Consider the following 72,089-nt stretch of genomic DNA (forward strand, 5'->3'; position numbering starts at 1 on the left):
TCTCCTTGTGTAAACAAAGTCTTGATTTTCCTAAGCTCTTAGAAACTAGAGACCTGCAGACTCCAACTGGAACTTTGAAGCATGACTTGGAACAAGGGGAATCCTCACTTGCATTTTTGCAGTCAGAAGCAGTTTTGGCTGCTGTAGGACACTGGCTATTGCCTCTGCTCAAAGTATGTCGATTACCTTTTATTTATACTTATCCTGGAGCAACTTTTATGTTTTGGCTGACTCATTTTATTTAATTGTTTCAATGAAATTGATGATTGGTCTTCTGCTAAGGCTGCAGATACTGAGGCTACATGAGGACATCAGGGCAGTGCAAATCTGCATATTGAAGCTTTTTTGACCCTACGTGTTCTTGTTGCCTAAGGTAATTGCAACATTAGACCCTGAACAAGGAGCTTCTATATATTAATTGTTTGTTTGTTTTTTCCTTTTATGCAAGTACTCTATTGTGTCTTTCATTTGACCTAAGTGCCTACAATCAACAGCCCTAGATATCTTTCAGTTAAACTTTTATATGAAAGGAATTGCATCTTGCTATTTCTTGTAATTTGAGTTTGTTTTGTTGCTTTAGCTATGTAAATTCCATTATCTTTGAGAAATACTCTTTGCATTTAAATGAATACATTATGCTTACTAACATATATTAATGATTTCATTCGAGAGATGATTTTAATTCTTAGAATTTCTAGTTTGATAAATGAAATTTGATTGTGGCCTCATTTTCTGCTCAAGAAATACAAACAAGTTAACCTCATATGAACAGAATCACGTCTTTCCATGAAATTTTATACTGTTTGCTTCTGTCTTTTTTGCTGTGTATTATCCATAATCTTTTAGGAATGTTCTTTACCTATGCACACACACTGTTCATATGTATCTGAGTATGTATACCGACATATATTACTTATGTTTCTAGTGGTGAGAGGATTTTAGTTCTATGTAGGAATCATTAGGTTGGAAAATGAATATTGAGGTTGGCACTATTTTTCACGGGAGAAATGAGAATAAAGCTGTTCTAGTGGGAAAAATTTATGGCATTGCAAATTTGTAAGCTCATCTGATTTAAGTAGAGAAGTTCCTTCTAGCTTTTTATTGCAATAGTGCTTCATCAAACATGAAAAATTGGATTAATTCTGTTGGCATTACTTCTTTTCCAGGTTGGTACTGCAGATGCATTGGCTTTCTTCTTACCTGGTGTAGTTAGCCAGTTTTGCAAAGTATTACACATCTCAAAAACAATAATAAGTAGGGCCGCTGGAAGAGTAGAAGCTATTGACCAAGCAATTAGGGGCTTGGCTGAGTACCTTATGATAGTCCTCCAAGATGATACCGATTTATCTGGTCTTGATACGTACATAGATACTTCTGTTGGCCATAAATAAGTACAAATCTGCAATTTCATTTTTGGAGGAGCTCCATCATTTACCAATGAAAGCTCAGAGCAAAACATTGGTGGATTGAATATGGTTAGTTTGAAGACTGAATCTGGAGAAAAAAGTAGCCCTGATCTTTAGCAAGGGAATGGGATCTTTTCATGTGGATCATACAAAAGAGTGGATTGAGAAAACATCTGAGCATGTGAACAAACTATTATGTGCAACATTTCCCTACATATGGATCTACATTTGATTTATTGTTCGTATCAAAAAATTTCTATTCAAGATTCGTTGTGCACCTTTGTTTTGATGTGCTGTTATTCTTTTATGTACCAGATATGTGTTCATCAAGCAAAAAGGGTGAGACACGGGCTTCTTGCTCCCATTCGAGGGCTGCTATTGAAGCACAATTACATGCTAGAAAAGAGCAAATTGATGTTTTTGGTAGGTTGAGTTCTATGAATTTCATGCATCTGGGCTGTGAAGACTCTGCTTTGTTTAGTTAATTGGTATGTGATGCCTTGGTGTGCACAAGATATGGACTTTTTAGGTTGCAATTCATGGAGTTTGAGATTTATTGTGTTTCTTTAGTTTGTTGGAATTTGGGAAAAATACAAAAGCAATTTCCTATGTAAAGTGAAAAAAGGAGAGATTGACACGTGGAAATACTTTATTTGCAAATAACTCTTGCTTATTTGTGACTACTACTTCAATAGTTTTAAATGCAATTTTGATTAATCTTATACACCCTCTGATATGACCAAAATGCTTTGTTGTTAAATGTAAAAATCCGATGCCTTGCTCTGTAAGTTACCTGATCTGCAGGATTTTGTTTTATGTTAATAACTCAATGTCTATTATGCATATATTTTCTATGATATGGTGAAGCTACTCTCATCATATGGGGGAAAACATTTTTTAAGAGGATTTTAGGAGGGGAAGAAGGAGAGAATAGAGAATAGAAGGAAAATTAGAGGGTAGGGAGAAAGAAACTAGCAAGAAATAGAGGAAATAAAGGGGAGAGAGAGAAGAACCAAGAGAAAGAAAGTCATTAACTCAAATCTATATGTCTTCATCAAAAACTACCTGAAATTTAAACAACAAAAGGAACTTGTGGGCTATATATTAATCCCTAATATAAGTGCACAATGCCAAATATAACTCTAATGTCCCAATACTTAGAAGATTAGCAGAATGGATGACCAAAAGTAGTATGTAAAAGTTTTTTGGGTGCATAGAAGCAAGAAAAAAAAAACAAAAAAAGAAAGAAAGTAGTATTTGAAAGTGGGACCCAAATCCTAAGTTACAGGAACAATAAATGATTTATCTATCCTTATTTTTGTGTGCATGTGTATTTACATTTATCATTTTATTTGGTTTTCATGCAACTTTACCTTGTGAGGTGGTGTCTTTTGGCTCCTGATACCAACTCAATATTGATTGGAAATGGTTTAAAGTCATCTCCCAAGTTGTTGTTTATAATTTGAGTCCAATCATGTGTTGTCCATTTCCAAAATTTCAAGGATTGCTTTAATCATCCCATGTCAATGCTTTTGATGGTATGGATTTGCCAAGTTATTCTTCTTTCTCAATGTTATTTTATTTGACTGATGTGAAACTTTGTCTGAATGGTAGCATCGTAGCTGCCTTTTGTTTTTAATATATTTTCTATCTGATGATACTAATGCAGGAGTGCTTATTTGTTTTGGTTGTTGATCACTCGGAAGAGATTTCAGCTGCTTACGGGGGTATATGAACCAATTGCTTTTGTTACTGCTTCCTCGCTGTAAAGCAAAGGGGGAATGCTCTTTCTCTTTTGTTGGGCAATGAATGATCCATCTCATCTCTTACCGATCTTACCTATACGAAATTCCGGTTCGTTAAGAACTATTGTTACAGGCATAAGCTAAACAGAAAGCAATCAGGAAAAATATACAATAAAATCACAAATTCTGCTTTTTTAGACAGGTTAAAAGAATTTCACAATGGTCTCTTTTTAGAGAACTTAAGTGGAGGCTTCAAGAAAGGGGTAATCAGTGTAACCAACAACAGGATCAGATAAGTAGAAGGTATCTCTGTTGTACTTATTGAGAGGAGCATCAAGTTCAAATCTCCTCGGCAAATCTGGATTGGACAAAAACCACCGACCATAAACAACCAGATCAGCGCGATTCTCAGCAACAGCTTTGTTTCCATCTTCCCTGTCATAACCGCCGGCGACAATGAAAGAACCATTAAAAGCCTTCCTCATGGGAACAAGACTGTCAGGACATTCATGTTTCTCAGCCACAGTTTTCATTCTTGGCTCAACCATGTGGCAGTAGAGAATTCCATATTTATTCAAGGACTCAGCCATGTAAAGGCCTAGTTCTTTTGGATTAGAGTCTCCTGATTCCATGTAATTTGCAAAGGGAGATAGCCTTATTCCAACCTTATCTGCTCCTATTTCATTAGCAATTGCTTCAACTACTTCTAAGGCAAATCTGCAGCGGTTCTCTAGAGATCCACCGTATTGGTCTGTTCGATCATTCACTTGATCTTTCATAAACTGGTCAATTAGGTAGCCATGAGCCCCATGGATCTCAACTCCGTCAAAACCTATAAATCAGCAAGCACAATCAGCATCTCAGCAAAGTCCTAACATTTGGGCAAGAGGTAAGTAAAAGGAAGACAGGAGCACCAGCGCAGGGCCCTTAATTACTTCCAAGAGTAGGTAATATACTAATGGTACAATATAACAGCACTAACCATCAGCAATTTTACTTTTCAAAAAAAAAATCATCAGTAATTTTATTTTGCAAATTCATGCACACAATCCTCTCTGTACTGCCAGAACATAATTTCTTATTATTGACAGTTCATCAAAACATAGGAAGAAATCAAAGGGCATCATTAATTTGGATTTGTCTTTTCTTTTCTTTTCTTTTCTTTTCTTGAGAGAGAGAGAGAGAGAGAGAGAAGAAATCTCATTTCCCAAATCACTAATTATTCTACATCTGGGACTTTTAATATAACTCTTCTACAGGTTCATATTTTCTATCGTTTTGAAAGGGAAAACTATGAGAAATTACTGCTACAGCTAGAAAATCATAAACAAATCCAATAAAAAAGGGGGAAAAGTATAAAAAATGCATGAAACCACCAAAAAATAAGAGTTGAATTATTGAACCACATTACATAAACAAAACTTTGAAGGAAACATATGAGCCTACTCTTCTTTCTCTTTAACACATTCTAAAGATTTTGCAACCAAATGATACTTGAAACCATCTCGAAAGTACAAGAAATGAAAATTAGCACTGTTGTCTGTCCTAGTCTGCATTTTGAGTGAAAATTTATAAAGTGAAAGCAAGTTGCGTTATCCTATAAAATTGAAGCAAACTTATAATACTTTCCCTGCAATTATAGAGAAAACTCATAATTGTTATCATAATCTGTTTTCCCTCTCCCTCTAGCAGTGAATGGTTTTCATATTTATTGTAATTAAGTACTTTTTTTCCATCATATTGGTAGTCAATTAAAGATCAAAGTGTCACATAAATTTTTTAACAAATTCCAATTCTTAAGATTTTTAATATTGAAAAGAATTTACCTGCTTCCATAGCATTCCTTGCTGCAAGTCTGAAATCATTTACAACTAGAGAGATTTCATCTGTCCTTAACCGCCTTGGTGGTGTAAACTGTGCAATATCTATTCCATTGGCTCGAAGTTGTGGTTTCAATGGCTTATCTGTAGAAGAGATTGGAGCTTGCCCATTTGGCTGAAAACCTGAATGCATTGACAAGGGATACAGAGTCAACAAAACTAGGTGTATATCACATAGGTATTACCTTGCTCTTTGGAAAAGAAAGTCACCAATTGTATACATAACAAAAATGTCAATCACTAATCTAGAAAACTGACAAGACTTCCTATGCTATAGAAAAAAACCGGTGGTTATTTTAACTAATAACCAATTCAAAGAAGAAAAAAAAAAACTTTGTAGAGCAGACTATCTCAAATGTGCTGATCTTTTTACTTTCTACTTTCTCCTTTCCCTGTGTGGTAAGTCTGCATTTAGAGTTATTAGAATAGCATCCTTAGCATCAAAAGATACATTGAATAGAATTACACTAGAAGATTTTTACACACTATCAATATTGGAACACCAATATCCAGGAAGAAAATCTAATGGTTGGCATGTAATTAGAAGGGTTGTGGCCCTTGGGAGTAATCCTTTTGGGACAATGAGATAACTCAGGGAACAAAAAACCAAACAAACTAAACTGCATCCTAAAAGGAGAAGTGTATAAATTTTCCTACGAGATGGGATTCTTTGGCACATAGGTATGCAAAACGTAGTGAAAACCATGAGCCAAAATATTCAGCTAGCAAAGCAATATTTCTTTCCATGTTTGATACAAGAGGAGAGCACCAAAACATAACCCTAAACCTAAGATAAATATCATGACAATCCCAATCAAAACTGCCCTGGCTGGATAGCAAATATGCTATAGTGCATGCCCCTGCTTTATCACATCAATGATTAAGGTATTAGGATGTAGTGATATAATGATATTTTTAGTAAAATGACTTTGAAACTAAGGACTGACACAGATCTCTCATACACTAACACAGATGGTCTTTTTCAAGGAAATGACAAAGCCCCCAAGAGTTGAGAAAACGTTCCTTCATATCACAATAATATATTTTAAACATGCAACATCAAGAGTTTCAGAAAATAGGAAGTCATTCTAACATGAAGAATTCTGTTGCCAATACAAAGTCTCATCTATCCAATATCATGAGTAGAATTGCCATTGAAGCTACAAAAATGATCCGTTGGAATTAATTACAGAATGAAGTGTATGCATTCAATGTGCTACCCACAAGTTTGTGTGCCAAAATGCCTTTATCACAATCAATCAAGACAGAGAAACATAGCCATCGATTTTTGAATCATGTATTTGTTATTCTACTTGTCTGTCACCACCGTTATACAATATATAGAAGAGAAGAAATAACAGTGGTCTAAGGCAAGAGATGACCTGAATTTGAAACCCTTCCCACATGCCAAATCTGACAAAAGAAGATCCCACCCTTTGCGTGAACAGCATCCACAATGGGTTTCCAAGCCTCAACTTGCTCTTTTGTCCATATACCAGGGGTATCCAGATACCTGCATGTTGAATAAAACAAAGGTTTCATTTGAGATAGTAATAAGTGCAAAACAAATTCAACATGTGCATATATGAAAGAGGATTTACAATAATCCACTGGAGTTAAAATTACCCTTGAGCAGTGTCAGACACTCCTGTAGCTTCAGCAATCAGGAGTCCCCCTTTGGAGGTTCTCTGGGAATAGTATAAAATGGCATGTGGCTGCGGAACATTGTTGTAAGATCTCTGCCTAGTCAATGGTGCCAATACAACTCTGGGAAGCAAAATGATAAACTGACAGATTAAATCGAGCACCCAAAATTTCAAAGGCAAAGAAAGTACTAAAGATAGTTTGGAGAAAATAAAGGAGCTATGCTATACATGATTACCTATGAGAAAGATTGAAGTTGCCCAATTTGTAGGGAGTGAGAAGAGGAAGGCTGGGAGTTTCAACGGTGGTATCGTCTTGCTCCTGTTGAGTTTGCAATCTGCCTTCCATTTTTGTTTCTGTGTTTCGTGGAAAGGGTTTTAATTGATCTTGGCAGTTTCATCCAGTCACAGCCGAACGCCATTAATATATAGGCCACAGCTTTACAATGTGACGTAGGGGGCAGTCCCTCCATCGTCACAGCGGACGCCATTTCAAGATTTGATGACGTGCGAGAGTGCGTAAGCAAAAGTCACTCTTTTGCCGTTTCGCTCGCCACCCACGGTGGAGCTTCCTGGACTCCACGTTTCTTTTATTATAGATTTATATTTCATGTAAAATTAAAAAGTAATTAATAATTAAATAAACAAAAAAATAAAAAATCTTTTTTTCCGACTCCTCCACAATGTGTTTTTTGTTTTTTAATTTTTTATCTCTCCGCAGCTCCATCTTCTTCTCCATTCTTCTTTTATTAAATTAAAAATAAAAATATTTTACTTTTTCTCAAAACCTCTTTCACCTTTTTTTTAATTTTTTATAAGCATTCAAACTAAAATCTTATTAAATTCTTAAGAGAGTATGCTACTGAAATCCTAAGAGAAAAAGAGTGAAAATTTTGATATGAAGATTTTCTTTTTATTAAAAGAAAGAGAGAAAAAAAAGGGTTGCTGAACCAAAATGCATTGTAGCTCGACAAAGAAGAACAAGATAAGTGAGTTGGTCAATTTGACCACTAATTGTGATTAAGAATCCTTGTGATTGTGAGATAGTATCAGTGTTGGAAAAATTTCGTTACAACTTTTATTAGAATTTTAATTTGATATTAAATTGATGTTTGTTAATTATTTTTACTATTTTTATCATTTACTTTTAATGGTTATAATAACCCTAAATCAAACTAAAAGTAAAACTCTCATTTATTTATTTGAAAAAAAAATAATTGATTATCATGTTGTAATCCTAAATCAATTGTAAAAATCACTTGAAAATTATATCACAAGAGGTAACAAGTAAAAATTATTTTAAAATCTCTTAAAGTTGAATAATTTTGTCAAAACTTAATTTTAATGGAAGAAGAAGAAGAAGAAGATAATGTAGTTAAAGAGAGATAAAAAAGAAGAGAACAATTAAAGAACCTTGTGAGGGAGTCAGAGAATGAGAAAAAGGATTTTTTTTGTTATGGAATATGGACATATCACACCATATTAGACCAATTTAAATTTGAGTAAATTTGATAAATAATAAATGATAAATGTATTATCCACATTCTAGATATTTGAAGGTTCATTTACATGTGGAAATTATCTAGATAATAATGTGGGACTCATAAAAAAGATAATATAATTTAGAGATGAATCTTAGTAGGAGATTGTAATAACCATTGATCTATTAGGGACTTCAATTATAAATAGGGGGTTACCCTACCCTTATTTGTATCACAGTTATTTTTCATTCCAAGTATTACTTTAGTAATATATAAAGAGCATTCGCTCAATGTCTCTTTTGTCTTCCCGTTCTATTTTTTTTTTAACAACACATTATCAGCACGATCACCAAAGGACAAGATAATTTTCTTGGTTCTTCATCAACTAATTAGATTTTGATTTTGTATACCATCTAATCAACCTGAAGCTGACAATGAACCTAGAGCATCCCTCTAACCCTTAAAACAACAGTGGGTCACTGGGAACTCCTGTAGTTGTCATAATTAATTTATGAGTCCATTTTTCTATGCATAAAATTATGGCAAATATCAAAAAGCCCAAGTTTCACATCCTGAAAGTGAGTAAAAGCAATTATCTGTCTAGGTGCCTTGATGTGGAGATGCATCTCTAAAGGCAAGGTTTTGCTAATGCAATTATTATAGACGAGAAAACAAATTACAAAGATAAGGTGAATGCACTAATTTTCATTTGGTGTAACTTGCATGAGAGCTTAAAGACTTAATATTTATTTGCTTGAGGCACTGAGATCTTGTGGACAAGGTTGAGAGAAGGGTATAATCATACCAAGACAGTTATCGTCCCTTAAGCACAATATGATTGGCAGCATTTCAGGTTACGAGATTTCAAATCAATATCCAACTACAACTCAATCTTATGTGATATTGTTTCTTGGCTAGAGTTATACGGTGTTAAGTTCACTGAATCAGAGCTATTAAAGAAAACCTTTTCCATCTTCTATGCTTTAAATATTATATTGCAGCAACAATATTGGCAATGTTAATTTAAGATGTACTTGGAGTTGATTTTTATCCTCTTAAAGTTAAAGCAAACTAATGAAATGCTACTCCAAAAACCATGATCTTATACTTGCTGGCTCAAAAGCATTGTCTGAAGCAAATGCCAGCTCTAGTACAAGTATAGGTTAGTTTAAGGGTCATGAACACAAGCAAAGGCATAACCCACATAAAGATGGTAGAAGATTTAACCGCCTTAGGCAATCCAACCTTGGCTCGAATAATGATAAGGGCAAGAAGCTCGTGAAAAAGCATGATGAAAGTATCAACCATTGTTGTGGCATGGCTGGACACTGGTCGTGTACCTATCGCACGCCAAAGAACTTTGTTGATATATGCTAGGCATCCCTCAAGGATAAAGCCAAGTGTGTTGAGACTCATGCCATTGAGAATTCTACTGTTATGACCAACGTTGAAGCTAACAATGCCTCCATTAAGATGACTCCCCTTGTTCTTATAGAAGCAAGAACACCCTTAGAAGGCCCTAATTTCTTCGAGGACCCCAATAGCCAAGATAAGGCATCAAAATGGTGTAGGACAACTCAGACTTAGGATTTAAGGATTTTAATTTTTTTTCTCATTTTTTTTTCTAAATGTATTACCGTTGGTTGATTGTTCCAAAGGAAGAACAATATGGTCATTTAACAAAATTATTATGAAATTGATTCCATATTTATTATTTGAAATTTTCAATCCCATGACTAATTTGCAAATTTCTATGATACTTGACACTTGAAGTTGTCAATACAAGTGCAAATGGGAATCACTAAGAAACAGGAAGATGTCTGTTTGCTTAATAGTGCAACTACACATACTATACTTTAATGGTAAGCATGTTTTCTTGAGTGTGACATTGCATAAGGTAAATGTCCATGCAATATTAGGTCCCATTGAGATTATTGATGGTTTCGAGAATGCCACAGTTGTTCTACCAAATGGCACCACCTTGCATATCAATGATGCATTGTTAAATAGTAGATTGAAGAGGAATCTACTTACCTTCAAATATGTATGTTGTAATAGGTATCATCTTGAGATAATATATGAGCAAAATAATAAATGTATTTGTATTACCTTTTAGAAGATGGCCAAAAAACCATCCATGAGAAGCTGAAAACTTTAACTATAGGATTGTATTGTGTCACTATTAGAGCTATTGAATCCTACGTTACCATGTGTTAGAAACTGGTAAATACCGATGAATTTAGATTTTGGCATAATTGCCTAGGTCACCCAGGTGTTACGATGATGCATAGGATAATCCAAAATACTAAAAGACGCCCTTTAAAAGATAAAAATGTTTTATTGTCCAAGGATTATACTTGTGAAACTTATTCACAAGGAAGCTCATTACTAAATCTTCTATGACAAAAGTTGATCTTGAATCCTCTTTATTTTTGTAAAAAATTCAAGGTGATATTTGTGGACCAACACAACCGACAAATCGGCCATTATGATATTTTATTGTATTAGGGGACGCATCTTGCAAATAATCCTATGTTTGCCAATTATCTACGAGCAACGTTGCCTTTGCACTTATACTTGCACAGATTATAAAGCTTTGGATACACTTCCCTAATTATTTAATCAATAGCATAAGGATGAACAATGTTGGTGAATTTACATCAAAAAGCTTTTATACGTATTGTGTTTCACTGGGAATCAAGGTTGAGTACTCGGGTCCACATATTTATATTTAGAACGGATTGGCAGAATCCCTAATTAAAACACATCCAAATTATCGCTCATACTCTTTTATTGAGGACAAAGCTTGACTCTTCAGCGTGAGGTCATGTTGCTTTGCATGATGTGACACTAATTAGATTATGCCCCACTACTAACCTTTTGCAATCTCCCATGCAGTTGGTTTTAGGCTATGAACCAGACATTTCACATTTAAGCACATTTGGTTGTATTGTACAGGTGCTTGTAACATTACCAAAAAAGACTAAAATGGGTCCCCAATGCCATTTGGACATTTATGTTGAGTTTGATTCACCATCCACTATAAGGTTGTTGGAACTAATAACGTGTGATTTTCTTGCCACTAGATTAACGGATTGTTATTTTGATGAGATAATGTTTCCATCAATTAAGATACCTAAGGCTTCCATAACTAAGAACCTGAAACCAATTAAGAATTTCTCCTAGAATGAGAAAAATCTATCCCATTCAGACCAAAGAATTCTTGAATGTGAAAACGAGGTGCAACTTATAATTTATTTACAAGCTATTGTCAATAGACTTCCTGACGCATTTAATGATACTGCTATAGTCACGAAGTCTTATATTCCAATTATGAATGCTCCAATTGTTGTTCCTAAGCTGAAATGGATCAAAATGGCCCACGCTTAAAGCTTGAAAGGTCGATAAAATCAAAAGACATTGCCCCTCGAAAACAAAGGGGGAGGAATCAGGGATTTGCTCCAAAAAGAGCCTGGTATTGAGCTTGCTCCAAAAGAGCCTATTGCCCTTGAATAGGCACGAACCAATGAAAAGATCACCGACCCCAAGAATACTAAAATCTCTATTAAATATTATAATGAGATTAGGGATTAGAATGAGATAATCCTCGATAACATTTTTGCACTCTCAATTGCTCATGAGATTATGAATCGTGATTTATTATCGAATGTCGTCAAAAGCAAGATTGGCCCAAGTGGGAGGAAGCAATCCATGCTGAATTGGCTTCCCTAGTTAAATGAAAGGTTTTCAGATTTGTAGCTCGAACCTTGACAATATAAAGCTTGTTGGATATAAGTGGGCTTTTGTCCAAAAACGAAATTAGAAAAATGAGGTCATGAGATAGAAAGCCCAACTTGTAACCTAAGGCTTCTCTTAAAGACTCGAGATTGATTATGCTGAGATGTATACACCTGTGATTGATACAATTACCTTTCGTTTCCTTATTAGCCTAATTGTTTTTAAACTTAAATAATTTAAATATTATTTTAAAAATTATATTTATTAAATTCATTCTATTAATTAAATTATATAATAACTTTTTATTGCAATATTTGATTGGGCGAATTGCATAAAGGACATCTAGGGGATGTTTGGTAGATGGGAAATGAGGAACATTCCTTACAATTAAAATGCAAGGAATCACATTGCTGCATTTGGTTGATGTTTTGGGGATGGGAAAGTAATCTCTCAGCAATGTCATTGCAATAAGAGCATGAAATGTCATTCTCTTTTCTCTTGGAGGGAAAGTTACTTTCCTTTAGCAAATGAAAAGTAAAAAAATTTTTGTTCCCCAACTTAACCTCTTGACCTTTTTTTGCCTTCCTACCTTTTTCACCACTTTCTTTTTTCTTGCCTTTTGGCTTTTTCTCCTTTTTCTTACCTTGCCTTGTTCTCATTTTTTTCACTGCCCTTAGGAAAGGTAGCCCGTCACCAAGACATTTGGGTCAAATTTCATCACCAAATCTAAAAACTGGAGAGATTGAGATTTTAGATTTTATGAAACCCTAATTTAAATTTTTAAGAATTTATAAGTGTTTTGAGAAAAATTTATGCTTTTTATATCGAAAATTAAGAAAGAAAATTTAAACAGTTTAAAATGGAGGAAATTTACTAAAGAATTAAGAGGATTTGAAAGCAAAATGTGTTTGAGTGCTACTGTTTGAGAGAAAAAAATATCAAGAACGTTTAAAATAATACATCTATCGATAGATCAGAACATATATCGATAGATGAGAACATATATCGATAGATTATATTCAAACTTTTAGTAACAGGTATCTATCTATCGATGGATAGTATAATCTATTCGATAGAATTTTTTATCTATAGATAGAAGTTTTTTGGATAATGTTTTTCGTTTTTAATTTTTATAAGTTTAAGATAAAAATAAATATTTAGTAATTTTATATATTTTAATATTTAAATAATTAACATAAAAATATTATGTTACTTTTTTAATATTTTTTTTATTATTTTAATTATTTAAAGTCCAAAAGTCCAATTTTATATTAAAAATTAAAAATTTATTAAATTTATATATATTTTTTATATATAAGAATAATTTTGTCAATTTACATTATATTCTCAATAAAATGGTTACAAACCAAACACTACAATATAATACTCTAAATAATTATATTTTTTGTAATTATCACTTTTCTTTATTATATTAAATATTATAAAAATTTATTTTTAATAATTATTTTTTTATAATTATATACTCAACAATCACGTTCTACCGAAAGTAACCTTAATGTAAAGCTAGTACGTATGTAGTCAACAAACAGTCCCGGTTATCCCTAAGCAGAAGTTTCCTCCTCTCTTTCTCCTACCTATATATATATATATATATAATATACTTTCTTCTCGATTGAAGTCTTATCTCTTCGTATTCTCGCTTTCTTCCATCTCCGGTAAGCGATTATTTCAGCTTATATTGAGATTTTGTTCTTTCTTCCTGTTAATGTCGCCTGATTTTCTGCCGGAATAAACTCGGTCACAAAAACTACCTGAAAATTTCCCATTTTTTGAGGTTTTTTTTTAAAATTTTTTTTCGAACTGGATCCTTCGCTGATTTAAATTTTATTAATTTATTCATATAATTGCATCTTCATGGCTGCAGTGGAGTTCAGTCTTTGATGCATGAGCCCCAGTTTTTTTTTTTGTGGAGTTTAAATTTATTGTAAATATTTAGAATTTGAGAGAATTGTTTAATTTGGTAGACTGTAATTATCGACGATAAAGATGAAATTACGTGCTTGAATATGAGTGGGGCTTTTAAGTTAGTTCAATGGTCTCTAGACCTCTATCAATTCATTTTCTTGACTTTTGAATATGTTTTATCTTTTCTATTTGTTGGTTTAATTGGTTGGAGTTGAGTAGCTTTCCACGTTTGGTTCAGGTATTATTGTAAAGTGTGTGGTATTGAAAAAAATAAGGAACATTGCGTTATTAACTGATGAGATGCATTATTGTAATTCAATTAATGGTGGGATTAGTGGTCTCAAGGGTAGAAGTGTTTTCCCATGCAGCAGGTAATCTTGTAAGATGGGTGGAAGTGCGATAGATGATGATTGGGAGTTTACCTCACCTTCCAATGGAGTCAGGACTGTGGTTTTAGTTGGACGTACGGGCAATGGGAAAAGTGCAACTGGCAATAGCATTCTTGGACGAAAGTCCTTCAAATCAAGGGCTAGCTCATCTGGGGTTACTAGTACTTGTGAATTGCGGACAACAACGATCAAAGATGGGCAAATTGTTAACGTCATTGATACTCCTGGTATGGTGTCTTACTTGTATTGTTTTTCCAATCATATTATTTGATAGTAGTATCAATGACTTGGTCATTGAAAGACTATTCTTTCTGAGGTTATCAATGTGTAAAGGACTAATTTAACATGTCATTGCAGGGTTGTTTGATATTTCAGCTGGATCTGAATTCCTTGGTAAAGAAATTGTCAAATGTATTGATCTTGCCAAGGATGGGATCCATGCAGTTCTTGTGGTTTTCTCAGTTAGGACCCGCTTTTCAAAGGAAGAAGAAGCAGCTTTGCGTAGTTTGCAGACTTTGTTTGGAAGCAGAATTGTTGACTACATGATTGTAGTGTTTACTGGTGGGGATGAGCTTGAAGATAATGAGGAAACGTTGGAAGATTATTTGGGCCGTGAGTGTCCTCAGCCATTAAAGGTTGTTTCCTAAACTAGAATATAACTTTATTTTTTCAATTATGGCAGACTTTATTGTGTTCAGTTCACTTATTTGTTGAGGTTTGAAGAATACAATCCTGATGAAGTGATGGGAAAAATTGGGGTCCTAACAGGTTTAATATCATGTTTGACATTTTCTAATTATGAGGGTATAGTGCTTTGCTTAGATTTAAAGTTCAAAATTTTGATTTTATTGAGTTTTAATACATTTTCTCTGTGTCTCTCCATTTCTGGACACATGAGCTTATTAGCTTGTCTGTCTGATCAATGTCATAGTTAGCTTTTTAACTTATTGATTTGACGAAATGTAAAAGTTCATTATTTGGTTGGCTTTGGTGTGAAATTTAGGTGGTACTAACATTTTTGGGCTTTTTATGAATGTGAGCTGGATATGGTTGGAGGATTATTTATGTTATGTATGCCAGTTTGGGTTAGAGATCAAAGTTACTAGAGCTTGAGTTGGATGGCAACTTTATGATCTGTTCTTTTTATCTTTGTTCGAGGGCTGATAGAGACACAAGTGTTTGGTTTAAGAAGATTTTATTGCTTAGGTTCTTTCAAAAGGTTGCCATTGTCTGCATAGCTGACAGAGGTTCTTATAGATGACATGCTCATGACAAGGGCATTTTCTGTCTTAAGCATAAAGGAAATAATTGGGAATCAGTTGATCTTCTTATATCATGTTGAATATTCTTTTGGGTTTTATGGTATTTTCTTTTCATTGCATCTAGATTATTTTATTGCCAAAATTTATTCATTAGGTGTATCTTATTAAAATGGTAAAGTGGTTGATGAAAAAAGCTTAATATTTGGTGTAGTGGTCCTATAAGTTTTTGTTTAATGTATTTGGTTGGAGCGGAATAGGCAGACTCTTCCTTCTACGTCTTATTCTTCTTATAAGCAGTATGTTTTCAATGCTATGAAATTGGTGGGAGAATGGGGGTATGCTTGTGTAGCATAGAATGCTAGGCTCTCAGAAAAGCATATCTTGCTTTTATCAATTTAGATACTGATTCAGATAATTCTGGTCTTATATTGAAGTTTTAAGTACTTTGTCAGTGAGCATATTGGAACTTAATCACAATTGATGTGCAATGGCTACAGATACTTACTTTTCTGTTCAAATTGACCAGGATATTTTAGTTCTTTGTGGAAACCGGCTTGTACTTTTTGACAACAAGACCAAGGATGAAACCAAGAGAGCAAAACAAGTTCAGGATCTTCTGTCACTTGTGAACATGGTCATAGCACAGAATGGTGGGCAACCATATTCTGATGAGTTGTTTGCTGAACTGAAGGTCAGTGTCTTTATATTCTTTTCAGTTTGCGGTGATTTTAGTATAAAGAAGTGATGTGAGAGACTGTATTTATTGGACAGAAGGGGGCAACTAAACTTCGTGATCAGCAACAAGAGGTTGCTTCTCTAGAAGGCTACTCTAAGCGAGAAATATCTGATTTGAAGGAGCAGATTGAAAGATCATATGAAGAGCAGCTTAGGCGAATTACACTGATGGTAATTTGAATTTCTTTCTTATTGGTGATGTGTATTTGTGTTTACATCTCAATCTTATAGATCTTTCTAGTGTATATGATTCCTTAAAATAAGGGGAAGCCCATTGCTGTTAACTAAAGATGAATAAAAACCCAATATAGAAGGAAAACCCAAACTATGACTCTAGAATAATGAATCTTCAATCTCCAGCTTCTCAAAAGATTACATAACTGACCTTCAACACTTAAAATTCCAGAAATTGAAAATGAAACAAAAACATGCAATATTAGCTTAGAGATACCTAAATCTATGACTCAAAAGCAACTAATAATGCCTACTCAAAGCTACCAATAAGCTTCTCATCTTAGGACAAGTGCTAAATTAAGGCTTCGGCCTTAGAACCAGCCTCAGTATGCCTTCTAAACACCTTTGCAGGCTGCTGCCAATGTGCTCTATCAGGCTGTTCCCACTACATTCAGGTGTCATTTCTTGTGTATCTTTCTTCTATTTGCATTTTAGCTATTTTGTTTTCCTTAAAGTCAAAAGGAGGGCAGTAATGGTACATACCTGTTAGCTATTCATCTCAAGTTGTTTCTATTGGTTTGTTGTCTTGAAAATGCCTATGGTGCATTGCATTTACTTTGATTTATTTTGGAAGAGAAAATGATGCTTTTCTAATGCTGACATCATCTCCCATCTCAGCTCATCTAATTGCATTGCATCTTTTTAAAAATTACTCTCTTTGTTTCAAATTGAATGTTTGTCTTTTCTTTTTAATTTGTTCCATAGATATGTTCATTTTTCTTTTTGAACACCTACAATTCTTACTTTTTTCTATGTTCCATACTAATATTTAATATATTTTTTGTACTTTTTAACATTAAAACTATAGTTTATCAATGCTATAAAAAATTTTTAGAAAAAATATTAAATACAGCTATCACCTCTGTGTCCTTGTTCTAACTGCTTCTTAATCTGTGCCGTGAAGTATGGTGACTTATAGAATTAGAAAAGAGAAATCATTTCAATTTGGCTGATATCCTAGTATTAATGCCTGTATAACTTACGAACTTTCCTTTTCAGCTTGGCTGGTATCTTATCATCATGTTATGTATCAATTTTCTGCAGTTTTTCATTTCATCCAACTTGCACCAGCTTTCAATTTATTCTCCCCTACTTGTGGATAAGCAAATCCTAAATGTCAAAATGATTACTCATTGGAAGGACCATCACATATTATCCACCATCTCTGCAGTAGTACATCACATGTAACCTTACCATATTTTCAAGAGTTTTATATGATTTTCTAGTGAGGAAGAAATCTATTTGACAAGTAGTATATCCAAATTTATTGATGTTATTAAATCTGGATCCTTTTGAAAGAATTGTTAGCTAACACTAGTACGGCATGCCTTTGCAAACTTCCAATTTGGGTCTCCTTCCTCATTTCTATCTCCATAACCGTACCCTTTCGAACCCTGCATTATTTTTTCTGATATGCCCATTCAAATATCCCTCATAATTGTTCTTAGCAAGGACTCTCTTGAGTCAGTCTATTCCTGTGTTGACTGTTCCCAATGTGTTGCATTTTGGCCTTGTCTAATTCTACTTGAGGAGTAGAGGCATTGACCTGTTGATGTACTCTTTTGCTTTGACTAATTTTCAGTCTATTCATGTTTTTATTCTTTCATTTAGACCTTGTTGCTCGGGACTTGAGGGTGAGATCATGTACGAGTATGTGTCTGACATAGGCAAGTTCAACTTTTTTCTTAGGTTTTTATTTATTTGGACTGTTGGACTCTTAAGTAATGTCTGCTGGATATGTGTTGGATGTGGGTACTTAAACAAAAAAAGGAAAATTGGGATTAACATAGTTTAGATTACCATCAAATGTAGTTTTTACTCTACTTTTTATTCATAGCCTTCCATCTGTACCAATATTTGTAAAATCTCTTCACAAGTTCCTTTGTTTCTTCACCTACTTTTAAGTTTACTTATGGCTGGGCATTGTCGTGTGAGAATCATTGCTTACTTGTTTTATCTAAGCATTGGTCTGATGTGCTGCTAATGAAGACTGTCCTTGTTAATTTCATTTTACCCGGGTTAAATGCAGTATCTCACTGGCAGGGAATGTCTAAACTGTTTCCTTTTAACAATTCACGTCCGTGGATGTGACTGGTTATTTAGTTTTCACTAATTATATTTTGGTTTATCAAGAAAATTTTGGTGCCAATTCAGTCATCATAGCGAACATTCCGAAGTGTTTTTTCTGCTTAATGAACATGGTGTTGTACAGGTTGAATCAAAGCTGAAGGAGACGACCACAAGGCTTGAGCAGCAACTAGCAGAGGAACAGGCAGCGCGGCTGAAGGCGGAAGAGCAGGCACAGGCAGCTCAAATGAAATCAAACGATGAGATTCGCAAGCTGAGAGAGAATCTGGAAAGAGCACAGAGGGAGACTGAAGAGCTCCGCAAGCAAGCTGAAAGTCGATGTGCCATTCTTTGAATCAGCCATTGACTCAACAGTCCCTCCTTTTCTCTCAAGCTGTTGGAGCGGGTTATGTGATTGCAAATATTTTCAATTCTTTAAAAGTGCTATATTTAGGTAAATCCTGGAGTGTTAGTGTTCACACTTGTGCAACTTAAGCTTGTCTTGTTTAACCTACCTAAGTTATACCTGTGTAAATATTAAAGTGTTGAGCACTATGGATCATATATGTTTCTTACATGCCAAAGAGGGAAGGGAAGAAATCAACGAGAAAATAATTGACAGATGTTTGTCACCAAAATTTATAATAGTTAATGTTTTAATCATTCAATCCTTAAAAAGTAAATGGTTATTTACGTGATATTTTTATATCAATTCATGAGTCACATACTTAAAGTCGATTGAGATTACTGATTTTTAATAATTAAGTAAATAAAAAGTTAGTGTTTATGAATATTCATAATCAAATTTGAAATTCTCAACCTTGGGTGATTAAAACAGAAACTTTTAAGAAGTTAAGTGACTAAATGAATAATTTATTCTTTCTCCAAAATATATATATATATTTATATTTATATGCAAAACTTTATTATCTTTTCTACTTTTATATTATAATTTTTTTTAAAAAAAAAATTTAAATACAACTATTAGGTGAAATACTCAAATGCTGCTATAAAATCTTCAGAATGAAATTACTTTTTAACATAATTGATGGTATCTGGTCCATGGCATTAGTTAATAAAAGCAAACTAAACATGTCCATACTCCACACTCCATATGCGTCATATATTTTAGAAGTCAAGAGTGCTACTCCAAATCAAGCACATAACAAGTAAAGAGCTACATCACAAGAACTTCATGATCCTTTTACATACGGTTCAAATGCTTATTTATTATTATATCAAAACACCATTTTGCCAGATTTGTTGTCCAACTGATCTCTACCTGCAAATGCATGTGACAAAAACAATCATGAATTATGAGTCCCATCTCTTTATTTGCAGTACAAGAGAGAAATAAATAAATAAATAAATAAATATATTACCCAAGATGGAGGATCTTCTTGTCCGGATGAGAGTAGGCAGTTCCTCCCTCAATCACATTTGGGCTGAAGAAATTGCGAGAAGCTAATGCTTGGATCGCATTTAGCTCTGGTCCAGTTACCATGTTAGCTTGCTGTAGCCTCTCAATTTCTGCAATCTAACATTTCAAATAAATGCATAAATATATATATATGGATTCTATCTCTGATCAACAACACAGTTAGATTTCACTATGTTATAACAGTACTCAGTGATGGATTTAAAATTTTACATGAAGGGTGACTAAAGGGTAATCATATAAGATCATGAATCTATATATATATATATATCAATTTTTATTTATATAATAATAAAAAATATTGAGAGGCAACGGCAGTCACCATCTTGGCTCCACCAATGCTAGTACTGTGTTGTCATATTGCCTCCATTCCTCCAAATATTCAGTGTATGCTGTCACCTCTTAAATTGTAGTATAAACTGTTACATTGAGGATACAATTCATTTCCCTTCCCTTTTAATAGAAAAATTAAAATAGAGAGCAAAGAAATTAATAGAAAAATAATAGTCATATTTTAATGATATATTATTAATTTATTAATACTTTAAATTAATAATATTTAAACATTTTAATAAAAATTTATTAATTTATTAATATAATTTTGATAAAATTATGAAAAAAAAAGAAATTAAAAAAAGAAAAAATTAAAACAAAAATCATGTTAATATTTTAATGCTATACCTTAATATTTTAATAACAAATAATTTAATAATAACATATTGTATAAAGAATGAGTTTCAAAAACTCTAAAAAGTTTATTAAATTAAATAAATGACAAATTTGTCACTTTATAACTTTTTTTTTTATTATTTTAAATGATTTTTGTTAATAAAAAATTAAAATAATATAAATCAAACAATATAATAATTGTTCTATTATATGTTTGACTTATTTTATTCTTATAGAATAACTATTCCATTCTCCATCTATCTCATTCTGCAAAATAAACATTCTAATTCCTTTCACTAGTTATTTATGTAATTTGGGAATTGTAAATCATTGTGTTAGTAATTATCTATATATCTACATCAACAAGCTTGGGCTGTGGACTGTGGTTGAGTGCAAAAGCTTCATGCTGTCATAATATATATATATATAATACAATTAGAGGTGTTTATGAGTCAAATCTTGGGCCACATATTTACAAGCCAAGTCCAAGTCCCAGATTCACCTGTTTGCATAATATTTTATTATTCAAATGATAAAAATTATTAATATATTTTAATAATTTTATTCTGCAATTAAAATTAAATGATACACATATTTTATTAATATAATAATCTTTTTGAGCTAGGCCCATCTCTAACCTACATATTTATATTTAAGTCAAAATCCAGCCCACATTGGGTTGGAGCCTATGGGCCCAGGTTGGTAATTCAATCCTAAGGGGTTGTAAAACAAAGCATTATTATGCACATTCATGGTATCCATGCAAAGCAATTCTTGTATAAGTGTAGATGCAGGGTGTTTCACGTGTAAGACACCTGGGAAGGAAATATAAGGCAGCTGTGTTGTATTGAATCCAGGAATTATGGCGTGCATGGGAAATTAACAGAAGACCAAACTCTGCTAAACAGTTTTTAGAGAGAGTATATATGCTGTTTTTGTCGAGTGATGAGCTTTCAGTTTGTTAGATTTAAGTAGACATTGATCTAATCTTCAGTGAAAAACATATCTTTAAAGAAAATGTATGTGTTGGGATATAGCATGGTGTAAAATTACCTTGGTTCGGAGACAAACGCTTTCATTTTCCAACTCGATTTCCTAACAAGGTAGCAAAGGATACAGAGTGAGTTATAACCAATGTCATAGAATTTAGAATAGGAATAAACGAAGTTAGGAAAGTCATAAGAAATTTGGGATTCACCCTTTTCTGCAAATACTCTATTTCAGCTAGCAGCATTTCGTGCTGTTGAAGCAAAAAGAAACAGAGAAGAAGAGTAACTTAAATAAGATAATAAAAAAAAAAAAACACAGCATAGACACTAAATATGAGAGTTAGTCATAGAAGCAGGTCATGAACAAGTTTTGATGTATCTACACATGATCTATTGATCATAATTCTAGCTGAATGCAACCCATGTATACCATTTTGAATCCGACACATGAGTTCTATTAGATGCTGAATCTCTACTACAGGTATAATTATAGGTTTATGTGAATAATATTGATAATTAAGTGCATATCATGATAAACACTACATAGGTTTCACAGCAATGATTGATTGGTTTGATGCATTGAAACTGTGGTATTTCCTTAAATTTTTGTTGTGATATTTTACCTTCTTTGACCTGATCCTAGTAATGCCCCGTTCAAGCCTATTCTCTAGCTGCTTTAACTCCTTCACAGTTAAGGAACTCAAGGAATCTCCCATTAGGTGCCTTCAGATTGACAAGGATAGAAAAGTATAAGCAACATTGAATCAACATAAACGATTCCTTTCCTTCAATCACCAAACTTGCTTTCGTTATGATTGAATCTGTCCCTTTCAATTTATATAAGAAAGTTGATTAAATATACATGCGATCCATGCGTAAAGGAAAATAAATCTATCTCCTTTTTCATCTTTGTTCATATGATTATTATTATTATTAGTCAAGGATATTACCTGTTAGAATTCTGAAGCATTTGAATCTGCTGTCTCAACTTGGCTGATTCTTGTTGATAATACTACATTTAGTTGATGATTCAAAATAGCAAGAAAAAGTAAGATTCTTTCATGGAACAAATTTGTAGAAATGGTGATTCTTGTCATGCATATTCATGCAATAATATGAGGTCTATTATTCATATACATACATAGTTAATAAAAAACATATGGTCAGAAAAGATCCTCATGCCCCTCATAGATTTATAGATACAAGCTGGATTTATAGAGAAGTTAATCACTTCGCGAACGCACTTGTAAAAATGGAAATAGACCGACTCAAACATGTTCACTGCATGTTGGTGATTGGATATGTGCAACAAGAACAGACATTGATATATACATGCTCAGGATGAGTGTATATTATTGTTTGGATTCAAGCTGCAGACTGTTGGTGTCTTTAGGTGATCATTTTAGGAATGTTGTTTACATGTTTTTTGTGGCTTTATGTGCAATGGAGTTGTTTTTTATATTAGGTGTTTTCTTTTTCAGTTCATTGTGTTTCAAGTGTGCTACTGTATAAGCTTTACCTATTAATAAAAATGACTGTTTGACTAAAAGAAAAAACACATGTCCCCTGTAGAGCTACTCTACTCTTTGAAGTAAGAACTTAATTAATTAGAAGCATAACTATGCTACATATTGTTGTTATTAACAACACATTTAAGGCCATGGAACTTGAAATGTATGCATATTTTGCACCCAATATGACCACTATACCCTGACAAAATACAAAGAATCACTCCACATTATACTTTATTCTCTTTTCTCTATATAAAAATGTCAATTTCTGAAAAAGTTAAAAGTGACTTACTTAAATATTTTTATCAAAATTTAAGATTAATAATTTAGTTTTTATAAGGGACTAACAATTTATTCTTTAATTTAATAATTCTATTAGTTTATTTAATTTAAACCATCTCAAAATAAATAATCCTAACCGAGCTAAATCATCATTCAATAATAGAGAATTAGATGGAGATACCTAATTGGTTACTTTTAGATCAAAGTTAAGTCAGTGTGTTTAGCATTATTCAAAATTTGATCAAAAGTTAGTTTTATTCAGTCTCCTAATAATTCACACTATAGCTAAAAATTTGCTCAAATTATGCAATTAATTTTTGCGTTCTATAAAAAATGTAAAGTTAATCTTTGTATAATATTTTGTGTAAATTAAGTTTTTATACTTTTTCTATTTGTTAATTTTAGTCTAAATCCTAACATGGTTAACTTTTCATTGTTAAGTATACTGACATGGTTTTTTGATCAAGCTAAAATGACATTGATTGAGATAATGTGGCATTTTCTTGTTGACGTGGCGTTGATTTTGTTCTGACTTGACATTTATTATGTTGTCATGACATTGATTGGACTGACAATAATTTATGCTGACATGGCACTTGCTGACATGGTGAGAATTGCTAAGGTGGCAAGATTAATTGTTGACTTGCGAGGTAGGGTTTTGTCCATTGTAGCTGTTAGCATTTCTCCCCACATTAGCAAGTGCCATGTCAGCATAATTGCATAAACTATTGTTAATCCAATCAATGCCACGTCAACATAATAAATGCCAAGTCAGCACATAATCAACATCAAATCAACAAGAAAATGCCACATCATTTCAATAAATGTCATCTTAATTTGGTCAAAAGATTATGTCAACATACTTAGTGGTGAAAATTTAATGGTGTCAAAGTTTGGACTAAAATTAACAAATTAAAAAGCTACATGGACTCAATTTACACAAATTATTATATAGGGATTAAATACACATTTTTTATACAGTATATGGAGTAATTATATAATTTAACCTAAAAATTTACGTTAGAATACTAAATAAATACTTGCATAAAATTAAAATTATCTAATTTAGTACAGTTAAGTTTTTCCTAATTTTAACAATTAGATTAAGGATTATTATTCTACAGACTAATAATGGAGTTTTTAAAGATCGTAATATGTTAATTTGATAATTAATTAACTTATTAACTTCTAAAAATATATCTTATTATGATACAGGTTAATTCTTTAACCTGTTTATAGAGTTTAAAAACTTTACTACTAATTTATAATTTTTCTTTAATTAAATACTATAAACAATTCAAAAATATAAAATTACACGCACCGTGATACACATGTCCAAAAACTAGTAATCATTGAAGGAGCTATCAATCAAATTATTCAAGTTTAGACTGAAAATCTCATGTTCACTATACAATGGGAAAGGATTACCACCAAAGTATTGTGTCTTGGCTTTGAGATACTGCCGTCTCCCTTTCCTCTTAGTAATAAAGTATGCATGAAAATATTTACCTGAGCATTGATTTCAATAACCGAGTTTGTGTTTGAACTATCTGAACATGCCTTCTTGTACCTCTCTATTGTTGATCTTATGCTGCATCCGAGAACATAAGCATAAATAAGCATGTAATTAAACAAATAGAACATATACGCATTGTGCTTTTTCTTTCCTAGTAAAGCTTAAATGCATATTTTCATTATATTCTCCGCTGTTTGAGTTAAGAGTGTCGCAATTAGATGGATCAGTTCAAGTTTAAGTTGTTTTGATTTTTAGATCACTATATACAAATTGAGTTATAAGAGATTTTGGACATTGATTTTTGGGTCAACTAGGACTACAATTCATGCAGATTGAATCAAATTGTTCTGGTGATTCAATATATATATATATATATATATATATATATATATATATATATTCTCAGTCAAGAAAATAATATTTATAGAAAGATTGAATGTGCAAAAGAGAGGGAACAAGAACAACTGCTCAAAGCGAAAAACAAAAATTAAAAGGAGCAAAATGACAGCTTGGCTGGAAGCAAGAAGAACACTTCATCATAGCTCAATCTATATACTTTGCAAAATCACATAAGTAATAATATGGTAATGGACTAGTTCTGTTATTGATCTCACTGCAACCAGATTGGTTCTGTTGTTGCTTTTTATACACAAGTGAAGTAGAGGAGGGGATTTTATATCTCTTTTTATACTGTCCTGTACCACTACCTTTTTTTTAATGAAAATGCTCTTATGTTTTAATAAAAATATGACAATGAAATAAATGTTTCAGCAGATATGAGTGTACGTGTATGTATACCTATCTTTTAAAGTAAAAAAAATGAATAATTCGATCCATATTCAACTCTTTGTATTACTTTGGAAAACAAAAGGTAAAGGAAATGGACAAAGAAAGGAAGGGACAACGTATGGAAAGAGGTCATGGATGCCTATTTATGGAGGGTACATGCTCATGAAAATAATGAAATGTAATAATACTTTTAGGTTATTTACTTATTTTAGCTTGTGTTGCTACATTGATATAATTTGTTACCTTTTACTCTTTCAATCAAAAAGAACTCCAAAGAAAAGAAACCCTATAGTCAAAAACCAAGTACAAATCAGCGTTGCTTTATGATGTTAGGAGAGGGAACTAAAGGAAAGGCTAAGCAAAGGACGAAGGACAGTTGCAATCCCTTTTATTGTGAAAATCTAAAGACAAGGCTAAGAAGGATCTAGATTGCTTCCCATTAGAGATAAGGATCGAAAATCTTCAAAGCCATTAAAGGGAAGAAAGTATGGGGAAGAAGGAAGAGAAGTATGGGGGAAAGTATGGTGATCAGCTGTGCAAATGCTAAAAATGGAAAAGAAAAGTGATTCAAAAGTTTCATAGAAAATAATAATTTATTGCATGGGCTTGGACTCGCTAAAAGCAAAGAAGAAAGAAAATGGCCATGGTTTAATGTCAAAAGTTCGGTTTGGTACCGGCCAATAAAGGTTTGTCCACAGTCTCACAAATACTTATGGGGATGGATGGAATCAAATGAATAATCAAAGAAGAAATTGAAGAATAAGAATATATTGTGGGAGATAAGATATACTACTAAGCCCACAAAGAAAATAATGTGGAGGCCTCACTGCTCACTAATGATGTGACGTGAAAGTTAAGGTGGATTGAACTAAAGGCATTTTTCTTGCTAGTTATTGACGTGGGAGATAATATATTGCGTTGCATTTTTCTTCAACTAAATCAATTATAGACTCGTTGTAACATACCATCATCATTCAATTCATATATTGGAAAAGAAAACTCCTGTACACTATATAATACCTCCATGGTCAACAATAGAATTGATCCTGTACTAGCCAACCAACACTTTTGGGTTTTATCTTTGTTGTTTCTTTGATAATTTTCATAATAAACTAGTCAAAGCTTTGAGTTTGGTAGATCAAGTTTCAGTAAAGATGTTGAAATTTATTAGTTTTATGAATTTCTTAATTGAGAACTTTGATGGAAAGACTAATTTCACACAATGACAAAAAAGCACGAAAGATCTCCTTGTGTAGTAAGGTTTAATATGCCTTTTGCTAAGGAAGGAGAAAGGGCAACCAAATGGGCAAAGTCAGAGGCAAGGCATGGTAGCACTATTCAACTTTACTTTAGGGATAAACATGTTTAACCATGTTCTTGATAAGGGATCTACTCTAAAGTTGTGGACAATGTTGGAGAAGTTTATTTGATGAAAATTCTTTCCATCAAGTTGAAGCTTAGGCAAAAGTTGTATCGCTTGAAGATGAAGGAGAATGGAGACTTAGTGAAGCATATAAACGAGTTCAACAAATCATTGATAAGTTAAAAAAAGTTGACATGAAGATGGTGCAAGAGGAAAGTGTTGTTGTTTCTCATATCACTTCTAGACTCCTATGAGGTAGTTATGGAATCTCTAATGTTTAAGAAGGATACAATAACTTTAAGCAAGCACAAATAACATTAATGTCTTATGAAACTCAAAAGAAAAGTAAGGAACTGGGTAGTGATTTAGCTGACTTGACATTGGTGGCTGACGTTCGGAAGAACAAATCAATTATAAGGGATCTAAGGGTGAAAAGTCTAGATTTGACAATGTTTAGCACTTTTGACGTAAAAGGTATGAATATATTCAGAGAGATTGTCCTACAAAAAGAGATGAAAGTAATGGGAACAAAGGTGAATGCGTTTTCATTTACAAACAATGACGATTGTGATACTGTTTTTGTAATCTCAAAAGGTATGGATGCTAATTCAAGTGATAGTTGGTATTTAGATTCTGCTAGTGTCACTCATGTATGCTTCCAAAAAGATTATTATTTTTGATTTCCTTCAAGAAGAGCTGAATAGAAATTTGACTTTGGTCGATAAGTCAATTGTCAAAATCAGAGGTCTTGGAGTTGTAAAGATCAAAATGTTTGATGGTGTTATGTGTTTTTTGGGTGGTGTGACCTATATCCCAAAGGTGTGTAGAATCTAATAACATTGAGCCTATTAGACTCCAAAGGGTATGGATATTTTGCTAGTGGTGAAGTCGTAAAAGTCACACAATGCAAAATGGCTTTAATGAGAGGGAATTTGCATAATGGTTTGTATTATCTAAAAGGTTAAGCATCAAAGGGATGGGAACATGCATAGGGGATGGTAGCTACTAAAGTGAGATTTCATTTACTGAAGAGGTGATGAAAGGTTGCCATGGTATAGACGACTGTGAAAGAATGAATGCAATTGGTGGAAAAAAGTTTAACGAATTTGAATTCAAGTCAAAGGTGAAGATTAATTTGAATTTTGGATGGAGTAGAATTCAAAATGTTATTCAATTAGGATTCTAGTTTGTGTACAATATGAGTAGTTGTATGTTTTAAATTGAGTCTTAATCGTATTTATTTTGAATTTTTTATTATAAATATAGGTCTGTACGCCTTAGAAGTTAAATAGTGTTTTTAAAAGCCTTAGAAAGGAAACACCTTGGAACTTTATCTTTTGCTCTAGGTGGAGCTCATGTGGGTGTGAGTGAAGGTTCTTGTAAGGCTATTGAAGGAGATTGTACGAGTGATCTTTGAGTTGATTTGGGAACCATTGAGAGATTTTATTGTATTTTAATTTTTCAATAGTAAAAGAATTATTTCACTCTGAATATAGGTAAGAAATTGAACAATATAAAATTTCTTCTGTTTTCTTTTCTAAGGAAATTTTTTTTTGTATTTTTCTATTTGCTTGATTTTTCAAGATTTTATATTTGCTATTTCTTGGGTAATTTTCATAAGACATGCACAACTTTTTCTTTATAGAGAGTAAAAATGCAACTATATATCATTTATAATATTTGAGTAATATTTCATTTTTATCCGTAATTTATAAAACTCAAAATTTGAATTTTTGATATTTTAAAAGTATTTCATATACATCCATTTATTCATCCACTACTAAAATCCCATTACCAAAGAAGAACTAGTTTTTTTTATGGACTTGTTTTTGGTATATGTCCTTAAGCCAATTGGGTTGGTCAAAGAATATATATTGTAATTTAATGCATACATAATCGCATAACTATATGTGATAGAAGTTTTCCTTCATGTTAGTGCAATAATAAAAATTTATTAAGTACTAATTGGATGAATCCTATGGAACATAGAGGCCTTGTAAGAGAATTGTAAAGTTGTTACAGTTATGAGATCACTATGTATCAAAGCCATGTTCCTAAAATTGTTCTTAGTCATTGTATTGTCAAGACAAAATATTGATAATTCTTAAAAACTAGTACATGTTAAGCCTCTTTACTAGGGGAGTTAGTAATCGATCTTATAGATTGAAGTATATGAGATACTTGAGGATAATATGTGGGTGCTTGTTAAGAACAAGTTCACTGAACATGATCCGCTATGAGAACTCTATTTGATATTTCAGTCAAGTGTCTATAGAATATGTTATCATGTGATAGTCGTGCAACTAGTTTTCAGACTTGAAACACTAGGTCATCTTGTATGAGGAATGATATACTTTGATTTCACTCCTATGGATCTGGAGATGACTAGATGCCTAAACAGGGTGTTTTTAAGTATGGTGGGAAGCATACGAAGGTGGATGAGTGGTCAAGAGAGGATTCATTACCACAAGTGATATGAAGGGATGCATCTCACTTGTTCTTAATTCTAGATTAACTTGTATAAAGTCTTTGGTCAAAGCATGAAGAATTGGAGGAAAGTTAGTTTCTTAAATTCATAAGGTTAATTATAAATTATAAAAACTAATATGGAATGTCATAAGTAGACACTAAGCTATACTTTATGACATATTCAGGATATTTGATGAAAGGACCGTGTTACATTGAGAAGCTTACCACTGAAGAGCTTTGTCAAATTCTTTAATTGATTCTCTAACATTTGGATGGTCCTGATGTATTGCTAAATGCCGTTCATGATCTATAAATATAAATCAATTGTTAAATTGATATTTAATTATGATTTATATTTATTACCAACATGTTAGAAACCTAATGGTTCACACACATTAAGTGACATAATTGAGATTAAATAAGGATAATCAATTAGGTTGGACTTAATTAAAATAGACCAAAATAAAGTGAGAAAATTAATTAAGTTCACAATGACTTAATTGAATAAGAATACAAATGTTTGTATCTAGGGTTATAATTTAGTTTGACTATATAAATACATTATGTTAGCCAACTAAAACTCTAAGCCTTCAGCCACTTCTTAGCTGTTTCATAAAAATAAGAAAAGAAAAATAGTTTTCTTTGTTTGATAGAAATAAGATTCGATAAGAACTTTTGGTATTTTTGTTTTAAAAACAAAACTTGCTAGCACAAGTAAAATCCTACATTTGAGAAGGTCTTGTTTAGTCATTGTATGGATTACTGTTAGAGGCCAAATACTTAGGTGGTTAAAGATTTGATAAATCTTAAAAGTGAAGAAGTAAAGATTTTGCCTGCAGGATTCAAACTGTCTTATTCTCTTTTAGGATTACTTGCTTCATCACAAGAGTTTTTGGATTTAATTTGCTCTTGATTACGATATCTAGAGCAAGGTGCATAATACTTAAACCTATGAGTGTTCATTATTAATATGAAAATTATATGAAAATCACAAACATTTATCTTGAGGGTTTTTAGTTATTTCTTTGATTAAATGTATTTTTATTTTTATGTTGCGTTATACTTTTATTTCTTGATTATTTTTATGTTTGAGCATGAAGCCGAATCTCAACACTTTTTTGTTAAAAAAAATCAATATTTTGTAATGTACTTTTTCAACAGATTTTTTTATGAAAAATTCAATGATTAATACCTCAATTAGTAATGTATTCCATTGAAAATTTTCATCATAAAATTTCTCGTTGACTTTTTTTTTGTGATTTATCTTTTTTTATTGGACAAAATTTTATCAAAATATTCATTGGAATTCCATCTAAAATCCATTGGAAGCCTCTTTAAATTTCCTTTTTGAAAATTGCCTTTCTAAAAATTTTAATACCATTCCATCATAAATCTGTAAATAATGAATAGTATTGTTGATGGAATTTTTCCGACAAAAAAAATTTCATAAAAAAAACCCTGTTTTTGTCTAGTGTCCTAGAAACAAAAAGTTAAATAGGCTTACATGTTTTTGACACGTAGATATCCACGTGATTTTAAAGTGTTAGATTTCATCTGATTTTATCCGTGATTGACAATATAGATGAATTTTGAATACTTTTAAAAGATTGTAAGTCTAAAAATTGAGTTTTATACTAACATATGTAAATAAAATATTAGTACAAAATCATGGATAATTGATACAATTTACTCTTTATATAATCTTTTTTTTTTTACAAATTTTCATGTTAAGAATAGATTTTAATACAACAAAAAAATTGATTCAATGTAAATAACTCTTAAAACTAATTTCTTATCTATTTCTAAATGGTATTAAACAAGTAATTAAACAAGAACTTAACATTCTTTTTTTATTCTAAAAAGTGTATCTCCGAAGCGAATTATATTCTAAAATGCCAATGAATTCATAATGGCTTCGATATGAATGGAAAAGTTAGCAGATGATGGAGCCCCATTCTCACCAATGGTAGCATCGTATGTTGGTCCAAAAATTTTCCATTAGATATCTACAATGCTGGCCTTTCAAAGGTCTAATCTATTTATTTTTGGTCATATAACACATCCAATAGTGAATTTTTATGGAATGGTATTTAGTAATTATCCTTACTTTTTCTTCATTTTTTTTTACTAGGTGAAATTTAATTAGGTGATGTTCATTGTGTAGGTTTCATATTTAAATTCTCCATCGATTGACTATTTCCATCCTTACAATGATTCATTTACTATTGAAAAGTTGGAGTAATTAAAGGTTTAAAATGGGGATTAACAGATCTTAATATGTTGCCTGATTTAATTGAAGAATTCAAGTAACTCCACACCTAACCTCTACTTACCTTCTGCTGTGCCCTTTATAACGCAACATTACTTGGAATAAATTATGAATTAATTATATAATGGGTTCAAGCAAGTGATTTATGGTAATATCCTAGAATAGTTTTGGGAAATGTTGAAGGCATTGGATTTGAATGAAATAAAGGGAGAAAGCCCTTTCTTGTTCCATAAACCTCACTTTCCCGAAACCGAAGATCTCTTTCTTGAAGTTTCAAGTTCTAACCATTAGATATCACGTTAGGTATCTGGTAATATCATGAATTCAGTAACTAAAATGCGTTACAACCTGATTAGGATTGGTAGCAGTAAATTAATAACTTCATTTCTTGTAATGCTAACGTGATGTATCAGCAAGCCTTCCTAATCACCCTATTTATACGTCCTTTGAACCTTTCAGCCTCTAAGTGTCAGTTAATTTAGTTAATTTGCCAAACCACCAAGCAAAACACATGCTTTTAATTAGAAAAAGACGTATTTAAATTATCATGATTTATAAGATTAGGCAATGAAAATGATTGAACCTGTTGACTATCTCACAAGACAAGAAGAGATGGCCTCAATATTCCTGAACGGTTCAACATTGTCCAGGCCAGTTTTGAAAACACTGATCTAACCAACTACCACAGCACATGCATATATACCATCGAATGAGACCAAACTCATTCATTGGAGGAGCTTTAATTACGTCTATATTGGAAGTAGCCCTTTATAGCATGAATGTGCATACATGCATACATGCTAGAGATATGGAAACTAAGCCATCTACTAAAGTCATAAAACCGAACTATATATTGGGAATAATTAATATCATACATACATATTGTTTATTGGTGTTTTTGCAGTGTTAACCAGTGTAGGTTGGTAATGCTGCTTTAAGTCTAAAGCATGATAAACATGGTTATAGACTTGACATGACATTCGATTAATCTCATTTCAATCAATATATAAAACTTTACCTTTCAAAATTGAAAACATTGTTTATTGGCATATATATATTGAAGCAACATGAAGTAATGCTACAAATGCATAACAAGATGTTGAATAAGTCTTACTCTTTTCTTTCAAATTGAATCTTTGACATGTAAAATAAGAAAGAAGTTTGACCAATTTAAGATTTCTTATCTTATTTAGTTCTTTCTCTTTTTTTTAATATACATCTTTTCAAGGCCAAAAGATTAAAAAAATCCTTCAAAAATTAAAAGATAAAATTTTTTAATATTTTAATAAAATATCAATTTTATAATGTTTCAAAATGATTTCTTTTGTAATGAGAAGAATATTTTATTTTTAATTCTGAAAATAATTAAAAATTAAGTTTTTTTTAATTGGAGAGGAGGAATTCAAACCTTACTTTTTAAGTAAGAAATTATGTATAAATCAATAAATCAAATACTTGACTGCTAATTAAAAATTATGTTGACCTTTGTCCAATGAATAGAATTATTGGTCCTATCACTGTCAGCCATACTGCAGTGCTAACAATCTCTTAGCCATATTAGGAAAAATAGCTTCTGACTCTGTCCAAGGTAGCAAACAACCACAGGCCCTTAACTTAAGATGTGGCTGACTTCCTTCTGTGCTCTCTTCTGTTTTCAGCTCAGGAAAATAACACATAAAATACATTGTCTCCTTCAATTATTTTGTATTGAAAATGTTGAAACCATTATTGCCATTTGATTAAAGGTAAATGACATTGAAAACCCACAAGCAAGAAATCAAATGAGCAAGACCAAATATAGCATGATGTGGGAAAGAAAAGAGAAGAGAAGAGATTAATTACTTGTTGTTTGAGTACTCGTAGAGGCGGCCACGGCTGGAGAAGACAATGAGAGCTACTTCTGCATCGCAAAGGACTGACAGTTCATAAGCTTTCTTGAGCAGCCCGTTCCTGCGCTTGCAAAAGGTAACCTGACGGTTGGTGGTGTTCTCTATCCTCTTGATCTCGATCTTTCCTCTCCCCATTGTCACAGATCACTTCCTATAAAACCCTGCAACCAATACGCCTGCCAGCTTAGAGTTTGTCTCATACACAAGGTTTTTTTCTTGGTTTGGAAAGATGAGATGTATGAGTTCTGTAAACAAGGTGTTGAAAATTAAGCTAAGAGAAAAATGAGTGAGAGCAGATGCAGATCCAGCATAATGAATGGTTTCTGCCGTATGTACAAGTAATAAAGGCTGCAAAACCACTGAGAAAAAACAACAATTAGAAGGAAGAAGAGCATGGAGAAAAAGTGACCCATACCCTATCGTCCCACGAACTTTCAAAGTAAAGAATATCTATGGCTGGTAAAATGAACCAAGATTTTTGGGTTTTGTTTCATAGTTACAAACCCCTCCCCCGCCCCCCTCTCTCTCTCTCTTTCTCAAGTGTGGGTTTGCGTGCATATATGGTAGACCTAAACTTGCTTTGAGCTTTTGTTCCCTCACAGACTCAACGTTACTTTTAGATCATCAAAGAAAACTTATAGAGAAAAGGGTGTCAACTCCAAAGAAACTGGAGTAGAAGAGATTTGAAAGTATTTGTAAAGATTTCCGAAATCCAACCATAAAATATAGCCAAAAAGAAGTGTAGGTATGGCAAGAGTTGGCCATCAGGGCAAAGAAGAAAAAGCATCAGGGACGGAACATGAATACACACAGGTGTTGTTTTGCAAGGCAAGAATTTGTAAGATTTTTGCTGAAAAAGGAAGGGAGAGAAATGGAAAAGAGATCTTGTTCATGCAAAGGAAGTATAGAAGATTCCCTTGCTCTGACAACAGATCTAAGAAGATACAACAAAACCAATAAAGAAAAGAAACCATGCATTTCGGTAAATCCATATTGTTATAAAAAGCAAGTTGCATAACATATTTAACAAGATCTAACCGAGACCCAGTTGTGTTTTTCCTTTCTATTTTTCTTCGAAAACAGATGGGAAAAAGCCCACATACAGACCTGAGCTTTGGCCACACTTCCGGCCACTTCAGCTTTCGGAAAATTCCGAATCTCAAAGAAGGCAAAGTGTTTCGACTTTTTTTCCACACTTGCTCTCTGGAAACGACTGATAGCCCCTTTCTTTCTTTGTCAATATAGAGTAGAGGGAGCTAAAGCTAAAGATAATTATAAAAGAGAGAGTGAGAGAGAGATGGGGATGTGGGAGTCTTAGTCTCTCTGAGTTGGAAAAAGACATTGGAATTGTAATTTGCCGAAAGGGCAGAGAGGACGTTCTAGTTTTAGCTAAATGAAAGAGCTTTGCAGGTGCAAATTCACACCATTTCTGGCAATGGCGTTTCCATTTTTGTCATACTTATTTAAAGCCCCTGAACTGACTAACGTGCCCTCCACCAATCTTTCTAGCTACTCTCTCTATTTAATGGGCGGTGTGAGAATGAGATCGATCCCTCTCTCTCTCTTCCAATTTCCATCGAATTAGGGTTTGGTCTTTGGTGCCATCCACGTATTGCAGCACTAGCTACCTAGCTTATAATCCAAATGACATATAGCATAAAACGAGAATTGTGTCATTTGTTCTAGTGTCCAAATTGCAATATGCCTGGATCTCTAATAGAGGTGGCAATCCTACGAGTTCGAGTTAAGATGTTTTCCATTCATATTATTTTAGATTCAAGTCATTTTGAATATATGTAATCTTAAGTTTCGAATAATTTCGAATTCAAGTTGTTTCCAGTTCAAGCAAATTTGGACAAGTTTTGGATAATCTTAAGTTTGGTTTACTTACGAAAGATTTGGGTTTGGTTCACCTGAGATTAGACTTGTCCTAACTTTATATTTGTTTTGAGTTCATTATTTTAGAGTCTGAATCCTTGACTTTTTCTAATGAGTTCGAATTGGGTTAAGTTTGATTTTGAGTTAATTTGTATGAATTTTTGGATTTCGGTCAATTTTGCCTCCTTTAGTTTCTAAGAAGAGTTTTTTTTTTTTTCATGCATAGACGACTAACTTGAATTTAAAGTCAGTTATAGATTTTCTTCTGAATAATGATTTCATTCTTTTTCCTTTATATCGTGACATGAAGCTTTTTTTGTTATTAAGTTCAAGGTAAATCATTTTTTATCTTGAAATCATCACAACATACAAATAAATTACTTGGTTTTGGTTTTTATTGTAAGCTTGGTGTTTTGGTTTTCAATAACCTTTGTAACTTATAAGTTATGGAACCATTTAATCTAAGAATGGATTTTTAATTTTTTAATAGAAACAAAAGAAATAACATTACAATCTAATCATTTTTGAAAAGCACACGCCCATAACAGCATTCATCAATAGGTCCCAAGGTCCAGTAGGAAGAGAATAAAAACAAATAGATTCCTCATCCAAAGAAAACCCTTTATTGGTCATATATAAAATCTGCCGAGGCAGTACTCTACCAACTTCCCATTGAGGACAAAGGAGACCCTGAATAGAACTTTTGAAATTAAGATAAGATAAAATGAGATTTATATCATTAGTTCTCATCTCCAAATTAATTACAACATGCCTGGGTTTCAAAGAAGTTGTTTTTCCTTTTGTAGCATAGGAAGAAGTACTACACGTTATAGATTTTCTTCTGATTAGTGATTTTATGTTTTTTCCCCTTTATGTCTAGACATTAAGGATCCATCTGATAACTCGTTAATAATTTTCAATGCATTTGATAGCTCAGGACGTTTTCATTGTGTTCCATGTGAGAATTTTCTACTTGTCATTCAAATGGGCTTTGTCTTGTAGATGTAGCCCTCAGGGCTTTGCATTATAAAACGAAGAATACCCAAAATGTAAAATTGCAAAACGCCTTTGCCTTTAGGGTACTCTGAGAGCCGAGTTTCGTTTGGCTTTGCAAGTAAGGGTATAGAACCACGTCTACTACTTCCATAATTGTTGGTTAGGATAGGAAGGACGTAATTTCCATACCCTCTTTATTTCTTTTGTTCCCATGCTCAAACTGCAAGCCCTTGATGATTTTATAGAGAAAAACAGGATTGTCAGAGAAAGGAAATCGACGTGGTCGGAAAGTTTGGTGGAATTCTTCATTGAAACGAAGAACAATCTCCTTTAATGTGCAGCAAAGAACTATAGTCTGGCCTTGGAATGATTTCATTCTGTTTTCTGATTCAGATATTACTTTTTCTAGGAAAAATTCCTCATGAATTGCGAATCAACGAAACTATCCAAGTCAGAAATCACAAAAAATTTCTCTTTATGCCATAAAAGCAAGCTTGGTCGGTTAGAGATTGTTGTGCTCGTAATGCTTTTTAACGACTTCTTATAAAATCATGGAGGCAGGTGGGAATCTTAGTAACGTGCCCTAGGTTATATTTTATCTTAGCTCAATGTCTACCAAGCAATGTTACCACAAAGCTACAATCAACCATTAATTCATTTCCTTACGTGAATCATACCAAAACATGGTTAACAGGGACCGATCTAAGAATTTTTTTGAATGGTGTCATGATATTTAGAAATTTTTTTTCTCCATCTAGGATCTATTGCGAGAGTACTTAGATCAAATTGAACATGACTTTACTTAGAAGAATATTGTTGAGTATCATCATTAATAGAATTTTATTGTTGTTGTTGTTTGGTATTTTTTTTTTTTTACAATATTAATAGTTAAGAATACCCAATATTAATAGTTAATATTGTTTGGTATTTGAGCCTTGTCAGATAATTTCTTTTTTTTTTTAAATGTCTTTTCATGGCTTATTTATCTAAAATTATAAAACTTATTAAAAATTATATTTATTAGTATAAATTAAAATATTAGAATTAAAATAAAACATGATTTTGCATTAGCAAATTATCAGATTTAGTAACCAACAATATGACAATTTTTTATTCATTGATCAAAACTATATATAAGCATTCACAAACCACATAAAGTAAAATACAAAAATCAAATAATCAAATACTATATCTACAAAAAAAAAAAAGAAAGACTCACAATTTCAAAATATTATTTGACATGTAATACTACTTTCTATTAGATAGATTATAATTATGAACCCAAATTATCAAATTAATCTAAAAAAAATTTAGACATGAAGTATTTAAAAACTTAATTTGGGTCGAAATTACTTACAATTGAAGCTAAATGAGTTGCTTTGAGAGAGTGAAAAACATAGTCAAGGACTAAGAAGGAAAAGGACTTGAATTTTTAAACAAAAAGAGTAGTTTAGGTTTTAACTTTTTTAATAAAATCTTAAATTATAGAAGAAAAGTTTTATTGGCTTTCCATATAGTATTTTAATATTAATACATAAATTACTTTTTGATAAATCACTTTTACTTGGAGGTTTTGACCCCATTCCCTATAAAATTGTAAAAAAATAATGAGTTCATTGATATATTAATTACCCTGAATCTTAAATAAATTGTATAAAAATTAAAATATTTTAAGAAGTGAGTGGTGTCATGTGACACCACTCCTTCCAACATGGGTCCGATCCATGATGGCTGACCAGGTGTATTTTTTTTTTGAAATCTGTCAGATTATCATCTATTGGGTTTTTGAAATTCATATTTCATATATAACTAAATATAAGATTACACAAATGCCAAATTGAGTCTACTGTCATAAGTTATCAGACTCTAGGCTCATTGCAGCATTACAATCTTCACTACGCAAACAAGTTTGGGTTTTAAAACAAACTTATCTATCCATTTTCTTTATTTATGCTTTATTGTAGAGGATCATTGAAATCAATGATCCTTTTTGAGTCAAATTGTTATGTTTGATAAACCACCTTCTAATTTTTTTTTTTTTGAAAAGAAACCACCTTCTCTTAATCACTTAGGTTATCAGTTTGAACTTTTACTATTTTGGTAGTATACATTTCTTCACATATACTTTAAATATTTATGTTATTTCTTTCTCCAAAATACCTATATGTAGGAATGGCTTCATTTGAATTTGTTTTTGTGCTGTTTACTGACATGGGATTGAATCTCCATTCATTGTTCAAGTTTTAACTTCTCCTCTATTCAATGTTCACAACGTATAAAAGTTTTCAAAGATGGAAAACCAAAGGGGAACGAGAGTGAAGATGTAGATTCAAGAGAGTAAAGAATTAGGAATCACTTTGTTTTTATTTGGATAGTAGAATAATACATGGCTGAGCTTCAAATACAATGTGGTATTTATAGATACAAATATTAAATTAGGATTTATTCTAATTACAAAAATAACCTTTGACCTTTGCAAATATTTACAAGTTTGCCCATGTTTTACGGCTTCATTCTTCACGCTCTTGCTCACCAGGAACATGAATGTCCATAATGCTCATCTTGCCCATCAAATGGTAGAACTATGCAGGCTGCAATGCTTTTGTGAACATGTATGCCAGTTGATTCTTTGTGGAAACATGTTTTGGAATGATAATTCTTTCCAAGACTTTATCTCTAATGAAGTGACAATCTATTTCTATATATTTAATCCTTTCATGAAAAATAGGATTTTTGCATATATGTAGAACAAATTGATTATCACAATAGAAATCAATTGATCTTTTATGTGTAACATCAAATCAGCAAGTAGAGATTGAATCCATACAGTTTTGTAAGAAGCCACAGCCATGGCTTTATATTAAGCTTCTATGGAGTTCCTTGCCACGATATATTGTTCCTTGGATTTCAAGCTAACAAGGGAATCTCCTATAAACACACCAAAACCTATAATAGACCTTCTAGTATATGGACAATCAACTTAATCACTGTCAGTATACACCTTTAAATGCAAATTCAAATAAATGCTAGTAGTATACCTTGTCTTGGTGCCTTTTTCAAATACTTAAGAACTCTATTCGCAGCTTGTAAATGACTCTCACTAGGTTTCTCCATGAATTGTGTGATAAACATTGGACAGCATATGCTATGTCAAGTCTAGTGAAAGTTAAATATAAGAGTTTCCCCACCAGCTGCTTATATGTACTAGGATTCACAAAGTTCTCATTAACATTATCTTTTACAAACTTATGATTATAATCTATAGGTGTTGTAGCAGGTTTACATCCCAAAAATCCATATTCATTGATAAAATCTAAAGCATATTTCCTTTGACAAAGAAAAATACCTTTTCTTGATCTTGCTACCTCTAAACCAAGAAAGTATTTAAGCCTTCCTAAGTCGTTGAGCTTAAATTTTGATTTCAAATATTGTTTATCTGTTCTATTGTTGTTATAGTGTTGCCAATTAATATATCATCAACATAGACCATTAAAGCTATGAACTCTCTTTTGTCAGTCCTTTTTGTATATAGAGAATTGTCAGACTTGGATTGATGAAACCCAAAATCTATGAGAATAGTAGTGAATTTAGAATTCCACTATCTAGAGGCTTGTTTAGGCCCATATAATGAATTTTTAAGCTTGCAAACTAATTGTGATGATCTTAGACACTCCTTTTTAACCAGGTAGCCCTCGAGTAGATCCATATACATTGTTTCCTCTGAATCCCCATTAAGGAAAGCATTGTCTATGTCCAATTAGGATAGATGCCAACCATAAATTACTATTAAAGATATAAATACCCTAACAATTGTATGTTTAGTCACAAGGTTGAAAGTCTCATGATAATTGAATCCTTCCTGTTGACTATAAAACTTAGCAACTAGCCAAGCTTTAAATTGTTCAATACTCCCATTAGCTTGCAATTTTACCTTATACACCCATTTGTATCCTATCATATGTGTGTCATTAGGAAGAGATACCATAGACCAAGTCCCATTATTCTCCAAAGCCTTAATTTCAAATATCATAGGTGCTTGCCACTAAGGATACTTCACTATTTATTTATAGGTTTTAGGTTTTGGAATTTGACTTAAGAAGTAGTAAAAACTTTAGGAGGATAAAAAAGTTGGCTAGAAGAAAGTACGTTTTGAATGGGATGTTTGGTGACCAAATTGGATTAGGAAGGTAAGTTATGTTAACAAGTTCCAAATCCTTAGGAATACTCTTTATTCCAGTGCTTTTTCTAGGGGATGAAGGCGTTGGTAAAGATTTTGAGGATGGAGTAACTATGGTATGTTGTTCATTGACATAACGATCAATAACAAAGTCATTAGGGGCATTTTGATAAGAAGGATTATCAAAAGAGTTATATGTTTCAAATTGTGTTTCAAAGTTATGGGGATAAACAAAATCAACTGGAATTGATAGTGAAGTATTAATGGGTACAATAGTAGAATAAGTGTTATTCTCAACATCCAAATAACGCAAAAGATTATGTTAGTGTAATAAGCTCAATATGTATAACTTCAAGAAAGAAGTGAATTGGCTTCTTTAAAAATTCTTTGCAATTTTTGTGAAAAATAAGTTTTCTTTTGAAATAAGATTGAAATACTAAATGCAAAAAAAAAAAAAAAAAGAAAATCCAGAACATAATATTTTTATAGAGATTCAACCTTCTTGCCTACATCTTCTTTCTTAGTTCACCAAGGATTTTAAATCCACTATGTGTTAGCCTTAAGTTGTATCATGTTTTGATTCGACAAAGATCACATGCTTTCTTGAACTTAATGTTAAGTAATTGAAATTGTCTCAAATACATTTTTAATTCCTTAAGGTTACGTATTTGTTTGAAAAGCTATACTTCCTTAGAAAACATCTTACAATCTTTCAAAGAATGTATATTCAGCTAAGAATGCAAGAGCAAACATGCCTTGAAATGTTATTTGAATGTAGGAACAAGGCAAGAAGGATATAGCTAGAGAGAAGCATAAAAAAAAAGTTAAGGAAATCTCAAGACACAAGCTAAGAGTCAATCTTAAAGAAGCTCGAGTCAATCCAAAGGTAGAAAAAGTGCAAGACTTAAAGATTATAAAGCCATATGTTGACCTTGAAAAGTTTGTAGTCGACCCTATTCCAAAATGCTTAGGAAAATCACATTTTGAATAGCTATAGTCAACCCTGAACCAAACATAGTTGACCCTGACAAATCAAAGTTAGGGAAAAGTCAAGATTACACAACCATAGTCAATCCTAAATCAAGCATTGTCAACCCTGACAAGTCAAAAGTAAGAAAAGTCAAGATTACATAGCCATAGTAGACTATGAGGAAGCATAGTCGACTATAGCATCTCAAATTTGCAAGAAACGCACTCTCAGAAGATGGATCAACCAGCAAAAGATTATACTTGACTATGGAAACCCTAATTTGAGAAATTTAAAGAACATAGTCGACCCTTAAGCTTCAGCAACGGTCAGATTTGATTCAGACATGTGTCGAACAGCTTCAAACATTGCCCTACCTATAAATAGACGCATTTGAGACATTTTGAAGGAAGAGAAGACTTGAACCAAAGCTTCAAACCCTAGAGAGACTACTTAAAGTTCATTTTTGCTCTTTATCATTCTTTTAGTTTTCTACCAAGCTTACAAAGTTAAATCTTTACTTCATTCAAGCTAAAATTTCTTCTTTCACTACAACCAAGCTAAAAACTCTAACATCCAGCCTTTGTGGGGCAAATCTTTGCTATTACTCCTTTATACACATGTTGTAAAGGTTTTAGCTTAATCTTGAAGTGTTATCTTGTAAGGGTTATCACTTCCCATTTAAAAAGTAAGAATTCCTTTTGTGGATTGTGTGGGTTACCGCTTCATCCTATGAAAAGCAAGAATCCCTTTGTTGATTATGTAAAGGTTATCGCTTGATCTCATGAAAAGCTATTGTAAAGATTATCGCTTGATCTCTTGAAAAGCTACTGTAAGGGATATTGCTTGATCTCGTTGAAAAGCAAGAATTCCTTTATGGATTGTGTAAAGGTTATCGCTTTCCGTTAAAAAGCAAGAATACTTATTGGTGGATGGTTACCAAAGGAATGGATGTAGGCATCGAAAAAGCAGAACCACTATAAATTTCTTGGGTTTCTTTTTGATTTTTCGCATCATTAGTTGTTGTTTATATTTGCCTAAGGAAAATAGTTTTAAATTGATTTATTATTTTACACTTAGAAAAATATTTTCCTTTTACTTTTCATAGCTAGCATTTAACTTAAGAAAAATATGTATCTTGATATATTGTTTTTGTGCTTAAATGATTTATTGTTGAAAATTGTTTTTGATGCTAAAAAATATTTTTGAGTGGAAAGGTTTTGATCTTGATAATTAGATTTTCAAAACAAAATTTATAAATGCAAATTCACCCCCTTCTTAGTACATATCACTTTGATACTTCTACACTAACACTATGAAAAATACTTTTTAAGGATCAAACATAACCTTTACACTAGTCTTTTAAAGGATGAGCCTACAACATCTCTACTTTTTACTTAGGTTAAGATATAACCTCTCAACACTACCTTTTTAATCATTAACGTATAACCATTCAAGAGTTTTACAATAAATGAAGAGTTATAAATGTCTCTTAAAGGCTGATGGGCTACAAACTTTAGCTTGAGAGATATGGGTACAAGAATATCAAAAAAATTCAGCTCAATGAATATTGGAAGAAAGACTTAAATGCTATATGATAAGTGAATAAATGATCTTGAAGCTTTTCTCAAGTGTGGAGATGTTTTCTACTTCAAATTAGGTGGGAAGCTTCCTTTTAGAGCTTTTTAATCAATTAGAGCCATTAAAGACCAATTACAGCATGTCAGCCTTGAGTTATATCATGTTTTGATTTGACAAAAATCACATGTTCTCTTGAACCTAATGTCAAGCATTTGAAATTATCTCAAATACGTTTTTAATCCCCTAAGGTTACTTATTTGTTTGGAAAGCCAAGCATCTTTAGAAAACACCTTAGAAGCTTTCAAATAATGCATTTTCAGCTAAGAAATTAAGAACAAACATAACTTGAAATGTTTATTTGAGTAAAAGTACAAGGCAAAGAGGAAGTAGCTGGAGAGAAGTATTGAAAAGGTAAGAAAACCTTAAAACACAAGCCAAAAGTTGATCCTAAAGAAGCTCAAGTCGATCTGAAGGCTAAAATAGTGGAAAACATGAAGATTACACAGCCATAGTCGCCTACAAAGGAAGCATAGTTGACCTTGACAAGTCAAAAGTAAGGAACGTCAAGACTACATAGCTATAGTCGACTATAGAGGAGGTATAGTCGACCTTGAAAAGTTCAAGGCTAGAGCAAGTCCACTTTAAACAGACATAGTTGACTATAAGAGAGGCATAGTCGGCTATAGAAGGCTAGATTTGAAAAAAACATGCTTTTTAGAAGTTGATCAAGTAGAGGAAGATTATACTCAGTTATGAAAAACCCTAATTGAGAAATTTGAAGAATATAGTCAACCCTAGGAATGTTGTAGTTAATCCTCAAGATTTAGCAACTACCAAATTTGATTCAAACTTGTGTCTAATAGCTCCAAACATTGCCCCAGCTAAAATAGACGCGTTTGAGCCATTTTGAAGTAGAGAAGACTTGAACCAAAGTTTCAAACCCTAGAGAGACTACTCACAAGCTCATTTTTCACTCTTTAGCATCTTTTTAGTCTTCCATCAAGCTTTCAAAGTTGAATATTTACTTTAATCAAGCTAAAATTTCTTTTCTCACTACACCCAAGTTAAAATCTCTAGCATTTAGCCTTTGTGAGACAAATCTTTATTAGTACTCTTTTGTATACACATCTTGTAAAGGTTCTAACTTAACCTTGAAAAGCTATCTTGTAAGGGTTATCACTTCCTATTTAAAAAGTAAGAATTCCTTTTGTGGATTTTGTGGGTTACCATTTCATTCTATGAAAAACATGAATCCTTTTGTAGATTGTGTAAGGGTTATCGCTTGATCTCATGAAAAAGCTATCATAAGGGTTATTATTTGATCTCGTGAAAATGCAAGAATTCATTTATGGATTGTGTAAAGGTTATCACTTTTCGTTAAAAAGCAAGAATCCTTATTGGTGGATGGTTACCAAAGGAATGGATGTAGGCATCGAAAAAGCCAAACCACTATAAATTTCTTGTGTTTTTTTTTTTTTAACTTTTCGCATTATTAGTTATTGTTTATATTTGCCTTAGGAAAATAGCTTTATATTGATTTATTGTTTTACACTTAGAAAAATATTTTTCCTTTTACTTTTCATAGCTAGCATTTAACTTAGGAAAAATATGTATCTTGATATATTGTTTTTGTGCTTAAGTGATTTATTGTTGAAAATTGTTTTTGATGCTAGAAAATATTTTTAAGTGAAAAAGTTTTGATCTTGATAATTAGATTTTAAAATTTTTTTTTTTATAAATACCAATTCAGCCCCTTCTTAGTATATTTCACTTTGAGACTTCTACACTAACACTATGAAAAATATTTTTTAAGGATCAAGCATAACCTTTACACTAGTCTTTTGAAGGATGAGCTTACAACCTCTTTACCTTTTACTTAGGTTAAGGTATAACCTCTCAACACTACATTTTTAATCGTTAAGGTATAACCACTCAAGAGTTTTACAATAAATGAAGAGCTATAAATACCTCTTAAAGGTTGATGGGCTACAAAATTTAGCTTGAAAGATATGGGTACAAGAATATTAGAAAAATTTAGCTCAATGAATGTTGGAAGAAAGACTTAAATGCTATATGAGAAGTGAATAAATGATCTTGAAGCTTTTCTCAGGTGTGGAGATGTTTTCTACTTCAAATTAGGTGGGAAGCTTCCTTTTATAGCTTTTCAATCAATTAGAACCGTTAAAGACCAATTGCAGCATGTTAGCCTTGAGTTATATCATGTTTTGATTTAACAAAAATCATATGTTTTCTTGAACTCAATATCAAGCATTTGAAATTATGTCAAATACATTTTTAATTCTCTAAGGTTACTTATTTGTTTGGAAAGCCAAGCTTCTTTAGAAAACACCTTACAAGCTTTCAAACAATGCATTTTCAACTAAGAAATCAAGAGCAAACATGCCTTGAAATATTTATTTGAATAAAGGTACAAGGCAACGAGGAAGTAGTTGGAGAGAAGTATTGAAAAGGTAAGGAAACCGCAAGACACAAGTCAAAGTCAATCCTAGAGAAGCTCAAGTCAATCTGAAGGCTAAAATAGTGGAAACATGAAGATTACATAGCCATAGTCGACTACAAAAGAAGCATAGTCAACCCTGACAAGTCAAAAGTAAGAAAAGTCAAGATTACACAATCATAGTCGACTATAGAGGAGGTATAGTCGACCCTGACAAGTTCAAGGCTAGAGCAAGTCCACTTTAAACAGACATAGTTGACTATAGAAGGCTAGATTTGAAAAAAACATGCTTTTTGGAAGTTGATCAAGTAGAGAAAAATTATGCTCAATTATGAAAAACCCTAATTGAGAAATTTGAAGAATATAGTTGACCTTAGGAGTGTTGTAGTTGACCCTTAAGCTTCAGCAACGACCAGATTTGATTCAAACTTGTGTCTAATGCCTTCAAACACTGCCCCAGCTAAAAAAGATGCATTTGAGCCATTTTGAAGTAGAGAAGACTTAAACCAAAGTTTTAAATCCTAAAGAGACTACTCACAAGCTCATATTCACTCTTTAGCATCTTTTTAGTCTCCCATCAAGCTTTCAAAATTGAATCTTTACTTTAATCAAGCTAAAATTTCTTTTCTCACTACACCCAAGTTAAAATCTCTAGCATCCAACCTTTGTGAGGTAAATCTTTGCTATTACTCTTTTGAACACACATCTTGTAAAGGTTCTAGCTTAACCTTGAAAAGCTATCTTGTAAGGGTTATCGCTTCCCATTTAAAAAGCAAGAATCCTTTGTGGATTGTGTGAGTTACCGCTTCATCCCTTGAAAAAGGAAGAATTGCTTTGTAGATTCTGTAAAGGTTATCGCTTGATCCCATAAAAAGTCATTGTAAGGGTTACTGTTTGATCTCATGAAAAAGCAAGAATCCCTTTATGGATTGTGTGAGGGTTATCATTTCTTGATAAAAGAAAGAATCCTTGATAGTGGATTGAAATTCCTTAGTTACTAAAGGCATGGATATAGGCATCAAAAAAGCTAAACCACTATAAATCGTTTGTGTTTCTCTTTAGTTTCCGCATTATTATTTATTGTTTATACTTGCCTTAAGAAAATAGATTTATATTGATTTATTACTTTTCTGTTAGGAAAATATTTTTCCTTTACCTTTAGTAGCTAGCGTTTATTTGAAGAAATATTTTACCTTGATTCATTATTTTTTATACTTAGTTATTTATTGTTGGAAATTTGTTATTGATATTAGAAAATATTTTTGGGTGAAAAGGTTTGATTTTTTATACTTAGATTTTCACAGAAATTTTTAATATATCAATTCACCCTTTCTTAATATATTGTTCATTGCTACTTTCACACTAATACAGTAGAAACTAGTCGTTGGAGCATTAAATGCTGGTGTGCCGTGACACTAGGATCGACCTCTGTAGTTAGGTGTGTCGATCCTTGCTTCATATTTATCCTCAATTTAAATTATAGGATCAGGCTTTTAAACATAGGTGTCGATCCTAGCTCCATGTGTTTGAATAATTTCTTCCTTTCTTCTTTAATGATCGACCTTAATATTATAAGGGTCAATCCGCCAAATATCCAATAAGTTCACTTTTCTTCTACTTTTTCTTCGGGTCGACCTCTTCATGTTGGGGTGTTAATCCTTCAAGCTTCTAGTAACTTTTTTACGTTTTGTTTCATCTTGGAATCGACCTTTAAGCCTTGAGGGTTCAATTCTAAGTGTTTCCAGTAGCTATTTCATTCTTTGTCTCATCTTGGGATCAACCTTCGTGCTATGGGGTGTCGATCTTGTGAATTTCTAGTAGCTTTTTCTTCATTCTGTTTGCTTGAGATCAACCTGCTTTGTCCAAGGTGTCGATTCGACAATGTCTAAAAGCTAATATTGCTCTTTATTTCTCTCTATAATTGACGTTTCATTAGGAGGGGGTCAAAAGCTAATATTGCTCTTTATTTCTCTCTATAATCGACGTTTCATTAGGAGGGGGTCAATCCTCACAGTTGAAAATTTGTCATTTTGAAATCTTTTGATTTTTTTTAAGTGTCAAAGACCTGTTAAACATTTTCTAAAATCTTAGGGAGTTGTTTAAGTGATTCAAATCATTTCAAAAGCTTGTTTGCAAATCCAAATCAATTTAATTTTGTCAATTTAAAACATAATTCAATTTTGAAGCTAACAATCTTTCCGTTTTTGATATGACAAATTAATAGCATAATTTACATTGAAAACTCTTTCTAACTTTGTTAGTTTATAAGCTCTTAGTTAAGAGAAAAATTTAAGAACAAATGAGAAGGGTTTCTGAAATGATTTTTCAATAAGTTCTCCCTTTCAATAATTGCATTCATTTTTCAAAATTTTTCAGTTGTAAGTGAGTGAGTAAAAGCATGCAAATGTGTTCATAAATCTTCTCCCTTTTTTTGTTATATGAAAAAGAATCGAAGTGTGAGTGTTAACAATTTTAATGCTTAAAGAAGATTAGTGAAAATCATCAAGAGCAGTAGACGTAGAAAGGCAATAAATAACAAGACATAGATAATAAATAAACAGGAAAATCATGCTATATATATTATAGTGAAAATTTTAGCATAACCTAGCATTACATAGAAAGGTTCAAGATAAGGAGCATAAAGACAAGCATATCTAGAAACATGATTAGAAAATATATGCAATACATGAGAAAAATAAAGTGAAAGTCATCCAAAGTGAGCTAAAGACCTCCTTTTGGAAGGAACTGTACAATATACTCTTCTATGGACTGTTGATGTTCAAGGACTTGTTGAAGACACTGATCAACATCACTAAAATGAGAGTTCATTACATGATGAACTTCATTGAACCTCATTTCAAGAGTATTTATGAGGAGATCAAGATGTTTAGCATTTTCTCCAATATGGCCCAAGAGTTGAGTCTCTATGGAGTCAAGTCGAGCTAGCAAAGAGTTGTACACATCTTCGGTGGAGAACACATTAGAAGAGCAGAGGCAAAAAATGGCACGCTAGTAAAAAAACTAGTAATCGGTGGAGGCAAAGGTGGAGCATGTGGAAGACATGGTGGTGCTTCCTCACCTTCTTGATGACCATGTTTCTTGACCTAAGTGTTGGAGGCATGATCCTCAAAATAACCCATTCGAGATAAAGTGCCTTAGTCAAGAAACTTAGCCTTGTGTTGTCAAATGGCAACGTCTAGTGAAGTGTCGATGTTAAAGTGATCAAAGTGTTGACATAGGACTTGACCAAAGAGAAAACTAAGCCAAGACCTATTCACAATCGTCATCATATTAGCAAATATGAAGTTCACTAAGTCTCTCAGTGTTTACCTCTTAATATGATGCATGAATCGTAGGTCTTCATCAGAGACTATAGAATGTTTGCTACCTATGGGTAATAGGATATGGCTAACAATGAGGTGCAAGAGTTGGTCCATCAAAGATAAACATGTGCAAAAGTTGTGAATCTTAACATTGTGCACATACATTTCCTGTTTTAGTTCTTGCACAATGACATCATCACTAATACAAGTAATAGCATCGGGTGCACTCTTAAGGCCTAGAACTTGCTCAAGTAGTTGTGGGGTGATTTTGATCGTTCTACCCATAACATCGGACAAGAATGAATCATCATGCAATGTCACCTCATTCTTACTAACTCTTTTATACCAGGCACTAGTATTGCTATAAAACACTTTGACTAATTGTTCGAAGATCGGCTTATTCATCCTAATATAATTAAACCATCTTAGTGCTAAAAAATTGTCTAAGTATGGAAAACTAATATTACTAAGGAAGGTTATGTCAATTACCCTTCAGTGATGAACACCCTTTGTAGCAAAATCATCATTGAAGCGTTCCTCCTGGTCTTCATTTGAAAAGTTTCGTTTGAATGGATCGAGACTGGAATAGTAACTTGCTTGCCCACGGTTGGTTATTCTTTTAATGCATTCGAGAGCCATTTTAGAGGTTTAAGAAGCTTTTGGAGAGTTGGAATCAACTTACACTATGAAGAAAATCAATTCGAGAGGTGAGGAATCGAGCTTGAAAACTGAAAGATCGATTATCTTCAGTTTGAAAGTTGAGTTAAGGTTTTTAATGTGACTTTCAAAATGAGGAGTGAAACCCCTTTAATAATGGATGGAAAATGAGGGTTTTCAATGAACAGGATGAATTTTTCAAAACCCATGTAAAGGTATTTGTGGAGAAAATGAACTTGGAAATGAAATTCAAAGGATTTAAAAACTTGCCTTGACACTTTAAAGCATTCTCTTGTCAGTTGAGATCAATACCTTATGAACCAGGGGTCGATCCTTGGTGATTTTAAAAAAAAAAAACCCTGTGCATTGAGGATTGACCTTTAAATGATCCTTGTAAAAGCCATGTGTTTTAAAGAATCAGTTCGAGTTTTTGGAAATTTTTTAAAAAGACTCCCACTTAATAGGGATCGACCTTTAAATGGAACGGGTCGATCCTTGTTAGGTAGCTTATGTCCTTAGGCATGTTCTTAGCTCAACGATCAACATTCCCATACTGACCTTGCTACTCGGGGAATTTAAGAGTGCCTTGATTCAAGTAAAGATCAACCTTTTTGTTGGAAAGGTCGATCTTTGCACCTCAACAGCCTAAAATTTCACAGTGTTGGTTTTGAACAACAAGTGCAAGGGTTCAAGAATAAATTTTAAAAATGATTTAAAATTCAAGGCTTGCTTTAAAAGCATGTAAAAGCATATTCTTGAACTTGTACAATTTAAATTTATGAAGGAATGATGGAATTTGTGAGGCTTAGAATTGGATGGCTTATGTGTGTAAGATGTGTATGTTGTCGGTTTAATACATGCAAGTGCACATGGCCATACAAGTAATATAAAGGTAAGTTGAGTATTATTTCTCACAGAGATTTGCACTTATTCGTACTAAGTATTAAAGCAAAGACTATGGCGGTTTTATGGTATAGTTGGCCTTATCCAAAAAAGCAACAGAAATTAAAAGAGTGAGTTTCACAAACTCAGTAAGCAAATATAGAAAAGGGGAAGAAGCTATACGGAGGAATATTTCAAAATACAATACATTCCAAGGTATGCATTTTCATTCATACACACACGTACTCATAAAACCAAAATCAAGCTTTCTTAACTCATGTATTCATGATGTTTATATACATCAAATCATTAGATCAAATCATATGTGTGATCCTTGAATAATGGGGGTTGAAGCATCAAACCAAAACTTTCCAAAAATTCTTTTAAATGATCTTATTTTTTAGAAATATAGTTCAGGTATCGACCCTATGTGGGGTGGGATCGATCTCAACACATAAAACCCATTCCTTGGTGTTCTATCTTCTAAGGTGTTACTGGATTTTTACACACACTCAAGCGTACGTGTCGGACAAGTAGTATAATAGTAAGTAAGTATCATTTCCTCAGGGTATTGTATATAAACTCTTGCTACTTACTAAAATTTGGCACCTTAATCTTATCCAAGTGAATTTAATTCTAAAAATTAATTAAAACTAAAATTCAAGCAACAAGCTAAACTAATGAGTTAGTACTAAGAAATTTCTAGGAGTCCAGAAAAATAAAGCCTAGGACTGTGGAAATAGTCTTCTTTTCATTTGGATTTAATTTCACTCCCTATACTTATATCAATGGGTTGGTTGCTAGCCTAGAGTCCAAATTTATTTACAATTCTCTGTTGAGATATTGTAAACTTACCTACCTTAACTAATTTTGTCAAGCCCAACTCTACAATATGTTTATTATGCCATTCTTACATAAGAATGCATGTTTGCTTACTTAGGTACCTCGTAAATCGTTAAAGGACGATAATGTACCAAATGGTATAATTAAGTTGAATTAAGCCTCGAACTAGTCCAAATAGAGATTTTAAGATGAAATTGAGAATTTTAAAACCCCAGAATGACTTAAAATGATGATTTAGAGTTCGAGAACCAATTTGGAGTCAAATTGGAATTTTCATGATCTAAGGGCAAAATGGTCATTTTGCCACCCGAGGTTAAAAATTGGAAAGTTGGAAGAATTTTTTGATCAAGATTGACTATTTAGAACATAATTTGAGTTTGAGAAGTGAAAAATTTTAATTTCGACGTTTTTCGAGTATAGGGGTAATATAGTCATTTTGCCACCCCAAGGGCAAAATTGTAATTTTACACCACCCAACACTTGTCCAACACATGGATTTTACCCAATATTATCATGGATAATTGTGGAAATTTAAGTGGTGGAGAGAGATTGCTTAATGGCTAAGTATGACATATGGACCAATGGAATGGTGACATGTGTCAAAATCTCATCCATTCATTATTTTCCTTATAAATTTGCACAAAATCAGCCCATTTCTCTTCATTATGGCTGGCCAAAGCAAGAACAAAGGAAGAAAAGAAGAACACAAACCCTAGGTGGAAAAATTCAAGGGAAAGTGTGAAAATTCAAGTAATCAAGCAATCAAAGGTAAAATTTCTTGATTTTGACTTGTGATCTACCTTTCCCATGCATTATTTTGCATTTTCCATGGTTGAATCACAAGATGTCATGAAGGATTCATGGCTGACCGAATTTAGAGAGAGAAAATTTGATGATTGATTTGGTTAGATTTTAAGATATTTTAGTGTTTTTAGTTAGTTAATGATGTGTAGCATGAAAAACCAACAAGAAAAATTCATTTTCTCCCTTAACCCATCATTGGCCGAATTCTCCATGTGGAATATTGATGATGATTTTGATTTTATTTCTAGTGAATTGGTTAGGAAATGATGAATTATGGTGAGAAAATCAAGTAGAAAAAATCATAGTGTTGATGCACTCACCATGGCCGAAATTTTCAAGAGAAAATGTGAAGATGATTTTGCTAAATTTTATGCTAATTGACTTGTGTTTGATGGTTTGGAGAATTAGAAGAAAAATGGAATTAATTGGAGTTGAATTGGACATGTTGACCAATTAATCGAATGATAGATCGAACTAGGCCAATACCGTATTATTTAGGTACACAATTGAATTTGTGTAGAACACTGTGTTTAGACGATAATCCGAACAATTTGCATTCCATTTCATGCATCCATATAGCACATTATAACGATTTAGCACCAATGTGGTAAATTGCTTGATTGTGCATTATGTCTAGGTGGTGAATCCTTCGATAAAGGTAAAGAAATTGTACCCGATGATCGATAGTCAGAGTACTATAAAAATTTGACTTTCGAAATAGTGAGTAACCTTATCATCATTTTAATTATCTAAAGTGGTCTTTTTATTCATTTTTTTGAATTTTATGGAAAATGAGTTTAAATGGTTAATTTTTAGGTTTTATAAACAAAATGTGTTTAAATGAAAAGATTTTATAACTTGTCTTGAAATTGAATGATGGCTTTGAAAATAGAGTAACTGGAGACCACTTGATGTGTTGTAAATTTATGGTTCTAATTGATGGCTTATGATAATGTGTTGGCATGACTGGTTGGAATTGTGGTTTGTGAACTATATGAATTGTTCTGTTTTACATTTACAGGCTGGGTAGTATAATATTAGTCATGTCATGCTGTCAAAATTTTATTATATGGTGCGTTTAGCTTACTGCAGTGGGCAAGTTCTGTGGACCAGCGTATTAGAGGGGCATGGAATCCGGTTATATATGTACCTCCATCGGAGAGGCCCGTAGGGTATCTCCTGAGGTATGGTTAGAGTTCATGTCACGTCGAACCACTTCGTGATGATGAACTCCATTAACGCCAAGGAACGACTGTGTTTTTCAAAAATAAAAACATGATTTATGCGTACATGATTTTTTTAACAACCTTGGCAGACTCGGTTAAATGCCTCGGCTAAGGTATTTCCGAGAATAATTTTGATAGGAGCCAAGCTTTTAAGATACTCATAAGCCATGTTGATTATTTAAATGAAATGAATATTTATGTTATGAAATATATATTGAGATGAAATATTTTAATCGTCTCCATTTTCTCGACTTTAGATATTTTGGATGATGTTTGTTTACTCACTAGGATTATATAATCTCACCACCCTCATTTCCACCCATTTCAAGCTCAAAATAGGCTGTAGATAGTTGATTTCGTCGAGGCTACTATTGGATTTGCACCTCCAAATTGTAGATTTACAGTCTCCCTTACTTTTGGTTATTCGGGGGTCCACTGGTTATTGTAAATTAAATTAAATACTCTGGCTTACTGTATTACAATATGTATGAATTTATTTTATTTTTACACTGTAAAAATTATTTACGTATAACTCTAAAAATAGTGTTTAATAAGAAAATAGAATATCTTATTGAATATTTCTTTTATTTTTTTTATTATATTTAAATAATCATAATTTTATTTTAAATAAAGGTTTTAGATGTTTAAACTTATTTTTTATTATGAATTATGTGTTTTGTACTTGCATACTACATTTTAGCAGATTTTGAAATGTTCAGAGAAAAATGACCAAAATGCCCTTGTGAGACAAAAATTATTTTTTATTGTTTTAAGTTGGAAATAACTTAAAATCTTTTAGAACATGATATTTAGCAACGGTTACTCACAGGGGGAATGAGAAACTGATATTTAAGCCTTACGGGATTTCGGTTGGTATTCCGGGTGATGAGTGTCTATTGGGACACCGCGGCGGTTGTCATGAGCTCGAGGGGAGTACCGAGTCATGACAAATTTTCCATATGTTTATGTAGATTAATTAAAGTAGGTCCACTAAGCTTATACCCTAATCTTGGATGCACATGGTGTTTAGGTATATTTCTGTTCTAAATACTAATCAAATCACCTATGTTCTAAGTGAAATGAACACATACTATTCAAATCCTTAGTCTATTCTAAATTCCCTTTGTCAAGTTTCATTTAGAGACCTAACTCAATCTAATTGTTTATCAAGCAATTAGAAGCAATAAACATTGATTTGAAAAAAACAACACAATACCCATTAATATTGAGTAAAAGGAAATTAAAGTATCCAAACTACAAGTAAAGATTAACCATAATCTTAGGAATAGAAATTTAGTTCAACATATTTAATACAAACCCAATATGTCCAAAAAAATGTTCATTTATACAATAAAGAAGAGAGAGAGATAGAGAGAGAGAGAGAGAGAGAGAGAGAGAGAGAGAGAGAGAGAGAGAGAGAGAGAGAGAGAGAGAGAGAGAGAGAGAGAAATGAAACTAATGTGAGAAAGGTAAGCTAATGTGGATGATACAGCTCTCAAGAAAATCCTTCACTTCTCTTCCCCTTTTCCTCTTTTGTGTAGACCAAATCCTTAACTTTTTCTATCTCCCTTCAAAAGCTGCTCTAGATCTTCCCTCTTTTCTCTTTTAGCCTTAAAAAGACCTCTTTTTATACCACTCCACATGGCCCTCTGATCACTAAACTTCTTCATTTAAGTTGGCGTTGCAGCGTTGACTTCATTACCAAAGTCAGTGTTGCTTCACTGGACAGCACTACAGCACTGAGAGTGTGGCATTGCAGCACCAAGCTTACTACTTATTGAGGGAGGATAGTTGATAAGGACAGCAATGCAGACTTGGGGCTGCAGCGCTGATGCTACTACCTTGTAAAAATGGTGCTGGACAGCGCTGCATTGCTGAGAGCTTGGTGCTATAGCATTGGAAGTTCTGTTTGGTGAAGAGGGACAGCACTATCAGCGCTGCAGCACTGTGCTTGCTATTTCCATGCTTTCTTCCTTCAAGATGCCTTGTGCAAAGCTGCTGCAATCAGACTACTTCTAACGTAATTTTGACCATTCTCATATCAGAAATAGGTGAAGTGATAAACATAAAAGTTATAGCCCTTCCTCTTAACTTTCCAATGGTCTAAGAATCACATTGATTGAACTTCTGTAGATTGCGTTATGTCTAAAATACAACTGCATATTCAATGAAGTCTATACTCGACCAACTTGTGTAATTCGTTGCCACATGACCCCTTGTCTTTTGAAGACATTGAAAACATAGGAACTAAATCAGCCATAGCTAAAACTAGGCATTTTTACCATATAAAAGAACTAAAATAACTTGAAGTAAACTAGCTCAATCATGAGTTAACTAATTAAAGAAAAACAAAGAAAACTACTTACAACTTTGCCTAAACTTAAAGACTTAGTCATTTTATCACTCAAAATATGCAAGATCGCTCTATATAATAAAGTTATTATAAGGATCGACCCTTGATCTCTTAGGGGTTTATCCCCACAACATAACATCACTTCGCTAAGTGTTTTGTTTTCTAAGGATCAACCGTTACCCTTTTTCGAGGATCAATTCCCCTAACACAGAATGTTGGGATAAATGCCCAAACTTTTAAGGATCAACCCTTTGAGTAAAGAGAGTCAATCTTTTCGGACCAAAATTCATTTTTAACCTTTAAAAAGCTTATGTTTTGACACTAAAAGGGAATTCATCTACCTTTATGCACAAACACTGAAAATTCGAAAATAAGTCGTATAAAAAACGTAGTTAACTCAAAATTCTTAAGCCATGTCTTACAATAAAATCAAATATCAAAATCATGTGAAAACCTCTCGAGGTTCCAAACTAAGTATACCAAACCATAATCGTTTCAAAAACTTGGAGCTTATTTCTTAAAAAGCTCAAAACAAAACGAACCAAGGGTTTGTAACCCAAAGGAAAGGCTATTCCTCATTACCTAGTGCCAAATTCGCATAATGCCATAACTGCTAATGGTATGATTTTAATAGAAGAAATAAACATGTAGCTTAAGATAAATCAGATCATGTGCAATCATCCGGCACACATTGCTAGCATAATCATTCTTGCTAGCTAGAGCTCAAATCATTGTACATAATTACTAGCATCCATTGTCGCTAGCTACAAGACCTTAACTCAAGACACTCCATTAAAACATTTTTAATAGAAAAAACAAAAATTAAGGGTGAACTCATTCATCCCTTTATACTAAACAGATGGACATGTAACTCATACAATGTTGCTAACAAATTTTTTTTCCAGAATACACAAACCTTTGCTTAAGGTTGCCAATAGACGTTTACAAAATTCTACACAATCTTTTCAAATACACACTTAAGCACGAGTGAAAAAATCAGAGTTACCCAACATGTGGCTTATATAACATTTAAGTTCAAACTCATTTTGAAGAGTTGAAAATAGTAAAAGTGCTTGTTTTCTATGTGCAAACTATTATTATAGTTCATATACTTATATTAGTATGTTTGAAACATATTTAAAAGTATCAACTCAACAATCACGCTTTCTAAAGTTTCATTTAGCAAAATAGATATCAAATGTAGAATAAAACTAGACATGTTTATACTCAGCAAAATATGTTCAAACTACGTATCTACTTAGTGGAAAGGGGCACTTTCTCTCTAGCCTTCAGTCCACCAAAATCTTTGCTCATCCTAATATCCTCGAGCTTCAACATTGCCTAACGTTACCAAAATCTATCATTAATTCCACAATTTCTCTCAAATTCCTTAATTCGAAACTAGTCGAGTAAAACCTCAATTTCTTAAATTTTGTTCAATTCAAAATCAACAATCCTTCAACTTCATATCCACAACCTCAATAGCCTAAATTAACAAGTCCTTACCTTGGTAAGCTTATTGGAGGGAGAATTAACCAATCCTTAGCTTAAGTAGAAGGAGAATGAGCTGAATTATAGAGAGAGAAAAGTATAAACCAAACTAACCAAAAGTAATAGCCTAAGGAAAGCTAAATCTCACCTTAATTCCAAGTTTAAAGCTTCAAACTAGGTCAAATTAGAATGAGGAATGAAGAAAAAAGAACTAGATAGTGTTTGGAAATGAAAGTAGAAAGAATGACGTGAAAAGAAAAAAGAAAAAGAATAGGCTGATGGGCCAAAGTACCTTTAAAACTGGAGAAAAGTCGATCCTTTTGAGGCAAAATGCAAAAATGACATTTTCTCTTTATTTTTTTCCTACTTTATCCTCCGAACACCCCTTTTTCACTTATATTAGTAGACTTAAAGGTGAATCAAGTATATTAGGTTCAGAATAAGGTATTTTACTAGCTCACCAAAAAAAATTTCCATTTACTCATGCATAACAAATCGAGGTTTTACAGTTAAGGTCTACTTTAGAATACTGTTGGAATCATTCTCTATCAACAACTCATGACTTCTCACCCATGTGGAGGTTGTAAAAAGTAGCATTACTTCTCTAATTGTTAGCAATTTAGCAAAACTCGCATCTCCCCATCTAATGGACTTTGAAAATTGCATTTAATTCTTCCTTGATCACCTCTTAAAACCTCGTCAATCCCTATATCCCCTAGACTTCCCCTAGCTGTTCCATCCACATTGAATTTTAATTGTCCAAAATTAGGACATTTCCACTCCACCGCATTCATTTTGTTGGTTTTTTTCTTCTTTCAACAACTCCCAACTTAGGGTCGTGAAACATGTCCAACACTATCATGTTCAATTCTAACCATTTTGATTTTACCTACCATGCTATTATAATACCCCGTACTTTGATATGGTGACTAATAAAAACTTACTGGATGCCAATTGAGGTTAATTATAATGTTTAGAAATGATGAAAGATGAAAGGAATAGTTTGAGATAAAATATTTCGCACACGAGAAAATAATAATATTTTTATCGAAGAAGAATTTGTGAGATAAAAAGTGATTCGAAAGTCAATTGAGGCCTAATAAGGTATTTTGGGTACCAAGGGGACAAGAGGAGACGATGAAATTTTTGGAATAAAATAATATTTTATTAATAAAATAATATTAAAATATTAATATTTTATTAAGTGCCAAAATTTTTCATGAAGAATGAGTATATGATCAATCTAAGTGGGGGAGAAGAAGAATGAGAGAATTTTGGAAAAAAATGACGTTAATGGGGTCGCGTGTCTTTATTAAGTAAAGATAGTGTGGGTAAAAAAATATTTTAAATATTATGGGGACACTGCATTGGAGTACAAACTTCATACTTTGTTTGTACATGTGTAAAAGAAGGTAATAGAAGGAAATTGGAGTTAAATGAATGTTGGGAGGACTAAATTAAAATGAAAGGAAACAAAAAGGGTAAAATGGTCATTTTGCATTTCGAGTTAAAATTTTTAAGTTTTCATGAAATCGAGCATTTCTAGACCCTTATGAACCTTGTCTCAGTGTCAAAGAAGTAAAAAGATTGTATAAAGGCAATGAAAAAACAAAATGACATAGTTAAGGGCATTTTGGTAATTTTGCTAAAAATGGATAAACTTAAGCCATAAAAATCTAAGTTTCTAGGATGTTCTTCAAATTTCTAGCACTTCTTCTTCTTCTCCTTCCTCTCCCACGTTCTCTCACCCCCCACCCCCCATGAAAGCTTGCCTTGAATTTTCATATATTTCCTTGAATTAACCTCGATTTTTCATGTTTTTGTGTACCCTTTCATAGAGTTCTTTGTGCTCTTCTATTTTTTCACCATAAAACCCTCAAAAACCTTTCCTTATTACACTCTCTCACTAGCTGGACGTTCTAGAGAGAGAAAGTGAGATTTTCATGATAGTTTCAAAACTTTTGGAAAAGAAATTCAATTGTAAAGCTACCAAGGTGAGTAGTGAAATAGAGTTGATTTCTTTTTAGTTGTTGAGAATGGCTAGTGGCTAGATCGGTGAGTGTTTTGTAGTTGAGGTGAGTTATTCATTGTAGTGTGACTAGAATAATGAAAATACATAGTCACTTAATGGTAGATGGAAGCTAGTTAAAAATAACTAGTAGAACATTATTTAGTGGATAACTTTTAGAACTATAATTATGCAAATCGAATTGGTTGTGATGTTGTTGTGATGATAGGTCCCAACGAGGCCCCACAGTTTCATTTGGACCATTAGTGGAGGTTGGAGTCGAGTAAGATTCAACAAATATCGATGAGTGAACCTGCACTAAAATGTTTTGGGTAGAGCGAACCACTTAAACTGTTTAAATTATCTTTTCTTCAAAATGCATGGGAACAAGCCTTTAGTGAAATGTTTTTGTGATGTGGAACATGATTGTGATGAATCTATGTACTTTTATATGACGCTGATATGTATATAAAGATATATGATATATATATATATATATTGTTAAGTAATTTTGTATAATTGATGTAACCGTGCATGTGCGGAGTGGGCAGTGCACATGCCGATTGAGTGACAATGTTGGTATCAGAGCAAAGGGTTTAACCCGATCCTTGGGAACTCTCGCATGTGAACAGTGGCGAAATGTGACTTTCCGCCCAAGGGCTTGTAGAGAGGGTTGTTCCCTACGAGTGCTCTGATAGGTATCGTTTGTTACCACCGTTGAAGGAGAAAAAGGCTGCTTGTAGCGAGGGTTGTCCCCTACGAGTGGAGCCACCGTTGAAGGAGGAAAAGGTTGCTTGTAGCGAAGGTCATCCCCTATGAGTGGAGACCAACAGTCTATGTGCGGAGTGGGCAGTGTACATGTCCGTAATGATGCTGTTGTGATATTTATAATCGTGCATGTGCAGAGTGGGCAGTGCACATGCCGGTAATGATGCACATCAGCCGGGTGAAGTGACGGTGGTGTAAATGCTTATATATATACATATTTACTATATAGAGATGTTTGAATTTAAAATGTGATTGCATTGACTGTTGAAAACTTGAGTATTGTCAATGTGTTCAATTTAATGTGCAATGTGGCATGAGTGGATTTTTCGGGTGGCAGTGAAAGCCCTTTGGATTTTTATCTGGCCAGAATTTCGTTGCAGCAAGAATGCCTGTTCGTTACGGTGATAGTCAATCTATTATGCTTGACTTGCTTTAAATCTACTAAAGTTTTCACTTCTCAACTTCCTTGTTGTTCATGAGTCTTTTGTCATTAAGTAACTAAATAACCAAGGTTTTGAATGAGAAGTTTTTAAATAGAGATAAATTAAATTGCATTGTTTTGAACTTAAGTGCATCATGCTTTCTAAACCTTCCTTAACGTTGTTTGTTCCCTTTCTACGTTCACTCACTGAGTTTATACTCACGTTTTTAAAATTCATGTTTTAAGTTTCATGAGTTAAAGGTGATTGAATCCTAGGACGAGGTGCTCCACCTTATACATTGCTCGGTAGGTTTAGCTTGACACTAAGTGTTATCAATCGTGCCCAGAATCACTCCGTTGACGGTCAAGTTCTAATTATGTGTATATGACTACTTGTTATGAAATGCTGAGATTCACTTGTCAAATTATATGTATGTATATAATGGTTGATGATGCCATTATGAATACATGACTAGGTTTTATGAGTTGTTTTCAAAAGAATTGTAATTGAGCATTATGAATTTCGGATTCTAAAGGAATATGGATTAGCGTATAAGATCATGTAAGTAGGCTTGCTTGGGCTTGGTGGGTTGAGCCCATTGGTCCCTTGAGCCGGTCATGGCCCGAAAATTGGGCTGTGACAGCTATCCTTGTTTTAATGATATCAATAACTTGAAAACTGTCCCAATGCTTTCCATTAAATACCATGTCATTTTGAACAACCACAATGACCACAAGATCCCCAAAAAAGGCCATTCTCTAGATCCTAATTGTCTCTTGTCCCAAAAAAGGCCATTCTCTAGATCTTAGTTGTCTCTTTGCTTGTTAAAGCTCCATTCCATACACAAACTCCACAATAGTTCTTGTCTCTTTGCTTGTTAAAGCTCCATTCCATACATAAACTCCACAATAGTTCTTGGAGCTGACCATTCAATCCCCTAGACACAGCAACAAGTAGTCTAGATTTTCCAACTCTCTATACAAGTGTAGGATCTCATTAGGAAAGAAAGTTTCAATTATGTGGTCAATCACTCATAAGCAAAATAATTTGTGACAACGCCTCTTTTATCGGACTGACACGTTATGACATCACCCATTGGAGATTTGTAGATTAAGGAGAGGGTAGATCTTAGTACATTGAATCTCAACAATTAATCTAATTAGTATTATTTTCATAGTGAAATCGAGAATCAAGAATCAAGTATGTTTTTGTGTTTTAAATTTCTAAAATAGTGAATCCTAATTTAAGTTTAAATTAATTATACATAAATTTTAACAAATAGAGTTAAAAAAGGATTGTGAGAGAACAACCTTTTAATCAAAATATAAATTATAAGAAGTTAAAGATCTTTGAATTTTAGTAAAAGAGATTTGAATTTAAACAGTTGGAGGAAGAAATAAAAGTACATCGAAAAGCTAAAGACCATGGAATATTTTGACCAGTTGTGACAACAGCGTAGGTATGATTTCTAATCTTTCATTGAACAATTGTGTAGGTGGTCCAACTTCATTTAAATAATAATAATAATAATAATGTTTACTATTTAAATAGAAGTCTAACCGTGTATATGATTGCGGGTCTTTCTTCTTCGGTGATTGAGAAAACCGTGCGTGCATGTCCGTCCCTTCCTATTTCTAACTTTCAAAGGTTTCCTTTGTTTTGACCTCCCCTTTGGAGTCTTCGTTGGGCAAATTCAAAACCCAACCTTATTGAAGGAAATAAATCCTAATGACTTTGTCAAAACAAGGGAAGAACGCCTTTTTGTGGACCACTTTCTATTCTCTTAACGTTATTGGTTGGTAATCAACAAATCAGTATTGGAGGGAATTGGGGGAAAAAATTGACTATTCTTTGCTGTACAATGTCTCTGCTACGTGGAGGAGTCTGTAGTGGAACGGGACAAGGCTGGGGGAAGTAAACAAGCCGCAAATGCCTTATCCAAGCTACTTACAATCTCAGTCATTGAAGGTCTGTCTCGGCCTTCTGGTCTTACGCAGTCGGCTGCTAAGTATCCTACGTATGCCACTGCCTCTATTTCGAAAGGGGTTGGTGGTGGGACTCTGGGGTCCAAAACTCTGTGAATTTCGTCTTGGAGAATATATGGAACAACGAAATCAACCACATTCCTTGGCACCCCATTTTCGTTCCGATGAATTGCCCTGCATCCTGATAACAATTCCAGCAATACTACACCAAAGCTGTACACATCACTCTTAGTGGTCAGCTGATGCAGCCTGTAGTACTCAGGATCCATGTATCCAAAAGTGCCTGCTGCCCGCAGCGAAAGGTGTGACTCATCGTCCCCAGGACCCAACAATGACAATCCAAAATCGGATACCTTTGCGGTCCAATTTCCGTCGAGAAGGATGTTGGAGGACTTGATATCGCGGTGTATGATTGGTGGTACCGCGTATTCGTGCAAGTACTCAATCCCCCTTGCTGCATCTGCTGCAATCTTAAGCCGCACAGCCCATGACATAAAGGGAGGATTTTGAAACTTGTGGAGATGGTCATGGAGTGTGCCATTGTCCATGTACTCGTACACCAATACACGCTCATTGGAATCTTCACAAAATCCTAATAGTCGGACGAGATTTTTGTGATGGAGGCGTGACAAATTTTCAAGCTCGTTCACGAAGGCAGTGTCTTTATCTTCTTGACGTTTGGTGCCTATTGCATAGGATGAAGTGAATGTTATCTCAGCCCGCTTGATGGCCACTTCACGCCCATCATCCAATGTAGCATGGTAGACAGAACCAAAACTGCCAGTCCCAACTTTATGATCTTCAGAGAAATTGTTGGTCGCTTGAATCAGGGCTTGTAAAGAAAATTCCTCCAAGTAACCTGTATTTCCCATGCTGGTCAACTGGCTCAGACGCTTCTCCAGAACTGCTGGTGCTGTTGGGGCTTGGGAACTTTGGGGCTGATTGGGAACAGCATTATCTGGGCCACCAGTCTCATCCAGGGGACCTGAATCATGGACACGGCATCCTCTACCTTTGCAATATCTAAAGACAAAGAAACCAACGACCAGGAACCAACAGAAGGATCCTACACAACCAACAACTAAAAAGGCTACCATTTTGCCATTCAAATCACTGCTTGGTGAGGGAGCTGATGGCGGGGGTGGCGTTATTGGCACGACAGGTGTATTACAAGTTTGGCAAATAGATCTACCATTGTTGCAAAGGAAGCCTGATCCTTGCAATGAACCACATTGACACGAATCCCTACATGGCCCTGGCAATACTCTTGAGAATACCATGAAGTTGGAAGCAAAATCTGTGTCACCCCAACAAAACAGAGAATAATTAAATGTCAAAACTCCACAGAAAACGTTTCTTTTTGCTTCGATCGACAAAAATCCATACCCTCCCAACTCCTCTGGCAGACTGAAATTATTCTCCCCCCAACAAACAACTGTTTCATTAATCCTTAAAGCACAGCTTCGATTTTGACCCAGAGCCAGTGCTTTGAATTTTCCCTGTGGCTTATTACCCACCGTATTCCCCCAACACTCCAAATCATTATCGAAACTGATAGCGCAAGCATGTGTAAAGCCAGCAGCAATCACGCTATAACTCCCTCTAAGCTCTTGACCAGAGATACCAGTAACGTTTCCAAGGCATTTAATCTTTCCAGCTTCTGATAACCCACATAAAAATCCTTCACCAACAGCAATTGTAGAAAAGTTTCGATCCCCGGTTGGGTTGAATCCAGGCCACTGCCAACATTCAAGAGCGTTGGTCTCATTAAGACCGCAAATGTGAGAGTTGCCTGCATCAAGTTGTTTAAGACCTGGACCCTCGTAAATCCGTTTGAACTCTATAGTAGTACCGTTGCTAGAGAATCTCCAACAATGCATAACTGAAACATTGGACGAGGAAAAAGAAGGTCTCAAACCACATAAAAACCCATCTCCAGAGACAATCCCAGAGAACGAATAATTAGAGTTGAAAGGGGTTTGAATACCGGGAGGAAAGCTAGAACAATTTAGAGAAGATCGTTGCGGTTCCAAGGCACATACCAATGTCAGGCCAGAAGTCTCAGAAATAGAGACTGAGGAGAGTGAGGAACAGATAGAAACAGAACAAAGAAATGAAAAAATCAGGAGAGAAACGCGGTGGGATTCACCAAAGAAAAGACCCATGGAAACAGCTTTGATAAGAATTTCATGGCGGGATGGGAAATTAGGAGATTATGGCGTAAAAAGGGTGGTTTAAAGAGGGAACAAAATGTGGGGGAGATGAGGAAAGGGTAGGAAGACGCGGTTTGTTGGTGAGCGGAGACCCAGTCTTGTTATTTGAGAAGAAGCAAAGCAAGGAGCGAGTGGGTGGTCAAAAGTTGAAACCCGCTGCTACTCCCAGTCCACCCTCTTTTGCTCATTCAAATCAAACTTTCCTCTTCCTCTTCCTGTTCAAAGCCTCGTTCCTGCTATGTTGGGAGTTTGCAAATTTAAACAGCTTTTGCCCCCAATTATATAGTAATATCTCTTGAATCATTCTCCTCCCGCCCACCATATGTTAATTAAATAAAGTTTTCGAACCTTCTCATACTATTTTCTTTTACATTATAAAAAATTGGTCTAAATTGTTCGAGTTTTTGGTTTAATAATGAATCGAAGCAATTACATTTTAACATCGCCTTAATTACAAAAGCATGAATTTCTTATTTAAAAAAAAAATCAAATTGTACAATTAGTTTTTGTAGTCTATGAAAGTGGTAAATTTAATCTCTGTAAAATAATTTATAAATATTGAGTACTTATACTTTTCTATATTAATAATATCAATCAAATCATTAACATTTAATATTATTAAAATTGGTTCGTTATTTTATGTTGATATGATATTTGCTTGTATTAATATGATATATTTTTATTGATATTAAAACATGAAATTTAAGAATCATGTACTAATTATGCTAACGTGTGTCATTGATCAAATGCAAGTGTGAAGTTTAAGTGATGATGTGATGTTGATGTGACACTATTAAATTGTTGACATGGTAATTTTATAATTTAATTTTCAACATTGTAAATGAATAGATTGATATTATCAATTTTTAACATTAACGTGGCATATTCTTGTTAATGTAACATGAATTTGATGACTTGGAATATAAAAATGATAAAATGATTATTTTGATGTGGCATTGATCATACGTAAACATAAATTTTAGGTGATGTTTTGATGTTCATGTGATACTATTATGTTGTTAAAGTGAGATTTTTACAAATAAAATTTTAATATTGTTAATAAATAGACTGACATGATCAATTTTGAAAAATATATGAATTTAATTTTTACAAATTATTATACAGATATTAAATTCACCACTTTGACATAATGTAGAAACTAATTGTATAATTTAAAGAGTTAGTTCAATCTCATTTTACAAAAAAAAACTAAAAAATTAAAATACTTATTAAATTCTCTTTTATTTTCCCACCAAATATTTTTTTATCATTAACATTTGATCATTATTTAACCAAATTAGAAAGTACAAAGTAAAATTGCATTTCATTAAAAGGTGGGTGATAAAATTGACCCATCATTATAAGCCAACCATTGATTGAAACGTAATTCTAGTTTTAATATAATTTATTTAAAAAAACAGAAGCAACGTATTGATTACACTTTCATTGTTTCTGATTAAAAGTTGTCTTTAAATTATATTGGAATTTATAAATAATAGAATTCCAGAAAAATTCTTGGTACATTAACGTCAACTAGAGTCCAACCAATGATCAATGTGTATGACGCTGTTAAGCGGGGTTTTCACGTACGGTGGAAGGAAGCGACGCGGTCTGCGCTACAGGTCGCCGTTGCCTGGGTTTTGGAAAATTCGGGTTTGGATTATTTTCAAGTTCGGATTATTAAAGTTGAATTTCATTTTAAATGTTGAATATTTCAAGTCCACAACATTTCGAGTTCAAGTTGTTTCACGTTTGAAATATTTTGGAAATGAGTTGTTCCGTGTTTAGATTATTTCGAGTTTGGACGAGTTTTAGATATTTTTGGTATGTATAATATAAGGTATAAAGATGTATGTAAATTTAAATGCAACAAATAATTTTATTTTTTTGTAAAAAATATTATTAAATAATTTAATATAATTAATATTATGTTAATCAATGGTCATATATATAGTGTCTTAAATTAGTTTGGTAATCCAATTCAAATATTCAACACTGAAAAGAATAAAAAATACATTATTTATATAATTGCACAATAATAAATATTACTCTTTTAAAAATTTAAAAATTCTCTTAAGAAAATTCTTTTATCATATATTCATTTACGCTTTTAATACAAGATTGGGGGTTCCTCAAGTTCGGGTCCATTTGTCTAACTTTTTCATTAAATTATATATTTCATATAAGAGATGTCCATGGGCCGAGCCTACCAAGCTTCCCCTTTTTAAAAGTAACCAAACTTGTTCATTAGCATATTTTTATTATTAAAATAATTGAATATTTATTTTTATGAGAAATTTTTTTTGGTCCTTGAAAACAAAGTGTTTTTGAAAATAACTTTTCAGATAAATTTAACTATTTTTAGCTACCAGAAAAGATTTTGGGACAAAAATACCCTTAATGAGACATCTTCGTTGACACGCATTCTCAAACAGGCGAAAAATTAGAGAATAAATATGGGAAGAATTTCCAAACATATACTTTTGTGCAAAACATCCAATTTTTTCCCTAGAAGCTTATGGAAAACAAAACAATGGTTTTTCAGATATTTCAGACATGGAATTCAAATAATATGAAGGGTGATATTAAATCGAACGAGGAACTGGTTGTGATGAATCGAAACCTTCGAGAATGATGTGAAATTAGAAATCCCGGATACGGTGGTGAATCGAAAGGAGAAAGATGTGAATTTGAAGCAAGAAATGGTCGTGCTACAACAAGACATATGGACTGTGTGATGCAAGGTTTAGAGTTTGTGAAACGGCATGGTAGGAATGTGTAACACGTCATGGTGAGAATATGTGAAATAGGTGTGACACGGCAGGGTCTAGAGTTTGTGACACGGCATGGTGGCAATGTGTGACACGTTATGGTGAGAATATGTGAGACGAGTGTGACACGACATGGTATAGAGTTTGTGACACGACATGGTGGCAATGTGTGACATGTCATGGTGAGAATATGTGACACGGTAAGGTTTAGAGTGTGTGACATGTCAGGGTGATAATGTGTGAGACGACACGGTGATAATGTGACAGGGTTGTGACACGACAGGGTTTAGAGTGTGTAACATGCCATGGTCAGACGTGTGACACGACAGGATTATAATGTGTGAAATGGCACAGTGATAATGTGTGACACGTCATGGGGAGAATCTATGACACGGTAGGGTGATAATGTGTGAAACAACACGGTGAGAATATGTGACATGGGTGTGACACGGCAGCGTTTAGAGTGTGTGACACACAATGGTCAGAACGTGGGACACGATAGGGTCATAATGTGTGAAACGACACAGTGATAATATGTAACATGGGTGTGACACGGCAGGATTTAAAGTGTGTGACACGCCATAGAGGGAATCTGTGACACGGCAGGGTAATAATGTGTGAGACAGCATGGTGAGAATATGTGACACGGGTGTGACATGACAGCGTTTAGAGTGTGTGACACACAATGGTCAGAACGTGTGACACGGCAGGGTCATAATGTGTGAAACGACACAGTGATAATATGTGATAGGGGTGTGACATGGTAGGGTTTAGAGTGTGTGACATGCCATGGAGGGAATTTGTGACACGTTAGGGTGATAATGTGTGAGATGGCACAGTGAGAATATGTGAGACGAGTGTGACATGGCAGCGTTTAGAGTGTGGGACACGCCATGGTCAGACGTGTGACATAGCATGGCTTGAACGTGTGACACGCCATGGGCTGAATATGTGACATGCCATGGTGTGAAAGAAAGCGGGCAAATGACGAGGAAAGAGTTTAGACTTCCACTGAATGAATGAAATGAATATAAAAGGCCATTTCATTTTAATTAAATATTGTTTTGAAATCGTAAATATCTGTGTGAAAGAAGTAAGAGAGTTCCATTCATTCCTCATTCCGAAAGGTAGCAGAGAGTTCGACTTCGTTCTTTGCAAGCTTAACTATATAACAACAATAATGTTGGTTATTAGTGAATAGGTCAGTCAGTCTAAAATTAAAACTTTCTTCTATTCGTTGATTTTTTGCTAGGTTGGTTTGATATGTTGGTGTTTTTTGCAATTGTTATGCTTTGCTTAAATTGTTTTCTTCCTGGTTTTATGGTTGTACCAAAGTGTTGAAGGGGGTCCACATCTGTAAATGGCATGTTGTGGGTTAACTGATTTTTTGAGTTTTTAGCGTGTCACGGTTGTTCCTGACGTGTTGTCGGTTAACTAGTTTTTTGGGTTTTTAGCGTGTCACGCTGTTCTTGGCATGTTGTGGGTTAATTGGATTTTTGGGTTTTTGGTGTATCACAGTTGTTCCTGGCGTGTTGTGGGTTAATTGGTTTTTTGAGTTTTTAGTGTGTCATGGCTGTTCTTGGCGTGTAATGGGTTAATTGGATTTTTTGGTTTTTGGTCTGTCATGGCTGGTCCTAGCGTGTTGTGAGTTAACTGATTTTTTAGGTTTTTAACGTGTCATGGCTGTTCCTGGCGTGTTGTAAGTTAACTGGATTTTTGGGTTTTTGGCATGTCACGGTTGTTCCTAACGTGTTGTAGGTTAATTGGTTTTTAGTGTTTTTAGCGTGTCACGGCTGTTGGTGTAACAAGTCAGTAATTACAATGATTGGTGTGTCACGACACTTGACTTGATATGCATGGCGTGTCACGACATTGGACTTGATATGCATGGCGTGTTATAACATTTTACTTGATATGCATGGCGTGTAACAACATTTATTTCTTTCTTCAGTATACTTTGTTTCCACATTATGGGTTAACTCACTCATGCATGTGTGCCATGTTTTATAGGTGCAGTCCAGTCAGTATGAGGATCTTGATAGTTTGCTTCTTGTGCCGAGGGAGAAGTGGGCATTCAATGTCTCTATCAACACCCACTGTAAGTGGTCGCAACTGCATTACATCAACAAGACTCTCCAAAAGAAAAAAGAGTATGATGCAGTGAAGTGTACATGTTTTGAAATGCTGTTAGACGTATATCCACAAGGCTACTTCAACGTTGGTCTCTTACATATCATCATGATTCGTCGAACAATGAGACAGAGGCAATGAAGCATAAGCTATGGTTTGTCATTGGCAAGAGAAAAGGGCGGATATCAAAGCAGGAGTTTTGCCTTATCATCGGATTGACGTTTGGTCCAATGCTTGATGTGTTCAGACGACCATACGAGGTTGTTGCGGACGAAATTCATGCCAGATACTGGAACGGGCAGCGGAGCATTAAGTTGCAGGAGTTGCTTGATACTTTTCGCGGAGGCAACTTTCAGCGACTAGGCGACGTGACCAAGATGGCACTTGTCTTGATCGCGAATAACATTTTATTTGGTCAAGACTACCGTAGACTAGTGACGCCTTGGCTATTATCATTGGTGGAGGACATTGACGCTTGGAATGCCTTCTCATGGGGTCACTATGTTTGGAGGCTGATCAAGGACTACCTTTTGAAGGGGTTCGAAGTGCTTGCCTCAAACTCGCAAAAGGCTACTCGTTTATGGTACAAAATTTACGGATTCGTGTGGGTGATCAGGTACTATCACTAAACATTTATCCGTTTCGTTTTGACATAAAAATTTATGGTTGCACTCATTTATCATTTATGGTCTGATAATGTTACATTTGACTTGCAGTTCTGGGCAATGGAGGCAATTTTGGCCTTTCGAAAAATAGTTACCCCCTCTGCTCCAAAGGATGTCTACCCACGTATGTGCAGATGGCAATGCAGTCAAAAGCTGAAAGACTTTTACAAAACAATTGAGAAGTTGGAGTCATCTGAGCATGTAAGTGAATAGCTACTAATTTTTGCTGTGCATTTGTATAATAATTTTGCCTAAAATTTAATCACAATCCCTATTATGCAGTTGTGGGTAGTCGAGACCTTGGAGCCCACCCCGGATAAGGCCAGCCGGGAGTATTTTGTGGACATTGATGCCCCATTATCTAAGGGCCACCAATACGTGCGACGATAGCTCCTCAACCAGAGACAAGTCCCCTTCAAACGCACACTGCTAATGAGTCATCGGTAAGATCAGTTGTAACGGTTTGTGTTCAACATTTCTGCATATGTTTATCAAGTAACACAGTAATTTTTGTCATTGTAGTTGAGGGAGGTGATGGTAGCTCCTTAACTGCACAGTGGTAATGAGTCATCAATATGGATTTTAAAGTTCTAACGGTTAATGTTCACCAATTCCTTATATGATTATTGAATAAAACAGTAATATATGTTATTGCAGTTAACCCATTCGACAAGAGTCAATGACGGAGTAGTCACGAAGCATCAGCTGAGACGGATCATGCACTGACATAAAAAAGACATGTCAGAGCTAAAGGCTTCGATTCAGTCATTGACTTTGGCCATGCAGACGTTTGAGGACCATGTCATTGCTCGTATTCTAGAAGGCTTGAAATCACAAGTACAATATTCTATCTTCACTCATATATTGGTCATTTTATGTTTAGTAGGTGTAGTTCTATTTTTTGCTCTCGGTTTATGGTTTATGATATTTTATGAGCTAACGGATTTTCCATTTGTCTCGTTCTGTAGGGCGGTCCTTCATCTCACAATGTTGGTGAGGACGACAATGATGCTGATGATTGGCAGCATGATGAAGCTGTTGTTCACATTCACGATGATGTTGTTGGCCGTGATGGAAATGATGTTGTGGCAAGGTATGTAACCCTTCAATCAGATGATGCTGAAGGAGTCCATGTTCTTAAGGCTAATTCGGTTATCGATGCATCTGTGGGAGGGGAAGAGGACCTTCACTCACTCGTGGTTGAAGGAGTCCATGTTCTTGAGGCTGATTCGGTTATCGATGCATCTGTGGGAGGGGAGAGAGAGCTTCACTCACTCGTGGCTGAAGGAGTCCATGTTCTTGAAGTCGCTCGTGGTTAAAGGAGAGCATCTTCCTGAAGCCTATGTAGTAGTCGAGGCAGCAGCAGGATGGGATGGGAACTTTGCATCACTTCAAGCTGAAGGGGACCATCTTCCTCAAAGCATTCCTGAAGTTAGCGGAACACGATTGTTGTCAGCAGAGTCTAATGTCCATCATCGTGTAACACAAATTTTAAACTCAAATGAGTGGGCACAGGTTAAACTGGCTAGCAAATACATGTCAAGCCTGTATGTTGACCCCTCAGTGAGCCGTCAGGATATGAAGGACGTAATGGTGGAAGCATACGAAGCTTTCAAGAAAGACAAGTGTGAGAGGTAAGCTCATAAATAACATTGCAAATATTGTTTTTGAATGAAACATTAATCCACAAGGCTTTTGAAATTCATTCTATTACATATGCCGGTGTAACGTCTGAATCTTAAGGGATCAAGGTGCTGAATTTTTCACAACATTAGAAGATCCCAAAGAAGAAATGAGTAGT

The 72,089-nt window shown here is 33.6% G+C and overlaps 4 protein-coding genes across 6 annotated transcripts; 1 reads left to right on the top strand and 3 right to left on the bottom strand.

The window, feature by feature from the left end:
* Positions 1-3,292: 3,292 nt before the first annotated feature.
* On the bottom strand, positions 3,293-7,086 carry LOC18593063 (putative 12-oxophytodienoate reductase 11). The gene is made up of 5 exons (XM_007020099.3): positions 6,914-7,086; positions 6,658-6,798; positions 6,414-6,544; positions 4,978-5,154; positions 3,293-3,983 (listed from the first exon to the last, which is right to left on the bottom strand). The coding sequence occupies exons 1-5, from the start codon at positions 7,021-7,023 to the stop codon at positions 3,391-3,393; spliced, it is 1,152 nt and encodes a 383-aa protein (XP_007020161.3). The 5' UTR covers positions 7,024-7,086; the 3' UTR covers positions 3,293-3,390.
* A 6,324-nt stretch (positions 7,087-13,410) lies between these two features.
* LOC18593064 (immune-associated nucleotide-binding protein 9-like) lies at positions 13,411-19,169 on the top strand. 2 transcript variants are annotated; one of them, XM_007020100.3, is made up of 6 exons: positions 13,411-13,569; positions 14,188-14,435; positions 14,566-14,843; positions 15,997-16,161; positions 16,242-16,376; positions 18,652-19,169. In XM_007020100.3, the coding sequence occupies exons 2-6, from the start codon at positions 14,204-14,206 to the stop codon at positions 18,859-18,861; spliced, it is 1,020 nt and encodes a 339-aa protein (XP_007020162.3). In that variant the 5' UTR covers positions 13,411-13,569; positions 14,188-14,203; the 3' UTR covers positions 18,862-19,169. The 2 variants fall into 2 exon arrangements, with proteins under 2 accessions (XP_007020162.3, XP_017981432.2); XM_018125943.2 differs by having other exon boundaries at positions 13,419-13,569; positions 14,191-14,435.
* A 370-nt stretch (positions 19,170-19,539) lies between these two features.
* On the bottom strand, positions 19,540-34,978 carry STK (K-box region and MADS-box transcription factor family protein). Of its 2 annotated transcripts, XM_018125323.2 has the most exons (9): positions 34,798-34,978; positions 33,644-33,851; positions 24,905-24,986; positions 22,553-22,614; positions 22,226-22,325; positions 21,812-21,853; positions 21,667-21,708; positions 19,889-20,043; positions 19,540-19,788 (listed from the first exon to the last, which is right to left on the bottom strand). In XM_018125323.2, exons 2-9 carry the CDS (start codon positions 33,823-33,825, stop codon positions 19,785-19,787), a joined length of 669 nt encoding a protein of 222 aa, XP_017980812.1. In that variant the 5' UTR covers positions 33,826-33,851; positions 34,798-34,978; the 3' UTR covers positions 19,540-19,784. The 2 variants fall into 2 exon arrangements, with proteins under 2 accessions (XP_017980812.1, XP_007020164.1); XM_007020102.3 differs by lacking the exon at positions 19,540-19,788 and having other exon boundaries at positions 19,885-20,043.
* Positions 34,979-61,980: 27,002 nt separating this feature from the next.
* On the bottom strand, positions 61,981-64,956 carry CCR4 (CRINKLY4 related 4). Its single transcript, XM_007020103.3, has one exon. It carries the CDS (start codon positions 64,672-64,674, stop codon positions 62,395-62,397), a length of 2,280 nt encoding a protein of 759 aa, XP_007020165.3. The 5' UTR covers positions 64,675-64,956; the 3' UTR covers positions 61,981-62,394.
* Between the last annotated feature and the right edge of the window lie 7,133 nt (positions 64,957-72,089).

Source organism: Theobroma cacao, chromosome 8, assembly GCF_053813885.1.
Source record: "Theobroma cacao isolate CCN51 chromosome 8, ASM5381388v1, whole genome shotgun sequence".
Taxonomy (NCBI): Eukaryota; Viridiplantae; Streptophyta; class Magnoliopsida; order Malvales; family Malvaceae; genus Theobroma; species Theobroma cacao.

Excerpts from the sequence above, each read along its gene's own strand:
- STK (XM_018125323.2), bottom strand. The coding sequence starts at position 33,825 with ATGGGGAGAGGAAAGATCGAGATCAAGAGGATAGAGAACACCACCAAC. Across the intron at positions 24,987-33,643 it reads TACGAGTACTCAAACAACAA|CATAAGATCAACAATAGAGA; the intron begins GTAATTAATCTC and ends TCTCGGATGCAG. Across the intron at positions 22,615-24,904 it reads TTATTGAAATCAATGCTCAG|TATTATCAACAAGAATCAGC; the intron begins GTAAATATTTTC and ends AACTAAATGTAG.
- CCR4 (XM_007020103.3), bottom strand. The coding sequence starts at position 64,674 with ATGGGTCTTTTCTTTGGTGAATCCCACCGCGTTTCTCTCCTGATTTTT.
- LOC18593064 (XM_007020100.3), top strand. The coding sequence starts at position 14,204 with ATGGGTGGAAGTGCGATAGATGATGATTGGGAGTTTACCTCACCTTCC. Across the intron at positions 14,436-14,565 it reads TAACGTCATTGATACTCCTG|GGTTGTTTGATATTTCAGCT; the intron begins GTATGGTGTCTT and ends ATGTCATTGCAG. Across the intron at positions 16,162-16,241 it reads AGTTGTTTGCTGAACTGAAG|AAGGGGGCAACTAAACTTCG; the intron begins GTCAGTGTCTTT and ends TTTATTGGACAG.
- LOC18593063 (XM_007020099.3), bottom strand. The coding sequence starts at position 7,023 with ATGGAAGGCAGATTGCAAACTCAACAGGAGCAAGACGATACCACCGTT. Across the intron at positions 5,155-6,413 it reads GGGAAGGGTTTCAAATTCAG|GTTTTCAGCCAAATGGGCAA; the intron begins GTCATCTCTTGC and ends CAATGCATTCAG. Across the intron at positions 3,984-4,977 it reads AAGGAATGCTATGGAAGCAG|GTTTTGACGGAGTTGAGATC; the intron begins GTAAATTCTTTT and ends GCTGATTTATAG.